Source organism: Staurois parvus, unplaced genomic scaffold (genome assembly GCF_062004578.1).
Source record: "Staurois parvus isolate SC_StPar_1 unplaced genomic scaffold, SC_StPar_1.0 ptg000601l, whole genome shotgun sequence".
Classification (NCBI taxonomy): Eukaryota; Metazoa; Chordata; class Amphibia; order Anura; family Ranidae; genus Staurois; species Staurois parvus.
This window is the reverse complement of record NW_028318397.1, coordinates 1,219,728-1,291,816: the sequence shown is the minus strand read 5'-3', so window position 1 is coordinate 1,291,816 and position 72,089 is coordinate 1,219,728. Positions and strand designations below refer to the sequence as shown.

The 72,089-nt window shown below is 41.9% G+C and overlaps 1 protein-coding gene and 1 long non-coding RNA gene across 2 annotated transcripts in view; one reads left to right on the top strand and one right to left on the bottom strand.

Moving 5' to 3' along the window:
• Positions 1-27,711: 27,711 nt before the first annotated feature.
• Positions 27,712-63,800, bottom strand: MOB4 (MOB family member 4, phocein). The gene is made up of 8 exons (XM_089692699.1): positions 63,662-63,800; positions 54,972-55,034; positions 48,944-49,044; positions 43,424-43,466; positions 34,378-34,464; positions 33,397-33,476; positions 32,121-32,232; positions 27,712-29,381 (listed from the first exon to the last, which is right to left on the bottom strand). Exons 1-8 carry the CDS (start codon positions 63,770-63,772, stop codon positions 29,250-29,252), a joined length of 729 nt encoding a protein of 242 aa, XP_089548825.1. The 5' UTR covers positions 63,773-63,800; the 3' UTR covers positions 27,712-29,249.
• Positions 63,801-69,351: 5,551 nt separating this feature from the next.
• LOC149449843 (uncharacterized) overlaps positions 69,352-72,089 on the top strand; it is a 3,032-nt gene continuing 294 nt past the window's right edge. The window contains exon 1 of the long non-coding RNA XR_016315360.1: positions 69,352-70,941. This is a non-coding gene — a long non-coding RNA (uncharacterized LOC149449843). The remainder of the gene's footprint in view (positions 70,942-72,089) is intronic.

Genomic DNA, 72,089 nt, shown 5'->3' with positions numbered 1-72,089 from the left:
TACATAGATGAAAGCCTGGAAAAAGGGTTTATTCAGCCCTCTACATCACCAGCGGGAGCTGGCATCTTCTTTGTCGAAAAGAAAGATCATACTCTTAGACCATGTGTGGACTATCGTGATCTAAATAAGAAAACAGTCGAGAACCGTTATCCTCTTCCTCTGATTCCTGAATTGTTCCAAAGGCTACGAGGGGCATGTGTCTTTTCAAAACTAGATCTGAGAGGTGCATACAATTTAGTCAGAATTTGTGACGGGGATGAATGGAAGACGGCCTTTCGAACACGCTTTGGGCACTTCGAATACCTGGTTATGCCATTTGGCCTTTGCAACATTCCAACATTTCGTTAATGATATATTTCGGGACTATCTTGATTTATTTATCATTGCTTATTTAGATGACATCCTAGTCTTCTCAAGCTCAATAGAACAACACCGGGACCATGTGAAGAAGATACTGGGTAGATTACGCCAACATCACCTCTATGCCAAAGCTGAAAAGTGCGAATTTGAGAAACAGACCATTCAATTCCTTGGACTTGTGATTACTCCCAAAGGCATTGCTATGGATCCTCAAAAAGTGACCTCTGTTTTAGAGTGGCCTGTCCCAGGAGACAGGAAAGCGGTACAACGCTTTGTGGGATTTGCTAATTTCTATAGGAAATTCATTAAGAACTTTTCCAGTATCATTGCACCAGTCACGCAGTTAACCAGGCAACATGTTGGTTTCAAATGGACTCCCGAGGCTCAAGCAGCTTTTGAACTACTAAAGACATTATTCACCTCTGCTCCTATCCTAAAGCACCCAGATCCTGCTTTAGCTTATGTTCTTGAAGTAGATGCTTCTGAAAATGCTGTTGGAGCTATATTGTCTCAACAAGGACCCAAGTCCCTCCTTCACCCTGTTGCCTTCTTCTCTAGAAAGTTAAGCTCCCCTGAAAGGAACTATGACGTGGGAGACAGGGAGCAGTTAGCCATCAAGGCGGCCCTTGAGGAATGGCGCTACTTGCTGGAGGGAGCTTCACACCCTGTCCTCATTTTTACGTATCACAAAAATCTGGAAAACGCCTAAGGCCACGGCAGGCAAGATGGGCACTTTTCTTCTCCCGCTTTGTGTTTCACTTGACATACCGTCCAGGATCAAAGAACGGCAAACCTGATACGCTCTCACGCATGTATCATGACCCAATAGTACCATCTGAGCCTGAAACGATCCTGCCAGCTAAAAACTTTTTACTCCTGCAAGCAGACAATGTATCACAAATAAAGGAAGCGGTTGATGAGCATCCACCCCTCTTGGAAATGCATCTTCAGCTAAGGGACGGCCTGTATCTGCATAAAGAACAGATTTCTATACCGGAACAACTCAGGAATCTCATTCTTAAAAGATGCCATGACCATCCTTTAGTGGGTCACTTCAGGATCCACAAGACCTCAAATTTGGTCTCCTGTTCCTTCTGGTGGCCAAACTTAATGAAAGATTGTAAAAATTACGTTAGATCTTGCTCGGTATGCCTCCGAAAGAAGTCTGATAGAGCCAAGACCTGGGGCTTATTGGAATCCCTTCCAGTACCTGAAAAACCATGGAGTATGATTTCTCTGGACTTTATTGTAGAGCTTCCCCCATCTGAAGGGTTCACCACCATCTTTGTCGTGGTTGATCATCTATCAAAGATGGCCCATTTCATACCCCTGAGAGGGACTCCTTCTGCTGCTGAGACTGCTTCTGCTTTAATTAAAAAGATTGTGAGGTTACATGGTATTCCCAGCAATAGCGGGGAGTGCAGTTCACCTCTAAGTTCTGGAAAGCTCTGTGTGAGGCACTAGAGATCGAACTTCGCTTTTCTTCTGCATATCATCCACAAACGAATGGGCAAACTGAGAGGAAAAACCATACCCTTGAACAGTATCTACGATGTTTCTCATCTTACTCACAGGATGACTGGGTGTCTCTCCTTCCATTGGCAGAATTTGCATATAACAATTCCATCCACTCTGCTATCAAACAGTCCCCTTTTTATGCCAACTAGGGATACCATCCTTCCTTCCTCCCTGAAATGCCGGGGGAACCCGCTGTCCCGGCGGTACAAGAAAGGCTGGATTTCTTCAATAAGAATGGTCAAATGTTACGAGACACTATTTTGGAGGCTCAGGCAAATAACAAGAGATTTTTTGACAGAAAAAGAAGGGGGGATCTGAATATGAAACCAGGAGATAAGGTCTGGCTATCTACAACAAACTTGAAATTGCCCTTCAAAGAAGCTTGGTCCAAGGTACCTGGGACCATTTACAATCAAAAGAAAGATTAATCCTGTAGCTTTTGAATTAGTGTTACCAAAGAATATGAAGATCCATCCGGTATTCCATGTCTCTTTATTACAACCAACAGTTCCAAGTTTATTTCCGGATCGAGGTCCAGAATCTCCTGCTCCACTGCTTGTCGAAGGTAATGAGGAATATGAAGTAGAAGCCAGCCTGGACCGTAGAAAGAGGGGTGGTCAGACCATGTTCCTCATCAAATGGAAAGGGTACGGTCCAGAGGATAATTCCTGGGAACCCTCCGCTAATGTCCATGCTCCTGTCAAGGTCCTACTTTTTCCCAGAGTTTGTGCTGCTCCATGTGCTGGCATCCATCTTGGGTTTCTGCAAAGAGCATGGTGGGAGTCTTTTATGCCTTCAAGCCTCTGAGGTCCATCCCCCAGAGGGGTGTGGTTGATTACATATAAGTCTGTTGTCCGCACATTCCCTTTGCATTCGTGTCTTGTGTGTTAGTGTTGCAACAGCTCTGTGTATACTCTCGTGACTCTCCTGGAATCTGACTCGGCTTGTGACTAGACCATTCGCTGCATTTTCCTTTGATCTGACCTCCTGTTGCTGAACCTGGCCTGTGACCCGTGATTCTTGTCTACTGTTCTGTACCGTTTGTCCCGTTGTTGTTGACCCGGCCTGCCCGACTACGCTATTGTCTGATCTGATTCCTACCAGCTACAGGCCATTGGCGGCGGCCATTACCACAGCTGGGGTGTCTTGGGGGCCGTGACCTGGTTCCTGGCTGCGTCAAGTCCATCCCCACCATCAGGGGCCCTGGTGAAAGGCAGCCTGGGACTTAGACTCCGTGCCCTGAGGGACTCCGGTCTGTGGGTGGTGGTTGTCGTCAGTCAGTGCGTGACCCTGCCTCTAGGCCTGCCTGTCCGTTCCACAGCTCCTGCCCTGACAGCTCCACGGTCAGTGCAGGCTTACCTTCATCTTCATCCCGAAAAACAAGCATTAGTAGGCATCCGGAGGCTGCCCCTAAGGGGGGGGTGCAATGTAAGGGAATTCCCATGAGACGGCTGGTGAATAGATGTGCGCGCATGTGCACAGAAATGTACGATCACGCACACGCACGGTGAAGATTGGCGCCAGACGGACTATTTAAAAGGTGCCTCTGCCTGTGCTGAGTGCTGACTGGTCTTCAGCTGTTCCCCGTTTCCTGCTCATTCCTGTGTGATTTCCTTGTTGCTGACCCGGCTTGTTCCTGACCTGACTCTGATTACTCTCCTGCTTGATACTTGTTCCTGACTTTTGCTCTGCTCCTGACTTTGGCTTGATTATGATTTGGTACCTCGCTGTCCGCCCGTTGATTACCCTGGCTATTCCTTTGACACTGCTCCTGTCTTTCATCCCAGCTTCCTGCCTTGCTCTGGTGCACACCTGGTGATCTACCATACCAGCTCTGCATATTACTACTGTGCCTGAATCGGAGGTTCATCAGTCTTCCAAAGTCTCCAACTGCAAGAGCTGCAAACAACATCTGCTGGCGCTCTTGTACCCCTGGTCCCTAGACACCCTCTGTTCCACTTCCAGTGGGGACAGGGCTAGTGATACAAGTGAGACCAACCTCGTCATTTCAGTCTCCAATCAGGTACGTGACACAATGACTAAAAGAGGACATAACTAGTAGGAGGCAGGGATGGCAAGGAATAACGTATCCAAGGTCCCCAAACCTTAAGGAATCTCGGATGAGAGTCTTGAAGAATGCTAGACATCTGTTCATTGATCAGCATAGCATTCATCCGGGTCTTCACCCCCTGGAAGACAACCGAAGGGGTTTTTCAAGCTTGAGCTATTGCACATTTGGCTGAAATAAATAGGTAGGATGCCAATTTCTGTTGAGACCTAGACAGACCCAAAATTGGGCAATGGAGGAGGGCCACCCTTGCATCCCTACGGTCCGTAATATGAAATAACGTTTGCAGCAAATCAAAAACCCTAGACCAGAAGCCTATCAATCGCGGGCACGACCACCAAATGTGCAAGATGTCCCCACGTAGACCACAGTTCCAGAAACACCTCGTTCCACCAGTCGGATTAAAGTGAGCAGTCCGAGCTGGGACCCAGTACCATCGCAGGAGAGCTTTGTAGGCTGCCTCAAGAGTGACGGTATTGAAGAAACATTTTGCCACCATCCCCCAGGACCTACGCCAATCATCCGCCACAATTGAGGAACCCAGATCTCGCTCCCATTAGAGAGACACAAGACAGGGGTGGTGAGGAGGACCTACTGTTAAGAGAGGCATAAATTACAGAAATGAGACCAGGGGACCCTGGGGAATGTTGACAGACATGTTCAAAGGGCGTTTTGCGGTAAGGATATGTAGAGGTATGACGGATCGACAGGACCCAGTGGCGCAATTGCAAATACTGATAATATTCCCGTGGCGGGACCCCCGTGATTCTCGAAGAGACTCCCATGATGGAAATGTACGAGAAAAATCATGTACAATAACAAAGCCATGGGAGGCCCACCAAGAGAAAGAAGGGGGATGTTCTAAGCCTGGTGGAAATAAAGGATTATGCGTAATCGGCAAAAGAGGTAGAAACTAATATATCAAATTACCTGAATATTTAACAGAATCCCAGGTTCGTAAACTGTGAAGCATGATGGGGCTCAATTCCGGAGGGCGCAACTTAGAGGGAGCAATGTAGTTAAGGAAAGTGGAACACAGTTGGGTAATTCCAAGAGTACTCATAACGGGATATCTGTTGTGGCATGAAGCATAGACAACTGGGAGATCTGAGCCGCCAAATAGTATCTAGAAACATGTGAAACTCCCAAACCTCCCTGTAGTCTATGAGTATACAGAGTGGAGCTAGGCACTCTGACACTTATGAGCCTAAATAAAATGGAGAATCCGGCTTTCCAGTACTCAAAGAAAAAACGCAGGGACCTGAATAGGAAGAATGTGAAAAAAGTACAGGATCTTCTGCAAGATAGTCATCTTGACAGCATGTATCCGGCCAATCCATGATAAAAAAGGAAACTGCCAAGAATGAAGCAGGGAAGTAACAGAGCGCAGTAAGGGGTAATAATTAGCCAAAAATAAGGCAGAGTATGAGATAGTAAGTGTAACGACAAGATAAACCAGGGAATGGGATGCCCAATAGTAGGGAAATTGTATCTGCAACTGTTCGACCAGGTTGGCAGGGAGCGTAATATGCCGTGTTTTTCTACAAATTGATGCTAAGGCCAGATATAGCCAAAAAACAGTCCAATATGACCTGGAGATTGGGGAGAGTGATGAGAGGATTGGTTAAAACCAAAAGAGCATCATCCGCATAAAAGTTGGCCTTGTATTGAGTGCCGGCATAGGGGACACCAGAAATATCTGGGTGATTTTGAATGGCTGCAGCTAGAGGTTTGAGAGCGAGAACAAAAAGAGCAGGTGATAGTGGGCATCCCTGTCTCGTGCCCCCGAAAATAGAGAAAGATGAGGAAAAAAAGCCTGCATATTTGACAGAGGCCGAGGGAGACGAATATAAAGCCGAGATCCAAGCCAGAAATGCGTCACCAAACCCCCATCTAGACAGCGTATATGTCAAATACTCCCAAGAAAGCAAATGGAACGCTTTATAAATGTCCAGGGATAAAATAAACCCCGGTATCCTGCGGCAATGTAAGATATGAATGAGATGGATGACTTTACGTATGTTATCAGCAGCTTGTCGTCCTGGAACAAAGCCAACCTGATCTCTGTGGATAAGTAGATACTTATTAATTTGGGTGCTCAGAACCTTTCCCAGAATCTTCAAGTCCAAATTTAGCAGCAAGATCAGTCTGAAAGCTTGCCGTTCAAAGGCATCTTCAGACCTCTTAGGGATCATAGTAATATGCACCTGAAGAGACTCCAAAGAAAGCCGGGAACCCTGCTTCAAAGAATTGAAAAAGGCCGCCAAGTGAGGAACCAGAACGGTTGAAAATTTTTTATAGTATAGCCCAGAAAACCCATCTGGGCCTGGAGCCTTGGAGGCCTTCAAAGATTTGATGGCTTGGTAGAGTTCAGATTTGGAGATATCCGCATTCAGAGCATCCCGGGCTCCAACGGACAAGGAGGGTAGGCGCAGCTCAGCAAAAAACTATCAGCATGTTCCACGACAAAGGTATTCGATTACTGGTAAAGGGAGGACAAAAAATCCAAAAATCTATGTGTAATCTTTACAGGGTCCGAGGTAAGGCCACTGCCCCTCACTCGGAGTTGAACAGGTTTATGCGGGCGACCTAGCGAATTAAGTTTCTTGGCCAACATTGGTCCCGGTTTATTGGCGCATTTATAAAATCTATGTTCGGCCCAACGCAAGGCCTTCTCAGCCCGTGAAGTGGAAAGAAGATCAAGTTCAGCAGCCACCACATCTCGAGCTTTCCTATTGTCCGTAGTCAGGCAGGCTTTTCTGGTAGTGTCTACAACAGTCAATCGCGAGCTCAATTCCAACATCCTCTTCTCTCTGGCCCGTTTACTGGACAAGGCAATCTAAATCAGGTGACCCCTAATGGTGGCTTTTGTGAGCCTCCCACAGAGAGACGGCCGAGGATACAGAACCCGCATTGTCCGTAAAAAAGCTTTGAATGTGCGAAAGAACCTGGGAGCAAGAAGCCTGAGTGGTGAGCAGGGATTCATTGAGTCTCTGCAGAAAAGAGGGCCAAGCCATACCAGAAAGGCACAGTAAAAAAACCAACGGGTCATGATCAGACCAGGGTGAGGTCGAGATGACAATCTTTTGAATTAAAGATAAATGTTGGAAGGAAATGAAGACGTGATATATTATACAAAAGCTCAGGTGAGGAGCCGAATAAAAACTGTATTCCAGCGACATAGGATGCATTTCCCACCAGACATTTACCAAACCATAAGCTTGCAGTGTATAACGCAATTTAGATTCCTAAAGGTCGTGGCTAGGGGTCCGTCGGGTAACGGCGATCAACAGAGGAATTAAGAGCAACATTCGAATCACCCAGCAATAAGAGAATACCACGTTGATGGTGCAAAATCACCTTCAACAAGTGAGAAATAATTTTGTGATGAAATCTATTTGGCACGTAATAACCCACCAGGGTCACCTCCTGGTCCCAAAGGGTACCCCAGAGGAGCAAATACCTGCCGGAGGGATCAGCTATTTCCAGGTTGCAAGTAAACTGCAGATTGTGTCTTAAAGCAATCACCACACCCCTATGCTTCTCAAGGGCCGAAGCAGAGAAAGGTCGGATAATGGCAAGAGAGGTAGCGTGGCGTGGAGGATTGACAAGAAAACCTTGTCTCCTGCAGACAGACTAAATCCACGTCTTGGGACTTAAGATGATGGAACACTTTAGAACGGTTGGTCGGAGAATTAAAACCATGGATATTTTGAGAAAAAATCTTTAAAGTTTTTAAAGCCATACTAAGTCAGGGGAATTCAGCTGCCAAAATATGCTCCAATCCTCAAGTGCAACCTTACTCTGGGCTGCCCCGGATCCATGAGAAAAGAGAAAAAAAAACAGACAAGAAACAAGAGACAGAAGAAGAAAAAGTACATTCTAAGGTAGTGTAACGAAACCACAATCAGTGGAAATTGTGTCCCAATCACAAGGACACACATAGGAGGTAGCTCTACCACCAGACACATGGGTGTGTCATAAATAGTATAATACAAACAAGAACCTTCATGGGGGGGGGAAGAAAAGGAGAAGGGGAAGGAAAAGGACTGAAAAAGGGGAAGGGAGGGAGGAAAAAAAAGGAGGGGGGGACAAAAACAGGCAAAAAGACGTCAAGTACAGGACCTTAAGGAATGCATAATATGACACCATAATATACAAAAAAATTTAAACAGGTATATCAGTATAATAGAGATTAGGCATTCCCGGGTCACGGCCTCGATAGATCGGAAGCCAGCACCAACCATATAAGGCATAGGACCATGAGCCTGGAAGACCCCCGGTGTATGTTAAAAGGCACAATAATCCCCCCCCCCCCCAAAAAAAACGGAGCCGGCGGGAGCTGGGTATCCGCATAAACAAAATCCAGGTATAACAGTAAAAATTGGCGGAAACAAAACAAAGAAACCAAGGGGATAGGACACAAAGCTTACAAACATTTTGCCTATTCCAAAAAATATTCAACTCAAAGGAGCCATCGGGGACCGAGGATAACCCCCCAGTACAGACCAGTATTGCATAGAAGAACATTTCAAACTGTTAAAATAAAAACAGGAAACATACAAATCATACAAAAAGTTTGCCCAACAAGGGCCAGTCAAGGTCTCCGCCCCATCAGAAACGCAGAGAGTCATGGCAGTGGATCAAGCCATCTGAAAAGTGAAAAATCTTACCCATCCAACCGTACTCAAGCTGGATCGGAGGATCCGGACAACGGAGGTTTACTAGGGAGGGAGCGTTTACAGCTGCCAAATTTCTACCATATACGCCCCAGCTGAGATGAAGGAGGATGTGAACCGGATGGCCTCACCGGCTGTCGGAGGTATCCCGCAAGGGCAGAAGGTGTAGCGCCTTCAGGGTCAACTTGGCCTCTTCTGGATTGTGGACAACATGGCTCCGAACCTTGGTACGTGAACGTAAGCTTAAATGGAAAGCCCCATTGGTACTTGATGTGACGGTTCAAGAGGACTGATGTGAAAGGTTTCCTCTGTCGAAGTTTCTGTATGGTGGATGGTGCCAGATCCGCGAACAGCTGGTATGGATGACATTGAAAGCGAAGATCCTGCTTGTCTCGCGCAGAGCGAAGGAGCAATTTTTTCGTACGGTAGTAGGTGAACTTAACTATGATGTCCCTGGGAGGACCCTCAGATCTCCTCGGACCCAGGACCCGAATGCGATCGAACTCCAAATGGGCTATCGGTATCACCGGATCTTGAAAAACTCTTGAAAAAGTGTTGTAGCAGTGGACGTGAGGTCAACAATGGCTTCGGGCAGGCCACGCAGGCGAAGATTACCCCGATGGGACCTATTCTCAAAGTCTTCCAGGCGCATAAAAACCGTGTCAAACTCTTTTCTCAGATCTGAAAGGTCCTGTTCATGAATTTCTATCACCGTAGCCGTCCATCTTATCTTCAAGAACATCAGTGTGGCTTCCCAATTTGCGAATCTCCTTGGTAAGATGAGTCGCTAGTCTGGAGGTGGCAGTGTGAAGCTTCTGCTGCAGCATGGTCTTAAACCTGGCCAGGGGGTCTGTGGGAGGTCTGCAGGGATGTCATGCAGGCTCTCTAGGTCCAAAGGGGTGTCCGGGCCACCCGAGAGTAGCAGCGGGGAAGCGGCCAAAATCGAGGCTGGGGCTTCTGCAGGCGAGTAGGCCACATCACCGGACCTGTCCGGCAATCGAGAGCTGGAGGCACAGGAGGCCGCCGATTTCTTCCCCATAGGTGGTGGTGGTGGGGGGGGGGGTCAGTGGAGGACAAGGGTAAGGGTAGGGGACAGATTGAGCTCCCCGGGAGGCAGAGAAGGAGCTTATGTGCCCGGCGGTAGAGGAGTGCGGCTACCAGGCAGCCATCCTTATGCACTGCTATACTGTATGATTTTATACATTGTAGTTTAAATGGTCTGCTTGGTTTCATATACCATATTAAGCTGGGAGTCATTTTGATTTAGAGGATGTTTGTGTTTTAAAAGCCCTCATGAAGGGATTGCATGACTTCCAACATGCACTGGATTTTATCTAGTTTTGGAATTTGGCCATAGGAGATATTCCCTAAAAAGTCAGCAAAGTTCCTGGGTAAAAACAATAGTTTCTGATAGTATTTGCACTTGTCATTGAGGAATACAATGTAACAACATACTTTTGATCTACACATGACATCACTTAAAGCAACCTCACAAGTGTGAAAAAAATGTACCTATTTACCCCCTTTTTTTTACCCCAGACATCCCATACTAACCACCTTGTTCCCTTTTGCCCCCAAAAAACACATCAAAGTACATGTTGCACACAGGGTTCATGTAATATGCTCAGTCCTTCTGCTCCCGCTGCCACTGACACCTTCTCACACTTACAGGCCATTCCTGGCTTCTAAGGCCCCTTTCACACAGGGCAGACTCCGTTTTGCTCGATCAGAGAAGAGCAGGCGGATGCTGGTCTGTGTCCACTCAGCTTATGCAGAGTGGACATGGACCAAACCCGCTCTGCTCTATGGGCGGTCGGGGGTAAACAGACTCCACTGTCCATTTACACTCAACTGTCTTGTGATCTGATCCACATAGATTGAGGGGGACAGATCCCTTTCTGTTTTCAGTGGACTGGATTGGAGGTACGCAGGTGTAAATGATCTGTTTACACTCGCCGGTCCTTAGGGGTTAATAGACCTTCCAATCGGGTCTGAAAAACTGACAGGCAGACCTGATAGGACCCTTTGTCTGAAAGGGGCCTAAAATTTAAACCCTGAGTTGCTGTGTAAATAGAGCAGCTTATAAAACCTCTCCTATCAACAAACAGCATCTGACACAATGTTTATCAACTCTGTCTAGACAGAAAATAGAGAGATACAAAGTAACATTGTATTATTCTGCAGATCAATGTTTTGGTGTGAACATTAGTAAGAGGAATAGGGTGTCATTAATGTGTTTTTGTGTGTTGTGAGTAATACTGCGATTTTATGCACGATTCAGGCAAAGCACTCGTATAAATGAAAGCTAAAAAAAGAAAAAAAGTTTGCGTGTTTTTTTTTTTTTTTTATACAATGTGTCTGTGTCTCTATTTTCCAGTTATTAACCTTAGTTTACCCTTATCAACCCTAATTAAATCCATCTTCCCCTTCTCCCTTTAACCATTATTTTCCTGCTTTTTTTCCCTTTCTGTTTATCTAAACATATCTAAACAAATATTTAACCTTTTTCTCACCTTAAAGTGGTCTTAAGGGCATTTTTTACTAAAATAACAAACATGTTATACTCGCCTGTGCTTTGTGCAATGGTATTGCACAGAGCAGCCCCCAACCTCCTCTTATGGGGTCCCTTAGAACCACTTTAATTTGTTTTGTTTGTAAATTTTTTTAAGCCTTGCATTAGAAAAGCGTAACATTGGATATATAATAATCATATAATAAAAAAATTAACAGTCAATGTAGAAAAAAACATGTCTGTAAGCATATGGAGTCATACACAGGCAACAGTAGCACTTTTTAAACTAACAAATTTTAAAAAAAATTCTAGTTTTGTTAGGTTTTTGTCTAATGATGCATAAAAAATAAAATAATTTTTGCAAGACAGTATCACAAAAAGAAAGCCTTGTTTGTCCTTAAACATTAATCTATGTATTGCTTTAGGTTAATAATAATAAAAATCCAGCCACATAGCCTGTAGAAATGTAAAACTTCTGCTGGTCCGCAGGTATTCTGTAAAGGTCTGAGAGCTGAAGTGTTTAAACTCTTTTTTTTAGTTTTCATCCATTTGTCTATTAACTCTTACACTGCAACATTAAAAACATCTGAAAACATTAAGGGCCCAATCACACTAGAATGCGGTACCGGAAATCCACGTTCCGTGCCAGTTTCCCACGCTGCATTAAAAACACACTGCTCTTGCAATTTGCAGTGGGTGTCAGTGCAAAGTTGATGACACCTCAAATGCAGGTTTCAAATGTGGTGTGTTTGCCTGCACCGAAGCACATGGTACAAAAGCATACACTACTTTTGATGCAGTGCGGTGAGATTTCAGGCCATTCAAATGAATGGGCTCAAGTTGCACTGCATAGAACTGCACGTAAATTGCACAGGATAATATATGTCCAGTGTAATTAATGTTGAGAGACAGAAAGAGGAAGAAACCTATGAGGTTCCAAAAGTTTCCATAGAACCTTATATTAACCAATAAAGGGTGTTAAATTCAAAATGTTCCACATTATTCAATTGTTTATAAAATGATACCAGACACTACTTTATTACAGCAAGGAGCTCTTCTTTCTGCAGCATGTACTCTCAGCTAGTACTAGAGGGAGCTAATGCGAAGAAAGACAGTCTTGGTATTGAGATAAATGAGCAGCCCTTCCCAGTACTCTGCAATTTCTTTTTTACATTTGATGGTTGAACACTATGAGAACAAGTTTATATTTTCACAAGTTGACTGAATACATATACAATCTTCAAGACCCTTCTCAGGTGTGCTATTTAAACCCCAAAAGACATTCTCTTCGCTGCTCTGGATTTTGCAGCACTCACTTTTGGGGTAATATATTTTTAGCAATGAAATGCATCTAGGCAACATATCAGTAAGCAGGGGTTTTAGCTGAGACTTTCTTTTTATTAAAATTGATTTTTTTTGTTGTTGTTCCCATCCAAGGTTTAGAAAAAAAAAAAACTACTTATGTTCAGTGCTGACAGTCCTGGCAGAACAGCAGTCATGTCATTCTAAACTGTCTGAAAAAACTTGAAAAATATGTACAGACTGAAGGTGGCATTCAAAAAGTGCATTACTTAAAATTGCTCCCAATGTGTACAAACAATAGTAAACAAAAAGAGAATAGAGACCAAGAAACTTTAACTACTTGCCGTCCTGAGGATTTACCCCCCTTCTTGACCAGGCCTTTTTTTTTGCTATTCGGCGCTGCACTATTTCAACTGGTAATTGCACGGTCATGCAATGCTGTACCCAAACAAAATTTATGTCCTTTTTTTCCACACAGAGATTTCTTTCGGTGGTATTTGGTCACCTGTGCGCTTTTTATGTTTTGCACTATAAACAAAAAAGATCGAAAATTTTGAAAAAAACTATTTTTTTTTGCTATACAAAATATATAGTAAACTGAAAGTTAGTCATAAATTTAGGCCAAAATGTATTCTGCTACATGTTTTTGCTAAAAAAAAATCCCAATAAGTGTATATTGATTGCACTAGTTTAACTGACAATTGCACGGTCATGCAAGACTGTACGTAAATTAAATTTATTATTTTTTTCATACAAATAGAGATTTCTTTCAGTGGTATTTGATCACCTGTTCACTTTTTATTTTTGGCGCTATAAACAAAAAAAGACCCTGATATTTTCTAATTACTGTCAAATAATATCCAAAAAAACTCAAATATCATAAATTTAGGCCAAAATGTATTCTGCTACATGTTTTTGGTAAAAAAAAATCCCAATCAGTGTATATTGATTGCTTTGTGTGAAAGTTATAGCGTCTACAAACTATGGTATAGATCAGCAATGGGCAAACTACGGCCCGGCGGACCTTTTAATCCGGCCCGCGGAGCTAGGCTCCCGCTAGGCTCCTCTCACAGTCCGCCCTGAAGACCGGTGTAGCATGAAAATCTGTCTCCTATGAGGATCTGTCCCCCTCGACGTATCTGCGCATGTGCCGGAGATCGCCGATCGGCTGCTAATGCCTGAAACTGGCACATGCGCAGATACGTCGAGGGGGACAGATCCTCATAGGAGACAGATTTTCATGCTACACCAGAACGGCGAGAGGAACGCGCGGAGCAAAGGTAAGTGAATTGACACAGGGGGGACTTGGGGACTTAATATGGGGGATGAATTAATATGGGGAATGAATTACTATGGGGGATGAATTACTATATGGGGGATGAATTACTATGGGGGATGAATTACTATATGGGGGATGAATTACTATAGGGGGGATGAATTACTATAGGGGGGATGAATTACTATATGGGGGATGAATTACTATATGGGGGATGAATTACTATGGGGGATGAATTACTATGGGGATGAATTACTATATGGGGGATGAATTACTATGGGGGATGAATTACTATATGGGGGATGAATTACTATATGGGGGATGAATTACTATGGGGGATGAATTACTATGGGGATGAATTACTATATGGGGGATGAATTACTATGGGGGATGAATTACTATATGGGGGATGAATTACTATGGGGGATGAATTAATATATGGGGGGTGAATTACTATATGGGGGATGAATTACTATGCTTACTATGGGGGAATATTACTATACTTACTATGGATGACACATACACATCATTCATCTACTCTTGGTCCGGCCCCCGGGTCCAATATATGAACCCATTGCGGCCCTCAAGTCAAAAAGTTTGCCCACCCCTGGTATAGATACTGCAATTTACACAGCTTTTACTTTCTGACTGCCTATCACATTTCTTGAGGTACTAAAATACCAGGACAGTACAAACACCCTTAAATGACCCTAAGGTGTCTGCTGACAGGCATATTGAGTGCATGGTAGATTTATTTTTTTCCACTATTTTTTGGAAAATGACAAAAAGGTGTTTTTTTTTTTTTACACAAAGTTGTCACTTACATGATATATTGCTCACACAAGCCATGGGTATATGTGTAAGTACATCCCAAAATACATTCTGCTACTTATACCGAGTTAATGTTTTTGTTTTCATTCTTCATATTCCACAAACTTGTGGCAACAAACAAGATCTGCAAAATACTCACCATGCTTCTTATCAAATTCTTTGGGGTGTCTAATTTACAAAAAGGGGTCATTTGGGGGTGGGGTTGTTTTGGTGCTATCCTGGCATTTCAGGGCCTCCGAAACTGAGATAGGTAGTCAGGAAGTATAATGAAGAAATAAAGCCCTTTAAAAGCCTGAAGGTGTTTATTGGATTTTGGGGTCCTGTACTGAGCTAGACTGCAAAAAAGTCTCTCACATGTGGTATCCCCATACTCGGGAGAAGTAGCAGAATGTATTTTGGGGAGCGATTCCACATATACCCATGGCATGTGTGACCAATAAATCATTTAAGAGACAATTTTGTGTAAAAAAAAAAAAAAACATTTTCACATTTTTTCCAAAAACTTGTGGTAAAAAAAAAAAAATATTCTACTGACTCAACATGCCTCTCAGCCAATAGTTTGGGGTGTCTACTTTCCAAAAAGGGTCATTTTGGGGGGTGGGGGCATTTTATGCCCAGCATTAGAAGTTTATGCCACACATCATTCACTCTTCCAACCACCTGAAGACCAAGCCTTTTCTGACACTTCTTGTTCACATGAAAAAAAATCTGTATTTTTGGCTAGGAAATTAGTTTGAACTACCAAACATAATATATTTTTTTAAAGCAGACACCCTAGTGAATAAAATTTTGGGTGCTGCAATTTTTTATGTCACATAGTACTCACGCAGCGATTTTTCAAACACAATTTTTTTTTTTAAAATACACTTTTTTACTTTTAATGCACAAAAACACAATATATTGACCAATTATTTGGTAAAATATAAAATATGATGGTATGCTGGGTAAATAGATACCAAACATGACGTGCTTTAAAACTGCGCATGCCCCGTGCAATGGCAACAAACTGCATACATTTTTAATATCCATAGGTAACGCTTTAAAATCCTTTACAAGCTACCATTTTAGATTTACAGAGGAGTTCTAGTGCTAGAATTACTGCCCTTGATCTGACGTTCGCGGTGATACCTCACATGCATGGTGCAACCGCTGTTTACATACTGGCATAGGGTCAACACTCATGCATGCAAGTGCACGCGTGTGTGGGGGGACGAGGGTGCTTTATTTAAGTTAATTTGAAATTTCTAATTATTTTTACACTGTCCCTTTAATTTTTTTATTTTTTTTGATCACTTTAATGCTATCACAAGGACAGCAAATATCCCCTATAACTTCAATGGGCATTGTCATATATTCTTTTTTGAGAAATCTGGGGTCTATCAGACTCCAGATATCTCCTCTGCCCTTACATTATCTAATCTCACCAAGATCGGTGTGATCAGATGCTTTCCCAATTTACAAATGGCGCTGTTTATATCCTGCGAAACTGAAGTGATGAAATGCTCATAGCTTCCGATTTCTTAGACTGTAGAGATGATTGGCACCTTTCTGGTCTCCAATCAGCTCTATGGTCAGCTGGCAGAAACACCGGCTGCATTGTCAGATTCCCCCGATGGGATGGGACTGCCTGAGAAGGCCGTGAAAGGCAGTGGGGGAGGGGTTCATCTTCTGCCGCTGCTGGTAAAAGCAATCCTGCAGCTAATTAGCCACTAGGATTGCTTTTACATGAAAGCTGATCGCCGGCTGAAAAAAACAATACCAGGATGATGCCTGCAGCTGTAGGGATCATCCTGGCATACCCATAGTACAGTGATGTACCAGTACGTTGCTGGTCCTTCTTGGGTATATATGCTATGTTCTTTTTTTTTGTATGCAGCCTGTAGGGTGAATGAAAAATAGAAAAGAAATCTCTGCCAGAAAAAGTGTGTGGTATGCCCACAATAAGAATATACCACCCTGCATCCACCCACTTCTAATGGTGGGCACACATGAAATGTGCCAACAAATATAAAATATATACTGTATGCTGAAGCATAGGGGCCATCCACCCACTGGCCACCCCATGCCCCCATGCTTCGGCATATATGCTCTTTTTTTTAACTACGGATGAAAAGTCTCATCCAGCAGCATTGCACACACCTACATATGTATATTCTGAGCAAAACCCTGTTGCTGTCAGAATAAACAAGTCGATACTGCAGCTGAATGACATCCTCATTTCTCAAGCCGGCTTTTTCCCCTTTCTAAGACAAGTATTTAAAAGCCGTTGGGGGAAGCCCCGGCGGTTAGGTTGTCTGGTGCCACATGCGCCAATTCCAAGATTGTACAAATGTCTAAATAGTGGCACGCTTGAATAAAAATTGTCCACATATAAGTGGTACCCCATATGGAAAAAAGGATGACACCAAGTCCCAAACTAGCTTGCCACTGCTCCCCATGTAGTCTGGGCATCCGGCGGGCTCCACGTGACTTTTCCCTCGTAAATCCGAAACTTATATGGCCTGTTGCACTCTCATAGGTCTTATACATCTTGACCTCATATCTGGCACTATTGCTGGGGAGAAATTGTTTGACTGCAAGGCGGCCAGAAAAATTAATGAGGGACTCATCAATGCAGATGTTTTGCTGGGGAGTATAGATATCTGCAAATTTTTGGTTAAAGTGATTTACGAGGAGCCGAATTTTGTGGAGCTGGTCAAATTTAGGATCACCCCGAGGACAACAGAAAGGATACTTGCTCTATGGGCCTGTGTGCAAATTCTTGGTGGCTGCGGGACACTGCTTGTGCTCACCACTGCACCAGCTTGTACTGCACTTATGGGACTCGCCACGTCACCAAGGGATACTACAGCGCTGGTATGTGAAAGACCAGGATGTACTAGGCCACTGGTGCTCGCTAGTTCACCAAAAGGTAGAGTGACACTAGTACTGGCACTCTGCTGCATATGAAAGTCATCATGCGATTGTAACATCTCAGCAACCTGGGAATGGGGTCGGGTATGCCTGATCTTAGAAGGGACCTCTTCTCCATCATCTGAGCTATCTGTCAGCGTGCCGCTGCTGTCTACAGGTTTGTATTCTGAGGCTGATTGTGTCAGTGAGTCTTCCCCTTCACTCTCATCTGACATGCTCAGAATCCTGTAGGCCTCTTCACCAGAGTACCTTTTCATCGACATTTTGGCCACTAAATATATAGGTAGCTAGTGCTACTCATAGGAAAAAGAGCACCTGGCTGTCAGGTACTGCTTGAACCGCTTGAAAAAAATTTACCGGCAAGTGCTAACAGAGCTCAGGCCTGATTCTGCGAACACTGGTTTTGTGTGCAATGTATCAAGTGACAGTGACCTACTGACACTGCACTTGCTGGGGTAGAAGGGGGGGGGGGGTAAGGGTAGAGGCTAAACGCAGGTGCTGGGGCTGATCCCACTAGCGCTGTGTTTTTGGGGACACTATACTAATGTGAACGCTGGTATAGTGCTGGTCTGATCAAAGATATTGATTCATTCAGAAACTATACTAGCAATGGAGGTTTATTGTGTATGTGAACGTGTTCCTGGCAATCAAGGGGTAATGTGATTACTGGTGTACTGATAGGCAATATGACACTATCTGGGAGGGGCGCGAAAACCTCAGGAGTGCGAATCACAAATATATATATATACACAGTTTTGTTCAAAATAATAGCAGTGTGTTGAAAAAAGTGAATAAAGCTCAAAATCCTTCTAATAGCTTTTATTTCCATACACACAAATGCATTGGGAACACTACACATTCTATTCCAAATCAAAACATGAAGAAAAATATATTAAATTTGTATTGTTCCTCTAAGAAAATTGAAGAAAAGTGAATATTAGACTGTTCAAAAAAAAAATAGCTGTGTTTGTATTCTTCTTTACAAACTCAAACATTCACTATATAAACTGAAAAATGTTTTAAGATTTTGCTTTCCTTTGAATCACTTATTTAATATTTAGTTGTCTAACCACTGTTTCTGAGAACTGCTGTACATCTGTGTTGAATGGAGTCAACCAACTTCTGGCACCTGTGAACAGGTATTCCAGCCCAGGATGATTGGACTACATTCCACAGTTCTTCTCTATTTCTTGGTTTTGCCTCAGAAACTGCATTTTTGATGTCACCCCACAAGTTTTCTTTTGGATTAAAATCCGGGGCTGGCTACTCCATAACTTCAATCTTGTTGGTCTGGAACCAAGATGCTGCACGTTTACTGGTGTGTTTGGGGTTGTTGTCTTGTTGGAACACCCATTTCAAGGGCATTTCCTCTTCAGCATAAGGTAGCATGACCTCTTCATGTATTCTGATGTATTAAAACTGATCCATGATCCCTGGTATGCGATAAATAGGCCCAACACCGTAGTATGAGAAACATCCCCATATCCTGATGCTTGCGCAACCATTCTTCACTGTCTTCACAGTGTACTGTGGCTTGAATTCAGTGTTTGGGGGTCATCTGACAAACTGTCTCCAGCCACTAGACCCAAAAAGAACAATCTTACTTTCATCAGTTCACAAAATGTTGCACCATTTCTCTTTAGGCCAGTCAATGTGCTTTTTGGCAAATTGTAACCTCTTCAGCACATGTCTTTTTTTCAACAGTGGGAATTGCGGGGGCTTCTTGCAGATAGCTTGGCTTCACATAGGCGTCTTCTAATTGTAACAGTACTCACAGGTAGCTTTAGACATTCTTTGATCTTCCTGGAGCTGATTGTTGTTAAATGCACTGTAACCAGCATGTACATTTGCTGCCTTCCTTCCTTAAATAAGGGCAATAATTGCCACCTGTTTTTCAAAGAATAATGACCTCACTAATAGAACTCCACACTGCTATTATTTTGAACATGCCCCTTTCAATTAGTGATTTCATTACACAGAATCAGCAGCATGCATGTCATGACTGTTGGGTCTGTTGGATTTCTATTACTCTACTACACCTGCTAGTAAATTATTTGCCATGTAGAAATATAATTTCTACCAAAAACAGTGATTGATCAGGTTAGTGATGTCTGACTGCTATTATTTTGAACACAACTGTATATATGCACACACGCATGATTTTGCGTACCCTTTGGCACCCTGTAGCAGTATTTCTACTATAGGGTGGCGCAGAAATAGTTAAAAATGTCCAGTAACAAAAATTTTAAAAATCTAATTTCTTCATAAATGTGTCAAAATGTATCCTGCTACATGTCTTTGCTACAAAAAAAAATCCCAATACGTGTACATGAATTGGTTTACGTGACAGTTATAGCGTTTACAAATGGCGGTATAGATACTGGAATTTTTTTTTTACTAATAATGGCGGCGATCAGCGACTTCTAGCGGGACTGCTGGACTGCGGCAGGCATTCTGACATTGGGGGGAACTGACTTAGTGTCAGTGACATCCCCAGTAACACCAATATAGTGATCAGTGCTAACAAAAAAAGCAGACACTGTAATAATGGCACTGGGCAGGAAGGGGTTAACATGAGGGGCGATCAAAGGGTTAACTGTGTGCTGGGAGTGTTTTACTAGGGGGCGGGGTTCTTTACTGTAAGCACACTGCTCTGAATGGCTGTGCGCAGCCATCCAGAGCAGTGTGCCCAAAGCAACAGGGAGAACGACTGTTAGTAAACAAAGCAGCCCTCCTCCCCTTCGGTGATTGTTGGTAATTACCAGGCGGGACTGGGTGATTGACAGTTGTGGCCGCGAATGACTCTGGCTGGACCTCTCTAGGACATTCACAGAGTTGTCCTTAAGCCACTCCTGTGTTGTTTTGGCTGTATGCTTAGGATCGTTGTGTTGGAAGGTAAACCTTTGGTCCAGTCTGAGGTCCTGAGCACTGTGGAACAGATTTTCATTGAGGATATCTCTGTACTTTGCTCCATTCAGCTTTCCCTCAAACCTGAACATTCTCCCAGTCCCTGCTACTGAAAAAACACTCCCACAGCATGATGCTGCCACCACCAGTGGTGTTTGGATTTCACCAGACAATGTTTAGAATTGAGGCAAAACAGTTCAATCTTAGTTTCTTCAGATCAGAGAATCTTGCTCCTCACAGTCCCTCAGGTGCTCTTTTGCAAACTCCAAGCGCACTTTCATGTGTTTTGCACTGAGAAGAAGCTTCAGTCTAGCCACTCTGCTATCCAGCCTAGGTTGGTGGAGGGCTGCAATGATGGTTGTCCTCCTGAAACTTTGTCCCATCTCCACGCAGAACCTCTGCAGCTCAGTGAGAGTGACTATTGGGTTCTTGGCCACCTCTCTTACTAGGGCCCTTCTCTCCCAATTGCTCAGTTTGGCCAGGCGACCAGCTTTTGGAAGAGTCCTGATAGTGCCAAACTTTTTAAATTTCAGAATTATAGAGGCCACTGCGCGTTTGGGAACCTTCAGTGCAACAGAACTTTTGCTTATAGAATGCACCAGATCTGTGCCTTGCAATAATCCTATCTCTGAGCTCCACAGGCAGATCCTTTGACCTCATGGCTTTAGTTGTGATACAGTATCCATTTTCAGCTGTAAGTCATTTTATAGAGAGCTAGTGCCTTTCCAAATCATGTCCAATCAATTTAACCACTTGACCTCCGGGAGATTTAACAACCCCCCCATCATGACCAGGCCAATTTTTTTTTCAGTATATGGCACAGCGTTACTTTAACTGAAAATTGCACGGTCATGCGACACTGTCCGTAAATTTAATTTTTATCATGTAGAGCTTTCTAGATCATCTAGAGCTTTCTTTAGGTGGTATTCAATCACCTCTGGGTTTATTTTTCGGGCTATAAATGAAAACAGAACAAAATTTAAAAAAATATATATTTTTTACTTTCTACTATAAAACATATCAATAAAAAAATTTATAAAATAAAATTTCTTCATACATTTTGGCGAAAATGTGTTTTGCTACATATTTTTGCTAAAAAAAAAAATCCCAGTAAGTGTGTTGATTGGCTTGTGCAAAAGTTATAGCGTCTACAAACTATGGTATATATACTGGAATTTTTTTTATACTAGTAATGGTGGCGCTCAGTGACTTAGTGGGAATGTGATATTATGGCAGACAGTCTGACAGTAACTGACACTGTTGTATGTGGGAACCAGTGACACTAATACAGTGATCAGTGCTAAAAAATATACGCTGTCACTGTAGTAAACATCTAGGGCAATCAAAGGGTTAACTGTGTGCCTATGTGTTTTGTGTACACTTGGTGCTGTTTTTACTTGGCAATCTGCTATATTTTATTTCCTGCATTGCAGGGAAGAAAATCTAGCAGATCGCCGCTGACGGAACACAGCTCTGCCTCGTTTACATAGGGAGAGCTGTGTTCTGTCAGTGTGCTCAGCGATCATCCATTGACCAACACCTGTTCATCAGCTTCTGCTGTGACCAATAACAGAAGAGGTGCTCTGGTGGCGCGCACATGCCCCCTGTGGCAGAAGTGCAAAATCACATTTATATATGTGATTTTGCACAGAACGTCTGCCCTGTAGCAGTTAATCTGCTATAGGGTGGACGGTAAGTGGTTAATGTACCACAGGTGGATTCCAATTAAGGTGCAAAAACATCTCGGCAACGATTAAGAGAAATGGGGGCACCTGAGCTAAATTTCAAGTGTTGTTGCAAAGGATCTGAATACTTATGCCAATGTGATATTTCAGTTTTCACTTTTTCATAAATTTGCAAATATTTCTAAAAGTCTCTTTATAGGATATTGTTGGATAGGAGAGTGTAGATTAATGAGAAAAAAAAAATAATAATTTAACCATTTTAATACCGGCACTTTTACCCCCTTCCTGCCCAGGCCAATTTTCAGCTTTCAGTGTTCTCACATTTTGAAAAACAATTAGTCATGCAACACTGTAACCAAACTAATTTATAATTTTTTTGAGATAGAGTTTTCTTTTTATGGTATTTAATCACTGCTGTTTTTTTTTTTCATTTTTGGGGATATAAGCGAAAAAATACTGAACATTTTGGAAAAAAATATAAAGTGTCTCTTAGTTTCTATAATAAAATTTTGCAAATAAGTTTTTCTTCATAACTTTTGACCCCTTTGTGGAAAGTAGAGAGTCCAAGGTATTTAGTAAAAGGGATGGTGAGTTTTTTGAAGTTGTAATTTCCCATGATTCTTTGGAAAATGAAGAAATTAAATACAATTTTTTTTTCCACAAAATTGTCATATTAACATATTATTTCTCACACAGCATAGGCATACTTGCAATTACACCCCAAAATACATTCTGCTACTCCTCCTGATTATACCATACGTGTGAGACTTTTTCGCCTAGCCTTATATAGAGGTGCAACATCCAAGAAGCACCTTCAGGTGTTCTGTTCTAGGGACGTCTAATTTCCTGACTACCTGGCGCACCAGGACAATGGAAACACCTGCAAAATGACAAATTGTCAATTTACAAGATATTTCTTGCACACAGCATGGAAATACCAAGAATGAGATCCCAAAATACATTTTGCTACTACTCCTGAGTATGGCAATACCACGTGTGAGACTTTTTCAGAGGCTAGCTAAACAAAAGTAAATGAAAGACCTGTGGTTTTGGTAGAGCAGTTGTCCACAGAGGAGAGCATTGGTCCAGGAAGCAGGCACAGATGTGGTCAGCAACAGGCAAAAGGAATCGTCCAGGCAGCAGGTAGGAATATGGTTGATAAACAGGCCAGGGTCAGTACAGGCAGCAGGCTGACATCCAGGTAGCAGGCAGGAACATGGTCCAAAAAAAGTCCTAGGTCAGCACAGCCAAAGTATTGGTCCAGGCAATAGGCAGGAACATGGTCCATAAAAAGTACTGGGTCAGCGCAGCCAAAGTATTGGTCCAGGCAATAGGCAGGAACATGGTCCATAAAAAGTACTGGGTCAGCACAGCCAAAGTATTGGTCCAGGCAATAGGCAGGAACATGGTCCATAAAAGTACTGGGTTAGTGAAGGCAGCAGGCAGAGATATGGTCAGCACAGCCAAAGTATTGCTCCAGGCAGCAGGTTGGAACATCAGGCTTAGGGCCTCGGTCAGGTAAGACCTGGGCACAGAAGTAAAAACTTCTTCCCACCAAATCTCTATGAAGCCTCCGGACTCCAAACCCTGATCTGAGTAGAGAAAAAAAAGTTTTTGCTTTTTTCTGGGTTTTGTAATTTCCAGAACACTACTCTGAAGCCCCTCACATATGCGAGACCCCTGTGTTATTTTGGACCCCACTACAACAGTAGCAGAGCAAAAGATCAGTCCAAGCGGCAGGCAAAAAACATTGTTGATTAACAGGCCGAGGTCAGTAACAACCCATGCAATCCATACTTACAAAGAAATCAAAAGAAATATGTTCAGATGTTAAGTTATGTATAATAAAATGGAATGACACAGGGAAAAAGTAATGGACACATGAAGAAAGGGAGGTGCAAAAAAGGTATGGACAGCCAAGACACCAGCTGAAATCTAGCAGTAATTAGAAAGCACTCCTCCTGCCCCTTGTCAGTGCAAATTAATCTCAGTTGGTTCATTCTCAACTGATGACCTATAAAAAGTCTCATTACTAAGGTGTCACAGAAGAAACATCTCAAGATGGGTAAAAGCAAATACAGTTGCAAGAAAAAGTATGTGAACCCCTTGGGATTACGTGGAGTTTTGCATGAATTGGGCATAAAATGTGCTCTGAACGTCATCTAAGTCACAACAATAGAAGAACACAGTCTGCTGAACATAATACTACACAAACATTAGATGTTGCCATGGTTCAATTGCACATAACATGTAAACATTCACAGTGCAGGGAGGAAAAAGTATGTGAACCTTTGGACTTAATAACTGGTTGACCCTCCTTTGGCAGCAATAACCTCAACCAAACATTTCCTGTAGTTGCAGATCAGACCTGCACAACGATCTGGAGTAATTTTGGACCACTCCTCTTCACAAAACTGTTTCAGTGTAGTAATATTCTTGGGATGTCTGGTATGAACCGCTCTCTTAAGGTCATGCCACAGCATTTCAATCGGGTTGAGGTCAGGACTCTGACTGGGCCACTCCAGAAGGCATATTCTGTGCTGTTGCCGCCATTGTTTTGTTGAATTACTTGTATGCTTTGGGTCATTGTCCTGTTGCATCACCCATCCTCTGCGGAGCTTCAGTTGGCGGACAGATGGTCGTACGTTTTCCTGCAAAATGTCTTGATAAACTCTGGAATTCATTTTCCCATCAATGACAACAATCCGTCCAGGCCCTGAGGCAACAAAGCAGCCCCAAACCATGATGCTCCCTCCGCCATGTTTTACAGTGGGGATGAGGTTTTGATGTTGGTGTGCTGTGCCTTTTTTTCTCCACACATAGTGTTGTGTGTTCTTCCCAAACAACTCAATCTTGGTTTCATCTGTCCACAGTATATTTTGCCAGTAGTGCTGTGGAACATCCAGGTGCTCTTTTGCAAACTTCAAACGTGCTGCAATATTCTTTTTGGACAGCAACGGCTTCCTCCGTGGTGTCCTCCCATGTACTCCATTCTTGTTTAATGTTTTCCTTATTGTAGATGTGTCAACAAAAATGTTAGCATGTGCCAGAGATTTCTGTAGGTCTTTAGCTGACACTCTGGGATTCTTCTTTACCTCATGAAGCATTCTGCGCTGTGTTCTTGCAGTCATGTTTACAGGACGACCACGCCCAGGGAGAGTAGCAACAGTGCTAAACTTTCTCCATTTGTAGACAGTCTGTCTTACCATGGACACATGAACCTCAAGGCTTTTGGAGATACTTTTGTAACCCTTTCCAGCTTCATGCAAGTCAACAATTCTTCATCGTAGGTCTTCTGAGAGCTCTTTTCTGCGAGGCATGGTTCACATCAGACAATGCTTCTTGAAACCAGTAAACCCAAAACAGGTGTGTGTTTTTTAAGGGCAGGACAGCTGTCAGCAACACATCCAATATCATCACACTGATTGGAGTCAAGGCTGGCTCACTCCTGGCTCCAATTAGCTCTGGGAGAAGTCATTAAGCTAGGGCCTCACATACTTTTTCCTCCCTGCACTGTGAATGTTTACATGTTATGTGCAATTAAACCATGGCAACATCTAATGTTTGTGTAGTATTATGTTCAGCAGACTGTGTTCTTCTATTGTTGTGACTTAGATGACGTTCAGAGCACATTTTATGCCCAATTCATGCAAAACTCCACGTAATCCCAAGGGGTTCACATACTTTTTCTTGCAACTGTAGCTCTCTCAAGACCTTTGCAGCCTTATTGTTGCAAAACATACTGATGGAATTGGTTACAGAAGGATTTCTAAACTTCTGAATGTTCCAGTGAGCACTGTTGGGGCCATAATCTGGAAGTGGAAAGAGCATCATTTCACCATAAACTGGCCACAACCAGGTGCTCCTCGCAAGATTTCTGACAGAGGAGTGAAAAGAATCAGAAGAGTTGCCCAACAGCCAAGGACCACTTGTGGAGAACTTCAGATAGACCTAGAATTAGCAGGTACAATTTAAAAAAAAACAAAAAAAACAATGCACAGTCGCCACGCAAGACTCCATTGCTGAAGGAAAAGCATGTTGAAGCTCGTTTAAAGTTTCCTGTACAACATTCATACACGCCTGTGAAATACTGAGAGAACATAGTCTGGTCAGATGAGCCCAAAATTTAACTCTCTAGATGCTATAATACACACCATGTTTGGAGGTCAAATGGCACTGTACATCACCCTAAAAACACCAAACAGTTTGGAGGTGGGAACATCATGGTGTGGGACTGTTTTTTAGCATACGGTACTGGCTTCATTTCATTAAAGGAAGGATGAATGGAAAAATGTACCATGACATTCTTGATAAAAATCTGCTGCCATCTAACAGGACAATGAAGATGAAATGAGGGTGGACATTTCAGCAAGACAATGATCCCAAACACAAAGCCAAGGAAACTCTCAATTGGTTTCAAAGAAAGAAAATAAAGCTGCTAGATTGGCCCAGCCAATCACCTTACTTGAATCAAAATATCCCTTCTAGGACATCTGAGTGGTGACCAGGGATTGGAACACTGGAGTTAGTGCTTGGATTATACAAGGCTGGCTGTAATACATGCATCTGTATTTTAGCCCTCTGTTGAGTACATAAGGATGGTACATGGCTAGTGACAGGGTGAAGAAGTTCTTTCCTTTTTTCCTTGCACCGTTTTTGGAAATTATAAGAATTTGGACATACACTTTATGGATTGGACATTTATTTTTCAACACTGCTTGATTATTTTCTATAATATCGGTTCATTTATGAATATGGATTGATTTTTAATTTGGACATTGATTATAGGATAGTAATTGGAGGTGATTTTTTGCACATATACGATTTGAATTAAATTTTTGTATCTCATGTACTGAAGATTTTTCACTCAAAAGGTAATTTATATTTTAATCTAGTGTTATTTAGCGTTGACTATTTTTTCCTGTAGTATTCCCCAATGGCAAAAGCCTCTTAGCATGCTAATACGTCCTGCCAAACTGCAAAAATGGTTCAAGAACAGTTTGAGGAACACAGAGTTTAAGGTGTTGACATGACCTCCAAAATCTCCAGATCTCAATCCTTCAAGCATCTGTGGGATGTGTTGGATAAACAAGTCAGATCCATGGGGTCCCCACCTCGCAACTTACACGACTAAAAGGGGTCTGCTACTTACGGCTTGATGCCAGATACCATAGCATACCTTCAGAGGTCTAGTGGTGTCCATGCCTCGATGTATCAGGGCCATTTTGGAAGGAAAAGGGGGGCCAACACAATATTAGGTGGAAGGTCATAAGGTTATGGCTGATTGGATCAGTATATATACATACATACATACATACATACATACGCACATATTCTGGTGAAAAGGACTCGCTAACACATGCTTCACCCACTGCCTCCAACTCTATGATAAGGCCCATTAGGTGAACGAAGTGCGTTAGTATGGAATGATCCAGGCAAGATTTGTTTAGTCTGTGTGTATAAATAAAGTATATTGGGGACAAGTGGATTACTTGGATTGTGACCAGGTTTTGCTACTATAGAGCATGCAACTGCTATTTTCATTTGCGCTCTTTCTATATATGCATTTTTCCCCGTTAATACTATTCCAACCCTTTAAAATGCACTACATATATTATATAATCATCTTATTTAAAATAATATCCAGGAACACTCTGCTGTTGAGCTGAGAAAAAAAACTACTAAATAAAATATTTATTATAAATGATGCACAATTACAGGATCTGTAACAGAGGACAATCCACTGCATGCTACAGTACTTTTTGTGAAATATTAAAACATTTCATTCTCTTTAAAATGAAATATTATAGTATTTTGATAATATGTAACGGTAAATACTATTGAGTGCTAAAAAATATTGTTAAAGCTATCCCTTTAAAGGTCTACCGAAAACAAATTGCATTGCAAGATTTGGAACCTAAAGGCTAAAAAGCGTCAAAAGTTGCTAAGAGTCACTACTTGCTAAAATTCACCTGATTACACTGGAGCTAGAAGATTTTAAACTTAGCTCAACCATGTTACTAACATCTGTTACAATTAATTACTAATTAATGATTGCTTAAGGCTGGCCATACATGATACTTTTTTTTTTCATTCAGCCAGCAGCTTAAAATGAAAAAAAGAGCCGATTTCAAGGTGGATGTCTTGTACTCTAACATTCAGGAACCTCCTCTGTCGGCAGAATACAATGATCATTGTTGCCAGCTAAAGCCAGAGGTACTGATCGTTCAGGGAAAGACCCGTCAGGCTGGTTGTACACGAGTTGGTCAACAGATTATCTTATGTACAACCAGCTAGACCATACATGAACCAGCCAAATTTCAATCCAAGTATGCGCGGCTTAACAGATAGAGCAGATGGCTCTCTAAGCTACAAACATGCAGTAGCATCTTGTAGTAATCTATCACACATGAGTACAGCCTTGTGCGATTATGCGACACTGACCACTACTACACGCTATTTGTGTAGCTTACTTCTCAGGGAGCCATTAGCTACATCTGTGTTAGAATCAAGTGCTATTGCTAGCTATTAAATCGCTAGCCATTTCAGTAGCACAACTGAGCTAGTAAATTCTGCTGTGTAGCTCAAGCTTAATGAGGTGGCCATCAACAAGTGGTTAAATCTTTCAGTAGCAAGTTTAAAACTGCCTTTGTAGTTTAGCCCCAAGGACCAATTAACGGGCATTATTTACAAACTGAAACCTGAATTGACAAAAACAAACTGGATATTGTGTGGAGTATACAATGATAAAACAGTTTGATTCCTATTATTTCAGGCTATATTTGCAAATGTATCTAATTTTAGAGCCTATGGGCTCAAACAGCTTGCCCTGCAAATACATTTTCTGTTAGCCTTTACAAGATATCCCTTTTCCAATATTTCTGCTTTTTTTTTGCGCAACTACAAGGTACTTAACCAATACATATTTGCTTCTTTCCAACATGGTAAAACATAATTTCACTTGTGATCAATATCTTAACAAAACATATTTGAAGCTTAAAAAAAAACAAAAAAAACCCTCAAAACAAAAGCAGTCCCTACTATGTCAAGAAAGTTGGAAAAGGCTGATAACTACTGCACTAGAAGACATGATACAGAGTTTTCTTGATTTAAAAGATATATACAGTACAGATTTGTTAATAGCTGTATCAATTCATCAACAATAAGTTCATGTTGGATTATCTGAACATGAATATAATTATGCTTCACTTTCCCTGGCAGATGAACTTTGCACTTCTTCATCCAAGAGAGGAACAATCAGGTTATCTTTGGACATAAGGTTATATTTCATCACAAACTTTGTGAAGCGATGACACAAAAATGTTTCATTCTATAAAAGGGGAAAAAAAACAACATAATTCAACATCATATTCTAGTACTTGAGATACAGCAGTGTATAATAATACAACCATAAAAGTCTACTTTTCACAAAATGTAGTTTCTCAGACATAGCTTAAGTTTTTTTAATATAAAATATAGGAGGTTTACAAAACAGCTGTTACACCACATGAAAGAAGAGTTTCCCTTTAAATTAAGCTGTCCATAGACGTTTCGCTTTATTACGTTTAGCCTGTTGAGTGATCAAAAAAAATGTAAGATTCCTCCATCCATCTCATGGTATGATTCCCCCCGCCAGCACACTATATTCTAAGAGCACAACTGGTCCCACAATAACATGTTACACCCTGAATATGGGTGTAACATGTTATGAAAGGTGATCTGATCCTTTAACCACTTGCCCTCCAGACAATTTACCGCCCTTCCTGACCAGGCCATTTTTTGCGATACGGCGCTGCGTTACTTTAACTGACAATTGCGTGGTCATGCAACGCTGCACCCAAATGAAATTTGTGTGCTTTTTTCCCCACATATCTTTCTTTTGGTGGTATTTGATCGCCTCTGGGTTTTTTATTTTTCGTACTATAAACAAAAAAAGACCAACAATTATGAAAAAACAACAAACAATATTTTTACTTTTTTTTTGCTATAAAACCTCAAGTAAAATTAAAAAAAAAAAAAAATCAAAATTGCATCATAAATGTAGGCCAAAATGTATTGTGCTACATGTCTTTGCTAAAAAAAAATCCCAATATGTGTAAATTAATTGGTTTACGTGAACGTTGTAGCGTCTACAAATGGCGATATATATACTGGATTTTTTTTTTCAATACTAGTCAGCGACGTATAGCGGGACTGCGGCGGGCATTCTGACACTGGGGGGAGGGGGGGATTGACTAACTGCCACTGACATCCCCAGTGGCACGAATACAGTGATCAGTGCTAATAAAAAGCACTGACACTGTACTAATGACACTGAGCAGAAAGGGGTTAACATCTGGGCCAATCAAAGGTTTAACTATGTGCCGTTTTACTACCTGTGCTGTGTGTGCTTTACTGTGCAAGCATGCTTCTTTGTATTGCTCTGCTATGCAGAGCAATACAAAGCAGCATACTGGTGCTGACAGGGGAGAGATCTGTATTGTTTACATACAGACCTCTGCCCTGTCAGTGTTCCTCGGCAATCGCCAGGTGCCAGTGGAGAATCTCCGGCCGGGACCCAGTGATCGACAGCTGTAGCCGCCAATGGCGTGCCCCCTACCCGGAAATGCAAAATCATGTATATCTACACGTGATTTTGCGCAGCCCTGCTGGTCCTGTAGCAGTAGTTCTGCTATAGCGCAATCGAGAAGCAGTTAACTGAACCACAAACACAACTGCAAAAGCAACATTCATACCTAATAGAGTTCCACAGAATCCATATTGTCAGTACTTGATTTGTAGTTCATGGGAAGAAAATGGAAAATGTATCTGTCAAGGTGACCAGTCTCAACAATATATAATATGTGTGTGGTGTGGTTTCCTTACCACAACACACATGCGTTTAGTACACCGGATCAAACCGCCCTAGTATGAATGGGCCTCAAGATCAAAACATACCTTTGTGCTTTTTTTCTGATGCATTTTACATTGAAATCAAAAGAAATGCATCAAATTGGATGTCATTACACTGTATATTGCATGTCAACACACATTAATGTGCATGGTGTACGTAGATATGCATTTCAACACACATTTTCATGCATTTCAATGGTTACTGCATCAGTTCAAAACACAAATCGTTTTTCCTGTTTTAAAGAACAGGATGCTATAATCTGTTTGTTTAGGAATTGTGAGGCAGGTGTCCAGTAAATTCAAACTATTATGAAGGCAAAGAAGGTCTTTAAAATGAATATATTAGGCATTTCTATTATTTTGTCTGTCTCCTGTATATCAAAGATTGAAAAAAACATTCGTCCATTTCTAACTATTTTGAAATATTATTTGATCACATCTGTTTGTCTGTTCCAGTACAATGAAAAGGAGCTGAGAAAAGATAACAGTATTACATAGTGAGGTTGAAAAAGATACTAGTCCATCTAGTTCAACCAACAAAAATTATTAATTTTAGATATTACTACTAGAATGGAAGAGAAAACCAAAGAAGGGGGAGGAGCAGAGAGTGCCAGTGAGGGACCACCAAAGAAAAAGGTAAGGGACCACTTTGTGCAATACAATTACACAGAGCAGGTAAGTATAAACCTCTTTTTGTTTGAATAAAATAGGACTTTAAGAGAACGTTAACCTGAAAAGATCCAACATGGCTACAGTCAGCAAACTGAGATAAAAAACCATGCAAATCCAAAAGAATGTCAATAGGTCTTAGATGAGGTTAATTCAAAAAAGTAGGACTAAATTGTGTGAGACATTAATGGTCACTCTCAAGGTACAGAAAAAGAAAGGGAAATGACAGACATTTATTTGCTAATCTGTTTTGGAAGCACACCAACACAAAAGCATACAAACATAATCGAGTATGAAAGGCTAGAAATTCTACTTTCAATTATAAAAATAATTGAAAAGGTAATCAAGATTGTGATCTGTATTTAGTTGAGATGTGTGCAAAATAATACTGGGTTGACATTTTTTTTTTCTCAGGCTCCATTCATATACAGCTAGTTAATTATATGAATTGAGGACAAATATTTTACGCATCATTGTTTCCTTGTAAAAAAAATAATGAACTACATACCTCATATTCATCAAAAATTTGCCGATGATGAAAGTAAGCATGTGAAAATATTCTATAAATCCTACGGCACACTGATCCTAGTTTGGCAACAGATGATTCCTTTATGCTAACCCTGTGGAAACAACATTCATTTACTTTATGGAAGAAACATTTTCTAGATTTTACATACACACAAGTATTATCCATAACAACTTCAAGCAAATTAAATGTTTATCCTTTTTTTTACACAAATAGAGCTTACTTTTGGTGGTATTTGATAACCACAATTTTTTTAAATTTTTAAAATTAATAAAAAAAAAAGCTAACATTTTGAAAAAAAAGTGTCCGCAGTCTCTGGTCATCCCCTGTACTATGTCCGCAGTCTCTGCTCATCCCCTGTACTGTGTCTGCAGTCCATTGGTTGAGAATATTTTTTTTCTTGTTTTTCTCCTCTAAAACCTAGGTGCGTCTTATGGTCAGGTGTGTCTTATGGAGCGAAAAATACGGTACATCATAGTAAGAAAAAATAAAAACAAGTGTTTTGGGGGTAAAAAAACTCCATCTTCGATGGGGCTTAGGTACTCTAAGCAGTGGGACTCTTGGCATGAAAATGACCTGGGATGATTCATAATGGTTTGCAAATACCCTTGGATCTTTGCGTGTTCTCATGCTGCACAGCAACCTGAGCCCTGGCAAAAGAGAGTTTGTTTTAGACTAATCCGCGTTGGCTGCTGTGTTCTCTGACTACAAACTAATTTTATTTCATTTTATCATTATACCTTGTTGACTCTTGTTGTTTGGCCTTTTCATTAGCCTTATATACAGATTCTAAACTATGAGCTGTCCTCCCTTCCCTAAGGGGTGTCCCCATTTTGTGGAGTGCTGTCAAACAGGAGCCAGTGTGCCTAGTTTTAACTTGACTGATCCACTGAAAATCTGTCTCCATTACCTCTTTTTCACTTTTTTTAGAATATTACCAGAGAGCTCCACTTAAAAGTAACTTACAGAGCTGTAAAAAAAAAAGTACTTTACAGAACTGTAAAAAAAGTTAAAATAATTTTTTTTAAACAATTACTTGTACCGATGTAAGTTAGTGTCAACTGACTCCCATTCTTTCAGGTGTCAAAGCAATTCATTTACAGATTACATATAAAAATTACTACATAAATGTCAATGAAACTAAATGGTCATTTGTTTACCTACTCAGATTGAAAACAGTGTCAGCTAATTCTGTGTATTAAAAGTAACATCTGAGTGCAGCATGGATTAACTAGTTTCATTCATCTTAAAAACTTACCTGCTTGGGAAATATTTATTGCTATTCAAGAGGCATGCAGCACCATCAAGTGTATGCCTTGTGTAATCTATGGCAGGACACTAAAACAAAAAACAACAAAAACTGCTTAAACACTGAAAAGAATAAAATGATATTGGTTGCAATAATAAAAAGCCTTTATGAAAAATCTGCTCTAAAATAAATTACAAGAATAAATGGTGGACTCTGCATTTCCTTGGTCCTTTTATTAGCTATCATATGTATTATTACTGTAGAAGATAAAAAGGGCACAGCATTTGATGTGTTACCAATAGCTACCATCCAGGTTGCACCTTTCATTTTTATGAGCAGTCCCAAAGCAATCAAAAATACAAAACATATCCATTTGAAGAAATTGCCCAGTTTTATTAGCAGTAGACCCACAGTGCAACAGGTTTGCTTTTAATACCAGACTTTTATGGATATCCCAAACTTCGATATGAGCTACATGTTTTTTTGTTTTTTTTTTTTTACTTGGCTGAAAGTCTAAAGCATCCACTAAAACAAAGCATAAACAGACTAAGTCAGGTGTCAGGCTACTTCAGGAAGTGGAAGTAGCACTCATATTCTCCAAGCATTGCAAAAAGGAGCCTGTACAGAGATGTGATGAGTAAGCAAAGTGTTCTGGTCAGCCAAGAGAGTGACAACAAGGTGATATACAACATATGCAGTGTGCAAACTGGGTACCATCTATCCCCATATCATGCAGAAATAGTTTCAGAAAACCTGTAAGAATAGATATATGGCCTTACATTACTGACTTGGAGCAGGATCAGGGCCGTCTTTCTGACTTTCTACCTAGTGTCAGTACCTAGCAACACACATGCAGAATAGACGTTCATACATATTTAGACTTTACTGGATCATGCTTGCTCCAGGTCAATGGAGCCTTACTTCAGTTTTTTCAGTCCTTTTAAAAAGCACTCTGCTTGATAAAACAGTATAGTAACAAGCCAGACTCACCTCTTTTGGTGTTTTATGAGCTGCGCAAAGAAATATCCATTGTTCTGTTGCCGTCATTTGGGTGCAAGAGTCAGGATGACATTCAGCCTATTAAATAAAAATAAACATTTACCTTACTTCAAAGACATAAGCTGATGTGTAAAGGAGTATATAAACCACAACAATGAACTTCTCTAATTTTTCTCCCTTTAGATCTATTAAAGTGATACTAAAAGGTTCCAATTTTTTTTGTTACAATAACAAATATGTTATACTTACCTGCTCTGTACAATGGTTTTGCGCAGAGCAGCCTCGATCCTCCTCTTCTTGAATCCCCCGCTGATGCTCCTGATTCCTCCCCCGTTCCTCCTCCTTACCCTGGAGATACTCTGCTCTCGAGCACATCACTGGATCGAGATCGGCCTCAAATAAGTATTAGGTAGAGCAGAGAGGGAAGCTGTATATAGAAGGTTTTTTTTACCTTCATGGAGGTAAAAAACCTTCAGCCTTTACAACCACTTTAAAATTTACCATTGAAAGTTTTGTTACATCTATCTGATATGTTCAAAAATATATCAGTTGATCTTGTCAGCTAATTACTTCCTGTGCTCTGCTTGCACTGCATTCTTATCAGTTACAATAATCTGATGGCTATAGACCCCCGCCTCCCTCTGTTATGGAGAAGAGGAGAGGGAGAGGTTTTTTTTAGTCCTGCTCAGTTTTTGTTGTTCAGATGCAGTGGGGTCAGCATGATCACCCCCAAGACAGGAAGTGTGTTACTGGTATAATTACCAGAAAACAATAAAAGGAAAAAATCCTGAAAAAAGAAAACCCATGCAGCCAAATAACATTCTGGTTTTAGGCCCTGTTCACACATACTGCAGTGACCAGCATTTTATCACAATGGAAGTACAAGGACATCATAAATCCTGGTATAAAGTCCGAAACTGCCTTTACTCTCATGTTTGGGTAATGGATACACTCAATAGCACCTTATCCACCACCTCCTCAATATAACTAGAGCAATCACAATGATTAGGGCTGCTATACTTGACATGCTGTTTGCCAATGCCTCCCAAAAACAAAAATGTTAGTCTGTCCTATCCTCCTGACCTCCTATGGGCAGCCCTCTCTGGGAACAAAACCCCCTGTTTGCTACAGGCAAGCCAGTTATTTCTGCCTAGTGTTTCAGGAGTAAGGACCTAGATCCCTGCTGGGACCTGTGGTTCCATAGCTTTTTTCCCTGTGGAGATCTTCAGTCAACTGTCGGGCTGAGCGACTGGCTGGATAATCTAGATCCAGTGGTTAACCCAGTTTGGCCAGCGCACGCAGATCTTTAGCCAAGCGCTGGGTCCATGCGACATGGCCGACAGCTCCCACTTTAGTGGAGATGAGGATCTGTCATGTGAGCATTACCCGCACCCTCAATAGGATTGGTAAGTAGATGACCCCTCCCTTCCCTGCCCGAATGCAGTGTGGAGCATGGGTACTCCCTGCATTGGTCGGTCCAATTGGGCCTCATGTACAGAGCCACCCCTTCCCTCCACCACCTGTTTTCAGTACCTGGTTTGATGGCTAAGGGACCTGGTTCTTTCCCTCTTGACATGCCTAGGTGACAAGAGTGGTTTCTCCTACTTACCCTCGGGTGTACTTTGTGGTGGATCTCTCCCTGGGGTCCAGGGTATGCATGTGTCTCCATATACATGGGATTTGGCCAGCAGCCATTTTGCCCAAGCCGAGGCGGGCATTTTGCCTGTGACTGGCACCCATGTAAAAGAGGCAGGATGGGCAGCCATTTTGTAGGAGTCCATTTTCCCATATTGTATGGGAGCAAGCTGCGGAGGTCATTGGTGCCCATCTTGTTTTCACTCAGACATGTGGCTGATGAGGGGGTGGTCCCAGGGAACCAACTTCTCTATGTGGTCAGTCTAAACTGGGGTACCCGCCTCTCTGCTGGGTCAGCCTAGGGGTGTCTGCTTTGCCCTCCCTTATTGGGGTCCCACTTTCTGGCAGTACTACTGGGGTTTTACCTTTGCCCTTAGGAAGTCTCAGGACCACGCCTCGCCTCCGAATCCCCTACAGACAGCGCCCAGTCTCTCGGTGTCCTTTGTCAGCACTTCTGGAGTTGTGTGTGTCCCGGGTGGAGGCGGCCTACAGTTGTAAGGTGAGCAAGAAACGCCCTCCAGTGTACCTTGCATCTTCAAACATTTCTGAGCCAAAGTTAAGCTTTGCACCTTTTGAAGATCCCTCAGAGTCCTCAGATGAGGAGGACGAATCCTCTGTCTCTGTTGTCGCACAGGAGAAGGCACTAGTAACTGCACTAATTACCTCTGTGCATGAGATGCTAAAAATTGAGGAGACAACATAGTGCCTGTCCCTTTTGGGACACACAAGCTGGCTAGGTTTGCTTAAGACTTTTCCTTACCCCGCATAGTTTGACAGATTTGTTTACAAGGAGTGGGAACGTCTGAAGTGTACCTTTGTGGTTTGCAAACAGTGCGCGGTCTTTCTAAAGAAGTGGACCTCATTTCCTGTGGTGGATTCCCCAATGTCTAGGCTCAATAAGGCCACAGTAATCCCGGTTGAGGAAGACCCTTCCTTTTGCTCCCAGGGTTTGGCAGACAAGGGAGCCAAAGCGCTTCAAGACTCCTGCGGGAGGTACCAAGCATCCCTGGTCCCAGAAGCCTGCTGATAAGTCCTCTTCAGCGTTAAGGTTTGCTCCTACCAGGCTTGTGGGAGGAGGGGGGTGTCACCTTTGTCAGTTCGCAGGCCCGTGGACCTCCCTAATTTCCGGCAAGTGGGTCCACGATTTCTGTCTCAGGGTACAAGATAGACTCACTCTCAACCCACAAGCAGGAAAACGATGTGATGTCAGAGAAAATAACCTGCAAAATGCATAGCATTTTAATTTGCATAAAACGTGTGTCAACAGTCACATAAATGCCCGTCAATGGAAAGCAATGCACATCCATTTTTTGAGCATTTTTATGCACTTTATGTGTGGACAGGCAGTTTTAATATAACTTAGGATTGTACAGCATTACTGAGAAGCAGTAATGTTACTTTATATCTGCTCTTCAACATCCCAGTAATATAGCCATTCATACTGTTCTCTCTATTGTTACTCGAACTATACACTGAACCCCCATATAATCACACTTTGAAGACTATAGATTTCCCTTAAAGCAAATATCAAGGCAAAATAAAAAATACATGCCCATTTGACTTTAGACCTTTAAACATTCTACAAAAAACAGGTGAATGCCTGAATGTGCCAGACATATAGTACACTTCTACCTTCCTCTTTGATGTGACAAGCCAGCTTTGAATTCCAAAGCATGTGTCATCAATCCAGCCCAGTTTATTTTTTACAGATATATGTCCCCCTTTTTTTTTTTGATAGGTTAGAAGGAACTCTTCATCCTCTTTCCCCTTCATATACCAATACTCCCTATTTGTAGTACACCGGCAGTGATAGGCTCACTAAATTTAAAGTTATTAAACAGATTAAAACAAAACACTTTTAAATGCTATCCCCACTCCAGTCGATCCTAAACTCAGCGGCTAGACTCATCCACCTCACCAACAGCTCCACATCTGCCTCCCCCCTCTGCCAATCCCTTCATTGGCTCCCGCTTGCCCAACACAGCAAATTCAAACTGCTAACTCTGACCTACAAAGCCATTCACAATGCCGCCCCGAACTACATAACTGACCTGATACCCAAATACTACCCTACCCGTGCCCTCTGCTCCTCACAGGACCTCCTACTCTCTAGCTCCCTGGTCTCCTCCTCCCACGCCTGATTGCAGGACTTCTCCAGGACTTCCCCCATCCTCTGGAACTCCCTACCCCAATCCATCAGACTGTCACCTACCCTCCTCACCTTCAGGCGCACCCTGAAAACCCTCCTCTTCAGGGAAGCCTACCCCAACCTCACCTAACAACTAACCTCCACTCCTCCCACCACTCCATCCCCTACAGCCATCTCCTCCTGTACCACCTTCCCCTCCCTCCTAGATTGTAAGCTCGAAAGAGCAGTGCCCTCAAACCCCTCGTGTAGTGTATTGTTATTGTCCCCCTTGCTACTGTAGTGTACTGCTAATGTTCTGTCCCCCTTGCTACTGTACAGCGCTGAGCATACCCTTTGGCGCTATATAAATACTGTATATTAATAATAAAAATAAATGGTCTAGAAGACCAAAAAGAAAGAAAAAAAAAAAAAAAAAAAAAAAAAAAAAAAAAAAAAAAAAACACAGAAGCTCCTTGTTAGGGTTTACATACACTTTAAGCAATCAAAAAAGGAGACAGGTATCCATAGTGACAACCAGATCTATCTGTCCCCACACAATGACCGAGCAAAAAAGCCCTCTTCAGCTTTTCATTCAGACTAATTCAACACTTCTTTTGAGGCAAGCACAGTGGAAGAACTATTCATGCTGGAATGTGCTGAATTCTCTGCGATACGCTTTAGTCACATTGTAGTATTCTGCATCAGTCTTTCCACAACATCTACACTAATTGTTTTTCGCTTGCACCTTGCTCTCATGTCTTCTAAATATCAGATAGTGAAAGTACTACATCAGGCCAGCAATACACATGGGAAAGCATTCTTAATTTCCTAACAGGTATTGGAGTGGTCTTCCCTTTTAAACTGTTCTCTTTGCAGTGCAAAATTTCTGCAATATACAACCCAAATTTCAGAAAGGTTGGGACACTGTAAAATCTATATAAAAACAGAATGCAATGATTTGCAAATCTCAAATCCACATTTATTCACAACAGAAAACATATTAAATATTTAGACTAAGAAAATGTACCATTTAAAAAAAAAATCAAAAGAGATAATTTTGGAGCAACACAACTCAAAAATAGTTGGGGCAAAATAAAAGCTGGTAAAGTAAGTGGTACTAACAAGGATAAGCTGGAAGAACATTTTGCAATGATTTAAGTTAATTGGCAACAGATCAGTAACATGACTGGGTATAAAAAGAGAACCTTAAAAAGAGTCGGACTGTCTCAGAAGATGATTCACCAATCTGTAAAAAGCTGCATCTAAAAATTGTTGAACAATTTCAGAATAATATTCCTCAATGTAAAATTGCAAAGACTTTAAATATATCATCATCCACAGTACAACATATCAAAAGATTCAGGGAATCTGAAGAAATCTCTGTGGGCAAGGGACAAGGCCGAAATACTGGATACCAGTGATCTTCAGGACTTCAGACAGCACTGCATTAAAAACAGGCATGATTCTATGATGACATGTGTGAAATTAACTCGCGCCTAAAATATTATTATATAATCCAAATAATGAATGCTGCTGTTCATAAGGTAAAAAAAAAAAAAACACCAAACAAAAATAATATTACAGCGCAAAAATTTTACAAACAGTGATTATACCAACAGTGATGAAATATGAAATAATAATAAAAAAATAAATAATAATAAAAAGTCCACTGTCCCAAATAAACGATGATACAGTGTTCCAATCAGAGAAACGATGCCAAAAAAAACAAGTCAAATGTGTTCCTTAAATGATATCCCCACACCATCCGTGATCACCTTCCGGTACAATCCACACTCACCAGATATGATGGACTCTTAGCTTGTATGGCTTAAGAGTCAAATAAGCTTTTATGGTGAAGTGTGTTCCCCACAATGGACCAAATCAGAGAAGAAAATGCTTTCTTGATAATCTCCAATGACCACCAGGAGGACAGATGAGATGCAAAAAGACAATGGGGACACTAATAGTGTAGTACTGTAATGCTCTTTAATTAAATTAAAACCAAAGCGCTATTGCACTCACATTTCACAAGATAAAAAGAAGCCTTAAATGATATAAAAAAAACATTTCCACATCAGTAGGTATTTGGATCAGCAACAATTTATGGCTCCCACATCGAAGGGTATTAGACCGGCAACTGTGCGGTTCCCACATCAAAAGAATACTAAGACCAGCAAGTGTGCGCTCCCACATCAGCAGGTGAAAGACCAACAAAGATGGCTCCACAGTGCCGCGAGTAGAATGTGCTCCACTCACTGGACGTGACGTCACAGAGCCTTCACCGAAACCTACGTCGACACGTTTCACCCTTCCTCCAGGGCATTCTCACAGACCTGTGATGGACATCACTGCATGGGCTCAGGAATACTTCTAACAAACCCTGTCTGTGAACACAGTTCGCTTTGCCATCCAAAAAAGCTAGTTAAAGTTGTATCATGCAAAGAAGAAGCCATATCGTAACATGATCCAGGAATGCAGCTGTCTCTGGGACAAAGCTCATTTAAAATGGTCTGCTGCAAAGTGGAAAATTGTTCTGTGGTCATATGAATCGATGGTATTCTTTTTGCCATCCATGGGCACCTCATGCATCTTTGGTGGTATGGGGGCAATGGAGAGGGCAGCTTGCACATCTAGAAAAGGCACAACAATGCTGAAAGACCTACAGGCGAAACTCGAAAAATTTGAATATCGTGCAAAAGTTCATTTATTTCAGTAATGCAACTTAAAAGGTGAAACTAACATATGAGATAGACTCTTTCCCTGCAAAGCAAGATAGTTCAAGCCGTGATTTGTCATAATTGTGATGATTATGGCTTACAGCTCATGAAAACCCCAAACCCACAATCTCAGAAAATTCGAATATTGTGAAAAGGTGCAATATTCTAGGCTCAAAGTGTCCCACTCTAATCAGCTAATTTAGCCATAACACCTGCAAAGGGTTCCTGAGCCTTTAAATGGTCTCTCAGTCTGGTTCAGTAGGAATCACAATCATGGGAAAGACTGCTGACCTGACAGTTGTGCAGAAAACCATCATTGACACCCTCCATAAGGAGGGAAAGTCTCAAAATGTAATTGCAAAAGAAGTTGGATGTTCCCAAAGTGCTGTATCAAAGCACATTAATAGAAAGTTATGTGGAAGAGAAAAGTGTGGAAGAAAAAGGTGCACAAGCAGCAGGGATGACCGCAGTCTGGAGAGGATTGTCAGTAAAAGGCCATTCAAAAGTGTTGGGGACTTTCACAAGGAGTGGACTGAGGCTGAAGTCCGTGCATCAAGGGCCACCACACTCAAACGGATTCTGAACATAGGCTTCAAATGTCGTATTCCTCTTGTCAAGCTGCTCCTGAACAACAAACAATGTCAGAAGCATCTTACCTGGGCTAAAGAAAAACAGACCTGGTCTGTTGCTCAGTGGTCCAAAGTCCTCTTTTCTGATGAGAGCAACTTTTGCATCTCATTTGGAAACCAAGGACCCAGAGCATGGAGGAAGAATGGAGAGGCACACACTGCAAGATGCTTGAAGTCCAGTGCGAAGTTTCCACAGCCTGTGTTGATTTGGGGAGCCATGTCATCTGCTGGTGTTGGTCCACTGTGCTTCATTAAGTCCAGGGTCAACGTAGCCGTCTACCAGGAGATTTTGGAGCACTACATGCTTCCTTCCGCAGAGGAGCTTTATGGGGATGCTGACTTCATTTTCCAGCAGGACTTGGCACCTGCCCACACCGCCGAAAGCACCAAAACCTGGTTCAAGGACCATGGGATTACTGTGCTTGATTGGCCAGCAAACTCGCCTGACCTGAACCCCATAGAGAATATATGAGGCAATGCCAAGAGAAAGATGAGAGACAAGAGATTGAACAATGCAGAAGAGCTGAAGGCCGCTATTGAAGCATCCTGGTCTTCCATAACATCTCAACAGTGCCACAGGCTGATAGCTTCCATGCCACACCGCATTGAGGCAGTAATTGCTGCAGAAGGGGCCCAAACCAAGTACACATGCATGCTTATACTTTGCAGAGGTCCAATATTGTTCTATGTACAATCCTTGTTTTATTGATTGCATGTAATATTCTAATTTTCTGAGATTGTGGATTTTTCGGTCTTCATGAGCTGTAGGCCATAATCATCACAATTATGACAAATCACGGCTTGAACTATCTTGCTTTGCATGTAATGAGTCTATCTCATATATTAGTTTCACCTTTTAAGTTGCATTACTGAAATAAATGAACTTTTGCACGATATTCTAATTTTTCGAGTTTCATCTGTATTTAGGTTTTGGAGCAGCATGTTCAGGTAAGAATGGGACAACATTTCTCTCCCAAAACTCCAGCAACTGGTCTCCTCGGTTCCCAGATGTTTACAGATTGTTTTGGTAAAAGAAGAGAAAATGCTACACATAAACATGGTGAAGACGGCCCCGTCCCAACGTTTTTTAGGACTTGGGGTTGCACTTTGCCAACTTTTTGTTGTATCTCAACTTTTTTGAGAAGACTTGTTGCTGCTATCAGTTTCAAAATTATTTTTTTTTTCTTCAAATTGTACATTTTCTCAGTTTAAACTTTGATATGTTTTCTATTTTGTATTGTGAATAAAATATGGGTTTAGGACATTTGCAAATCACTGCATACCATTTTTATGGAGATTTTACAAAGTATCCCAGCTGTTTTGGAATTGGGGTTGGAAATATTCTGTAAGGGAACAGGTTCAACTGGTATTGACAGCAGTAATCATGCAAGAGACAGGAACACCCAGGAACAGTCCAAACTGGTTTTTCCTACACGTTTATTCATGAAGGCAGCAAAGCATCAATGTAGGACAGCTTTGTACAACATGTCCATAGCATAAAACAAAGTAAAACCCCTGTTTGTCCAAGTCACTAACTAACCTCAAGTCAGGTCCTGACTAACAAGGTGCCCCCTAATGGGTTCTCTAAAACAAGCAGCAAATGTACCTTCCCACCCAGCGACAGGCTATCACTGCAGAGAGAGTCAGCCTCTAGCATCATTCAACTCAAATGTAACAGGCCCATGGGCAATATTGAGGTCTGATGTGGACCTAAGAATAATGCTGTACAAAGCCTCCAGGCTCCAGAGCCCAGAACAGAACTTATTAAGATTTTGAGTAAACAACAAAGTTCCACAGCAGACAACTTCTGGCGTCCCTCACCATGTGTAGATGAGAAACCTCGGTATACACCATCTAAAATCCTGCCAGCCAGTTCCTCGCAACACTCACACATTTTTGGCAGTTGCTAGAAGAAGGTAACATATTACCTGAAGTTTAACAGCAAGTCCATTGAGTTCAAGACAGAATTGCCTAAAAAAGATGAACAAAAATTAATAAGCTATATAAATAACGGATCAGGAATCTCACTATTGAGAATGCAAACAGCTTTAAAAACAAAACTGAAAGTCTCCCAATCCCCACCCCAAACAAAAGTACTGGCTGGAGTTCCACTTTGGGACTATTACAACTAGACAAAAAAAAAAAAAAAAAAAAAGAGGAGTAAAACAAATAATGCAACCCCACCTGCCTTAGAAGGCCCCTTTCACACGGCCGATTAATTTTTCAGGCAGACCTGATTGAAAGGGTCCATACATTCCTATGGACAGGCAGGGTGTAAACAGACATGTGCCCGTTTACACATGCCTACCTCCTATGATCCTGTCTGCTAAAAAAAAAAAAAAAATGGAAGGCAATCTATTCTCTTCTGTTTTAGGCAGATTGGATAGTAGTCGGGTACAAAATGGACAGTGGAGTCCATTTGCTCCCGGCTGCCCATAGAGTAGGGCAGGCTCTGTCCATGTCCGCTCTCTGTCTAGTCTTCTCTGATTAGTAAAATATCTGTGAAATGATCATCTGCTGACTGGAAAGAAATCTGTCCCATGTGAAAGGGGCCTAAGTCGGGGGTCAGCAACAAGTAGCTCGCGATCTACCGGTTTGCTGACAAACCATCCCAGAGGATCAAAGAGAGTGTAATGCAGAGTAACTACTTGTAGGGAGCAAGAGCTGAAGAAGCCAATGCCTCCTCTGTAGTGCTGGTTCCTGACCCATGTGGAGTGATATCAACTGCACTCCACCTCCTATCCCGGCTAGCGGGCTCCAGAGTGGTGACAGCAGTGGGAAAGAAGAGATATTCAGGTCACTGGGCATAAGAGTAGAGGGCGGCTTTAACGCTGATGCAGTGCAGTATACCTGCAAGTTTGGTGCGCTTAGTCATAAACTTCAATTATATCCTGCAGGTTAGGCACACTTTATGAAAGCTTTCAGAAAGTACACCACACTTGCAGGATATAATAAGTCTAGAGCAAAGCTCAGCTAACCCAGGAAAGTTGCAGATGCACTGCGCTGCAGGTAAATCGCAGCATATCAGTGTGAAAGCAGCTTTATAGGGGGAAGAGTAAGGGTTCATTTACATTTTCAGTTTGTGGGGTGGTAAAACCCCATAATTAAGATGCATCAGCCCCGCTCCTACCCCACACCTTTTAGCTGCAGTGGCCAGGGGTGTACACGTCGCAGCCACGGCAGGAGTTATACGCACTGTCATGGTTGGTGGGTGAAGCACCTGCCAAGTATGACCCATTCAAGTGAATAAGGCTGCTCTGCAAGTGCCCTGCAACCTTGTGCATTATAGCAAACAAGGGGTTAAAGCAGGCAGCGATGTGTTGCTTTCTCACCATCTGTAAAAACCCCTTGGACCCCCCAGAAGCATGCAGTTGCGGGGCTCTTGCAGAGTGGCACCATTTTGAATGGGTTGTGCTTGGCAGGTGGAAGCACCCACCAAAAGGATCAGGGGGTTTCTTTCCTGCTGCGGCATGTGTACACCTTTTATGCTGCCTCAGTAGCTAAAAGGGAGGGTGGGTATTGGGTGAGGTAAAACCACGACTCAACCACAAGGTTTTACCACGCCCAACTTTACGTGCAAACGTGTCTTAGGGTGCTGCTGCTGAATGCAACTAATTCAACTAATGCAACTAATAAAGTATGGAGTCAGATGACTCACACATTGGTAGTCTTCAATGTATGTATTGTATGTTCTATCATTTATACAGCGCTATTGGTTTTTGCTTAAACATGTGCAATAAACAGGCATATTATCTGCAATACTCATACAGTGCCTTGAAAAAGTATTCATACCCGTTGAAATTTTCCACATATTGGCATGTTACAACCAAAAACGTAAATGTATTTTATTGGTATTTTATGTGATAGACCAACACAAAGTGGCACATAAAATTGTGTAGTGGAAGGAAAATGATAAATGGTTTTCAAAATTTTTTACAAATAAATATCTGAAAAGTGGCATGCATTTATATTCAGCCCCATTTACTCTGATACCCTAACTAAAATTTAGTGGAACCAATTGCCTTCAGAAGTCACCTAATTAGCAAATAATCTCAGTATAAATACAGCTGTTCTGTGAAGCCCTCAGAGGTTTGTTAGAGAACATTAGTGAAGAAACAGCATCATGAAAACCAAGGAACACACCAGACAGGTCAGGGATAAAGTTGTGGAGAAGTTTAAAGCAGGGCTATAAAAAAATATCCCAAGCTGTGAACATCTCCAGGAGCACTGTTCAATACATCACCTGAAAATGAAGAGTATGGCATAACTGCAAACTTACAAAGACATCGCCGTCCACCTAAACTGACAGGCCGGGCAAGGTGAGCATTAATCAGGGAAGTAGTCAAGAGGCCCATGGTACCTCTGGAGGAGCTGCAGAGATCCACAGCTCAGGTGGGAGAATCTGTCCACAGGACAACTATTACTTGTGCATTCCACAAATATGGCTTTTATGGAAGAGTGGCAAGAAGAAAGCCATTGTTGAAAGAAAGACATAAGTCGTCCCATTTGCAGTTTGCTAGAAGCCATGTGGGGGACCCAGCAAACATGTGGAAGAAGGTGCTCTTGTCACATGAGACCAAGACTGAACTTTTTGGTAGGGATGCACCGAAAGTTCGGCGGCCGAAACAGATCAGCCGAACATATCGGCATTTTACTGATAGAAAAGATGTAGCCGATACAGAGGGCTGTGTGTACTGCAGATGTGAGGGGGGGGGGGGCAGCTTTTTAAAGGCAGGAGAGGAGCAGTGTATACAGTGAGCTACCGCTAAGTGTCGCTGCCAGTTTTTAAATGTACTTACCGGCTTTTCTTTCCCTTCGCTATAGCTCCAAAGAGCTATCGTTCTCCCCACCGCTAAAGGAAACACGGGGGGTGTTGGGATTAGGAGAATGACAGCTCATTCTTGGAGTTATAGTGAAGGGAAAAAAGCTGGTAGTTACATTTAAAAACCGGCAGTGACATATAGTAGCAGCCAGTGAGAGAGACTCAGTGTATACATTGCTCCCTAACTGTATACACTGCTTTTCTCCTGCCCCGTCCTTGCACACATTGCCCCCTCCACCCCCTCCCCCCTACAAAGTCAACCTGTCACTCATATACTATCACATACAGGACTATTGGTCCCCTATGTGATAGCAATAAAATCATAAGTTAAAAAATTATTTAAAAAAATACAAAAACATTTGAGCCTCCCCACATATGCACACATTTAGGTTTAGATTTTTGGCAACGTGCATTCTGAATTTTCGGTATGGTTTTGGCACCAGAATTTTCATTTTCGGTGCACCACTACTTTTTGGCCTAAACACAAAAGGCTATGTGTGGTTAAAAACTAACACTGCACATCACCCTGAACACCGTGAAACATGGTGGTGGCAGCATCATGTTGTGGGGATGCTTTTCTTCAGCAAGGACAGGGAAGCTGGTCAGAGTTGATGGGAAGATGGATGTAGCCTAATACAGGGCAATCTTAGAAGAAAATCTGTTAGAGTCTACAAAAGACTTGAGAGTGGGGTGGAGGTTTTAGCACGACAACGACCCGAAACATACAGCCAAAGCTACAATGGAATGGTTTAGATCAAAGCATATTCATGTGTTAGAATGGCCCAGTCAAAGTCCAGACCTAAATCCAATTGGGAATCTGTGGCAAGGCTTGAAAATTGCTGTTCACAGATGCTCTCCATTTTAGCCAAGAATGGGCAAAAATGTCACTCTCTAGATGTGCAAAGCTGGTAGAGACATACTCAAAACGACTTGCAGCTGTAATTGCAGGGAAAGGTGGTTCTACAAAGTATTGACTCAGGGGCTGAATATATATGCACGCCACACTTTTCAGATATTTATAAAAAAAAAAAAAATTTGAAAACCATTTATCATTTTCCTTCCACTTCACAATTATGTGCCACATTGTGTTGGTCTATCACATAAAATCCCAATAAAATACATTTACGTTTTTTGGTTGTAACATGACAAAATGTAGAAAATTTCAACGGGTATGAATACTTTTTCAAGGCACGGTATACTCAAATAAAAATTAAACAGGATTCAATAAAGTGTCCTTTGTGCTTCAAAAAAAGTCTCTCTGTGCATATAAAGTGTCCACATGCTTTCAATTTTTCACGGTATAATGCACAATGCCTTCAAACTTAAGTGTCCATGCTCAAAAAAAGTGCTCCATTTCCAACAATCAGTGCAATAGTGTTCCCAAAATCCTCCGCCATAAACATAAAACACTCACCAGATTTATATGACTACCTATCGCAGGCGAGTCATACAACGCTTAGTATCATGGATAACCACCAACAGACTTCTCGGGCCAGCTGTACTGCTTCCTTTTAAATGTCTCACACAACATGGAGAGAGAGATGGAGGGAGACTACCATAGTGTGAAATCTTTAAAACCTTTTCTCTCTTAAAAACCATTTCCACAATGCCCACTCACATTGTTATGTGCACACCAGGATAAAAACGCATGTTACATCATAAGCATAGGGATAACATAGATCTGGCTCTAGGCTCTCACCGCCACCTTCTCCTGTATTAACCACTTCCGGTATCGCTGTGTGGGATGACGTACTTTCCTGCTATGCCCCGACGCGGCATTTATTCTTCCTGACGTTCTCAAGAGGTCTCCACACAGCGTCACCCCACACAGCGATACCGGAGTGCTTAATACAGGAGAAGGTGGTGGTGAAAGAGTCTAGAGCCAGATCTGTGGATTTCAGGAACAGTTTGGCACTGATTGTTGGAAATGGAGCACTTTTTTGAGCACAAACACTTTACTAAGTTTGAAGGCATTGTGCATTATACTGTGAATAATTTGAACAAAGGACACTTTATTGAATCATGTTTAATTTTTATTTGAGTATATGAACATTGCAGAGAATATGCTTGTTTACATCACAAGTTTAACTTTTATACATCACTATTGTTTTTTGTTTAGAGTATATTGCAGTACACACCAAACTGAGCATATGCATAGCGTCTCCACATGATATGTCTTATCAGGAGATAAGAGGGGGGCACTGGAAGAAGGGGAGGATCAGAGAAGTCAGGATCAAACAGCCTTTTTACACAATTCAGAGGATTAACCCCTTAGGTTCCACAGTGAGTGTAACAAGCATGCTTTACTGCATATACAGACTGATTTTACTGTTGTGGGTTTAGTAACACTTTAATGTACTGTATGTTGTCCTGAAGTCAGTTTAGGAGTTTCAATTACCAAGAAGTGTACAATTACAGCGATTTGGCAGAACAAAATCCTAGTATAGGCAAGCCACTGACAGAATAACAGTTACTGCCCAAATAAATTAACCAAGCACTACCAGTTTCAAAACTGCAGTGAATTGTTGCTTCCATAAATCTGGTCTTGCACTAATTACAAAATTTACGGGTTTTCATAAAAGGCATATGAATGTCAGCTTTCACAGAACAATTCATGACCACATACCGAAGATGTTCATACTTCCACACTCCTTCATCTTGGCCTTCTGGGGGCTCTAAAATTCGATCAATGTTTGAACAATCAGTTCGTATGTTCTGCTGGATGTACTGCAAATAGATATTTTAAAAAATTAACATAACAACACTACTTTATGATCTGCTTTTTGTACAAAGGTTTGGCACTTAAAAATAGAGTACACCAAGAAAATTATTATACAAGGTAAAAACATGTAAAGGGACTTGTAAAGAAAAATGCAGATAGCGCCTATATGCAATTCATAAAAGGGAGGTGTGCTTTTTTTTCTAGAAATTGGGTTGGTAGAGAATACTTTGACTGCATGTTAGGTCTGAGAAAAAGGAAAAAAGGGGGCAGCTCACAGGCTTGGATGTTATGTTTGTGTCATTAAATGATCTTGCAGTCTATTAAATAATACTATGTAATTTAGAGGACAATTTCACTACTGTACTCCTATGGATGGCTGTATCATGCAATGGAGCAATGACCCAAGTGAAATTATCCAGTAATGAGAAAGACACATTATGTTCAGTGGTCTCCCTTTCTATCAGAGGAGTATAGATCTAATCTGACCCAATTAAAAAAAACAGGGCATTTTTTTTGTTTTACAGCAGTTCTGAAGTTAGATTGTTTTCCAGCATAGCAAAACTGAAGATGTGAGCTAAGTAGGCAAAGCATGTAGTCACATGTTTAGTTCACAGTTCAGAAAATAAGTCAGATGCGCATGGGTGGGTAAATACTGATGCAAAGAAGCATCAGTGTTTATAAGAGCATGGCCACATACAGCCGTTTACTTGTAAGACAAGCAGTGCGTGACACATGCGACTCCCTGGGAGCAAGAAAGCACAGGGAAATTACACTATAAACCTATAAAATGCCTGCAAAAGCACTGTGTGCATGAACTCTAAAGCCCGGTACACACTGTAATTTTTTTTTCTTTGCTTCGTTTAACCCGGCGGGTTAAAAAAAAAAAAATGGGACAGATATGTGTTCTAGCATAATCGATGTGGGTGCTGTCCTGTCTCCCCTGCTGTGCTATTGTACTCTGACAGGGGGTCTCCCCTTTGCCAGAATACATTTTTCAGTGCTTGCAGCCATTGGCTTATTGGCTGCTGGTTTTCCAGCATGTCCCTTTGACAAAAGCTGGTTGTCAGACCGGCTTGTCAAACAGACTGCTGTACACGCTGACCAAAAGTTGTTCAGTTCCTACTGAACCAGCTTATCTTCGGACAGTGTGTGTGTACCCAGCTTTAGAGGGGTTAAGTTGTGGAATGTAACAAACAATAATGGAATTAACCACTTGCCCTCCAGAGGATATACCCCCCCCCCCCCCCCTTCCTGACCAAGCCATTTTTTGCGATACGAAGCTGCCCTACTTTAACTGACAATTGCACGGTCATGCAACACTGCACCCAAATGGAGCTCTCTTTCGTTGGAATTTGATTGCCTCTGTGTTTTTTTTTTTGCGCTATAAACAAAAAAAGACCGACAATTTTGAAAAAGAAAACCAAAACAATATTTTTTACTTTTTGCTATAAAACATATCTGGTAAAATTTAAAAAGAGAAGAAAAAAAAACAAAAAACAAAAAACACATTTTGTCGTAAAATTTAGGCCAACATTTTGGACAAAAATAGGCCATATTCTGCTACATGTCTTTGCTAAAAAAAAAATCCCAGTACGTGTAAACTAACTGGTTTACGTGAAAGTTATAGAGTCTAAAAATGGCGGTATATATACTGGATTATTTTATATTAGTAATGGCAGCAATCAGCGACTTATAGCGGGACTGCAGAGATCATTCTAACACTGGGGGGAACTAACTGCCAGTGACATCCCCAGTGACACTAATAAAGTGAACAGCGCCAATAAAAAGCACTGACACTGTACTAATGACACTGGGCAGGAAAAGGTTAACATCTGGTGCGAAGAAAGGGTTAACTGTGTGCTGTTTTACTAATTGTACTGCGTGTGTGTTTTACTATGTAAGCATGCTGCTTTGTATTGCTCTGCTGCTATGCAGAGCAATACAAAGCAGCATGCTGGTGCTGACAGGGGAGAGATCTGTATTGTTTACATACAGACCTCTCCTCATCAGTGCTCTTCGGCAACCACCGCATGCCGCCAGGGAATCTCCAGCTGGTACCCGGTGATCAACAGCTGTAGCCAATGGTAGCACAGGTAGGGCGTCACGCGTGCCCCTTACCCAGAAATGCGAAATCACGTGTATATACGCGATCCTGCACAGCTCTGACACCCTGTAGCAGTAGTTTGGGAAGCAGTTAAAAACAAGTCTGGATCATTTTTCATCTTAATGTGTTACTAAACCCAGGACCCTGCATTCACTAGATCTGGTCTCCCACTGTACACAGAAATGCAATTATTTTAGTAAATATCAACTGCTAGATACCTTTTCTCATTAGCCGTTAGAGCAGTCTTGTGACTTCTATCAGTGTTCAGCAGAGCACTGGTTAAAGCTTGTAGGAGGAGTTTTCTTTCTGCTCTAGGAGGAAGCAGAACCCCTGACCTCGGTCTGGACAGTGCTGATTGACCCTGTGCTGATCACATGCACTCTCCCAAGAAAAAAAAAAACCTCTCTAGCAATACACACCAAACCGAGCATGTGTATAGTGTCTCCACATGATATGTTTTAAAAGGAGATAAGAGGGGAACACTGGAAGAAGGGGAGTATCAGAGAAGTCAGGATCAAACAGTATTTTTACACAATGCAGAGGATTAACCCCTTAGGTTCCACAGTGAGTGTAACAAGCATGCTTTACTGCATATATAGACTGATTTAACAGCTGTGGGCTTAGTAACACTTTAATAATATCCAAAATTATAGCCAAAGGCTAAAATAGTAATGACAAAAATAATGGTACTAAAACAGTACAGGAATATTATTTCAAGCTAATAATATTCAAAATTAGAGTTAAAGGCCTAAACGGCAATACTTCAATCTAGGGAAATTGATCCTACCTCCCCTGGGGGAAAAAGAGGAGGGGGATCATGAAACTTTTTTTCCCTGTGTGGAAACAGCTTGGTCAGAGGGTTTGTCATGCGTTCCTTTAAACCAAAGCGGCACATCATTGCTTTTTCAATCATATTTAAAGTGTTACTAAAGTCAATTTTTTTAAAAATAAAAAAACATGGTATACTCACCTGCTCTGTGCAGTGTTATTGCACAGAGCGTCTCAGATCCTCCTCTTCTTGGGTCCCTCACCGGCGACCTTGGCTCTTCTTTATCGTGTGTCCCCATAGCAAGCCGTTTGCTATGGAGGCACACAGTGTCTGGGCACTCCCGAGCTTTGTGTCTCTGGAGCCACGCTCCATAGATACATAAAGCAGGCCTTAGCCAGCAGCTCCTGCTGCTGCGCTGCTCAAGTGCTGTGTGACGAATAAAAGTGGGAAGAAGAAATGCAGCCGTGCACAGTTCTGGGTCTGTTCTCCCCCCTCTTCCCCCAAAGGGCAGAGAAATAAAAAACATGTTTTTAGCTTTAGTATCACTTTAACCACTTGTTGACTGTGCTATAGCTGAATGACTGCTACAGCACGGCCATTCAGTTCTGTCATATGACATCCTCATATGACAGAACTGCTCTTTTGGACACAGCTGATCAAATGTCACGGTAAAGGGCCAATCACAGCAGCCTTTTACCACATACCCAATCACAGCTATTAAAGATGTAAACACAATTGACGGTTATCGGCAACACTTTCCTCAGGCAGTGACAGTGTGAGGAAAGTACTGCCAATAACCGGCAAGTGTGTGAGACATCTACACTGATAATCAGGGCACTGCTTATCAGTGCAGCCCCAAAATTGCCCATCAGTGCTGCCTATCAATTGGAATCAGTGCCCAGCAGTACTGCCAATCTGTGCCCAGCAGTGCCACCAGTAAGTGCTGCCAATTACTGCCCATCAGTGCCAGCTATCAGTGCCTCTTCAGCAATGCCCACTGGTGCCATCTCAACAACGCACATCAGTGAAGAAAAATTACCTGTTTGAAAAATTTTATAATAGAAACTATATGCATAATGTTTTTATTTTACAAGCTAGCAATGCTTTCTAATATGTATCCAGACCGCTGTGCTAACAGAAAAAGGAAAAAGGCCCTGGTGCACTACCGCAACGATTGAATAAAAAGTAAAGTTTTGAACAGGTAGGAAGTGCTCCCTGTATGCATTCTGAATTACACTTTAGGCAGGGATTGCTTTTTTCCAAGGTAACACGTGTTGCTTTGTGCCTTAATGTGCACTTCATTCATTTTGAACTGGCTGCCTCTGCACCCTGGCATAGTTAAAAACCACACCCTTATTTAAGTATGCAACATATTACCATTTAAAATAAATGGCAGTGCAGCACACCAACACATGTAATGGACATTATTGCTATAGTGTGAACCTGGTCTTAATGGCTATTGAGATAAATACATTATGGGTCCATTTAATAAAGCAACAGCATGACCTTAAAATGCTGCTTTAAAAAAAACAAAACAACCTTTTGTAAGGCACAAAGCCGCTTACACTCTACCTGTCACCAATTCTAATTGACATTAGAATTTGAGAATCCATGTCACTGGGAATTATTGGGGATTTCCTAAAGTTTCCCAGGAATTTATGTTTTGCAATTCACTAGACCAAAACTCATAGATGTGAAAGGTGTGACATGATTGAAGGAAGTTTATTTTCGAACTACTTAATTATGTCACAATGTAAATGTAAAAGCTATGGTGACAGTTTAAATGTATCACATCCCTTGCTGGCCGCTGTCATCTTTTCCCTGGCTACTTCCAGGTGTCAGGCTTTCAGCCTCTTGATTGACCAGTGTGGCCAATATCATCCCACACATTCGCATGGGAGTTAGTCACTTTGGCACAGCCACAGCATACCGGGAATGTATGTACATTCAATAAAACACTGAGAGCAAGTTAAGTATGTGTTACTCCAAAAGAGACAAAGAATGTCTGCTTGCTGTATTTTACAAGTTAAGTTTATTTCCACTTTAAGGGAAAACAAAAACCCACTGGTACTAAGTAATTTACTAGGATTCAGGTGCCGTGAGAACTACTAAATATATTTATATAATGAGGTTGTTATATGGTACAATGCAATTTACAAACAAGTACAGCAACCTATTCGCTTATTTACATAGCAGTCCCATGCTTATAGAGATCACTAATGGCAACATTCAAAAAAAATATGTAGGGCAAGCACAACAAAATGAAGAACTTGGGGGGGAATTATTGTAATGGAGAAAAATTAAAGAATTTAAGGTATTTCATTTTATATATAGCTACATTGGTCCAGGCTGGACCAATGTAACTATGCATATACAGTACCATATCTGTGGGATCCCTAGAAGATAGAAATCACTGAAGTAGGCACTGCTGATTGGCTGCCCTGCTGCATTATGAACACAGGAGGTTGGCCACTTGGCACAAGTGTCATTCAGAGAATGCTGTGCGCATTTTCTCAATAAATGATAAAAACATTCACTCTTTGGATGAAGTGGAGAGGTGGGATGGTAACCTCACACTCTCCACATCATCCAAAGTCAAATTGCACACATGCCGAGCTGCCATCCTCCTGTGTTCAGAATTCAGCAGTGCAGCTGTTTATTTTGGGGCTCTGCCCCTTCCTCATCACATAACCTGAATACATGCCAAGTATATGGTTGGAAGATAGTATGTTTGAAGCAAAAATGCTTCTGGCTACTATTCTGGAGAGCAAGAATTGTATTTGTTCCCCTCTTATTGCAAATCTGCCAGCCTACACATTTTATTTTGAACATAATTAACAGACTATATACACTGCTTCTTAGTGATAACAACATCACACGATTCCAGGTAACAACAGCACAATCAGCTATCAATAGAACATTATACAGTTTTGGGTCCTGAGCAGCAGCGTATTTACTTGTGGCTTTGCTTTTTTAGGCTTCTTACAAAAATAACACCCAAGCAAAGCCACAGGCACATACACTATGTGCACGTACCCCTACATGAGTTTTCATATCACCTGCTGTACAGCCAAAGTACTGTCCATCTCTTCGAAGGATTCATCAGGCCAGTTGTAAAAATCCTGTTAGAAAACAATAGATAATGAAAATTGTAGAAGGCATACACCCCATTTCATAACAGTTAAAACAATTTCAGCATGAATGTCAACTCCACCCAACACAGATAACCTCATTGACAGTTTTGGGTTTTAGCAGATTTAATCCCCTGCTTGCTTTTTACAATTCATTGACAATGTACTGGCAGGACCTTTCTATTCTATATCAGCCAGCCTTTTTAAATGGAGGTCTATATTCATTATATTTACACAGTTGTGGGGGATGGAGTTAAAAGGTGTCGCAAAGATTAGCAGTAAGAAGTCACATCAGGATGTAATGATCATGGTCCAGACAACCCCCCACCTCAGCTTTACAAATCTATGAATTGTAGAGTAAAGAGAAGCAATATGCAGATTGAACACCTGAACAGAATATTTATAAAAATGTCTGTGCCTGGAGTTAAAGGTATCTGTTATGACTCCCAGTCTTTATACATAAATAGCTGCATATCAACATTGTAAGGACAAAAATTCTTGCTATAGTTCTTTAAAACCTCACTAAATACCCTTTTCTCTGTGTTTTTTTTTTTGCTGGTTATGTAACAGCTTAGTTCCACTCTTTCACAAAATCTTCATGGAACAGAGGCAGTGACTTGAAATAACATTTTTCACATATCGCTCCTTGGAGAATGGGAAGCATTCTACTGCTTTAGGTGAAGCTACAGGGATGACTAAGGCTACGTTCACACTAGCGTTGTGTGTAGGCGGCTGAGAGGCGTTTGGGAAGCGTTTTTACCGCCTCGGACAATTCTGCACATTGCAGCACATGGTGCTGTTCTAACGGGAGTGTTAGCATCGCAGCAAAACGGATGCCTCTGGTCGAGTCAGGAGGCATCGAAGCCTCCTATTCTAGTCTATGGTGCTGCTCCGCAAATGCCCGGCTGGCGTTTGCAGTGCGGTTGCGGGGCGTTTGCGGAGCGGTAACACCATTCAAACTTAATTATACGCGTTTGTAGGGCATTTTTAACACTCGGCGTTAAAAAACGCTCCGCAAACGCCGGACCGACGCTTGCCAAACGCTATAGGGTGTTTGGCAAGAGTTGGTAAAAAAGGCAAGTGTGAACGAACCCTAACATGCCTATATACTCCTTGCATACCATATTCTGAATAGCTAGGTTGTGAACCAGGAGCCATGTTTGTATAATGTATAATCACAGGCAAACTGCTAGACATCAGTACCTTGTCCTGTACACTAATACAAGAGAAACACTTGATGGCACAACAATGATAAACCACAAATTACCCTGGGCCTATAGCTAAGGCAATCAGCAGGTACACCAGGTGAATGGATGAGCTCATCCCTCTGTCACTCTGCTCTTCTCCAACTAGCATGTTTCTTGTTAGCACATGAGCACTACACCACAATTTATTAGCCCTTTGCACAGTGTTTTCCTCCTACGAGGCTGATACCAGGTCAAATTATTATTATTATACAGGATTTATATAGCGCCAACAATTTGCTCAGCGCTTTACAATATAACAGGAGACAATACAGCAACAATACAGTTCAATACAAGAGGGATTTGAGGGCCCTGCTCCTTGGAGTTTACAATCTAGGATGGAGGGCATTAGGTACATGCACTGTTTACATATCAAAAATAAATGTAATGTGTTTTCAAATACTGAGCTACATTAATTTGCATCTTTTGTATCTGACTACAGTTCAGATTTAATCTGACCCTGTGCCGAGTTTATGGCACCGATCAGCCATAATATTATGACCACCCACCTAAGGGCTCGTTCACACTTGGCTGTTTTGCCAACGCTTGCCAAACGCCCCTATAGCGTTTGGCAAGCGTTGGTCCGGCGTTTGCGGAGCGTTTTTTAACGCTCGGCAAACGCCGCATGCGCGGTTTAGCGGCGGTTGCTAGGCATTTGCCGAGCGTTAATAACGCCCCACAAACACCTATAATGCAGTTTGAGTGGTGTTACCACTCCGTAAACGCCCCGCAACCGCGTCACAACCGCACCGCAAACGCTGGCCGGGCGTTTGCAGAGCGGCACCATAGACGAGAATAGGAGGCTTCAACGCCTTCTGACTCATCCAGAGGCGTCCGTTTTGCCGCGATGCGCCGCGACGCAATTGCTCCCGTTAGAACAGCACCATGTGCTGTAATGTGCAGAATTGGCAGAGGCGTTTGGGAAGCGGTAAAAACGCTTCCCAAACGCCTCTCTGCCGCCTGCACACAGCGCTAGTGTGAACGTAGCCTAATACAGGAATGTTCATTTTATATCACCCGACTCCTGGGACATGTAGTTCCGGGAACCGGGCAGGCAGTTTTTATTTACCTTTAGCCTTGCTGCAGGCAAGCACCAGTCAGGTTGAAGCATTTGGATGGCAGAACTGCAGCCCGATTGTTTCCACACAGTGCCAGCCCCCCCCCACCCGTTATATATCCTGGGCTCCATTTGCCCATCTGCGGACCCGGAACTGGTTCCATGGGTTCCGGAGGTATGCCGGGATGCTGGTTTAGGGGAAGGAGGCGAGCGGACACATCCGCTCTCCTCCCCTTCTTGTCCTGACCCGGAAGTGCTGTGATGTCACTTCCGGATCCCCATTGACAGATTCCCATCCACTGAGGCTGGGAAAGAATGTAATGGGGTACAATGTGGACTGCATTGCATTCAGTGTAGTACAGAGGAGACATGTAGGGTCTTTCAGACCCTGGATGTCTCCAAAAAGAGAACTTGTCACCAAAAATCATTTTTGAACTTTGTGTCCCTATGTGATTAAAAAAAAAGTTAAGTAACTTTTTTTATTTTTAAAAAATGAAAGTTACACTCAAGCATATACCCCCCCCCCCCCAAATTTTTCAAGGCCCCCCCACCCCCACATATACACACGTACAAACATAAAAGCACTCGCTGGGGCGCCTACACATGAAAACATTGATTGCGATACACATTACATATCGCAGTGCATGCCAGAATGAGAGCAATAATTCTAGCACCAGACCCCCTCTGTAACACTAAACTAATGACCTAAAAAGGGCTTTAAAAGCATCACCTATAGAAAATATAGGGTACTAAATTTTGTTGCCATTTCACAAGTGCATACAAGTTTAAGGTTTAACATGTTGGATATCTATTTACTTGATGCAATCTGGTCTTTTATATTTTACAAAAAATTGGATAATTTATTGCTTTTTGTGCCATAAAATTAACTTAAGTGTGTTTTTTACTGAAATTTTGCATTTTCTACACCTCTGTGTTAATATTGCGTGACATACAAAATTGGAACTACCGCTAATTTTCTAGGGTCTCTGCTTTCATAAAATATATCATGTTTTGGAGTTTTGTGTAATCTTCAGGCCTTAAATTATTTTTTTAAACGTGTGCAAAAACAGCTCTGGCAGCAAAAGGGATAAAGGATAAGCCAGACACTCCCCTTCTCTAATGAGCAGCCAATCGGCGCTCATTACACTGCAAGGTTTCCTCCCTCCTGCTAGTCCCCTGGGTGCGGTGCTGGAGACAAGCAGGGAGGTAAGGAGGAGATATACAGCACAATGTTAAAAATATTAAATGTTTAAGTCGCCATAAAGCCCCTTTTGTTTTTACAAGCCCCAGACATTCCTAACAGCACCTCAGATTTAAATATGGTTTTGGTTAAAATTTCTTTTTTTTTTTTTATCAGGACAAATAGATTGTCATGAGGGACAAGTAGATTGGGGCACCGATTTAGTCCCTGGACAAGTTGTTTTCTCAAAAATTTCCACACCCCTGTAATATTAAGTAGGTCCCTACCATTTACCACCAAAATAGCCTTGACCCATCGAGGCATAGATGCCACTAGAGCTCTGAAGGTATGCTTTGGTATCTGCCACCAGGCTATCAGTAGGAGACCCTTTAAGTTATGCAAGTTGTGAGGTAGGGCATCCATGGAACAGAATTGTTTTTCCAGCACATCCCACAGATGCTATGTTTGACTGAGACCTGTAAAATAGGGCCAAGTTAAAACGTTCTTGCTGTGTTCCTCAAACCATTCTTGAACCATTTTTGCAGTGTGGCAGGGTGCAAAAAGAGGTCACTGCCATCGGGAAATACTGTTCCCATGAAGAGGTATACTTGGTCACCAACAATGTTTAGGTAGGTGGCACATTTTGGGTAACAGCCACATGAATGACAGGACCCAAGGTTTCCCAGCAGAACATTGCCCAAAGCACCACACTGCCTCTGCTGCTTTGTCTTCTTCCCATACTGCATCTTGGTGCCATCTCTTCCCCACATAAGCGACACATACACAACCGGCTATCCACATAATATACAAGAAAATATGATTCATCAGACCAGGCCACCTTCCTCAATTGCTGTGTGGTCCAGTTCTGATGCTCACATACCCATTGTAGGTGCTTTTGGCTGTGGCCACAAGACAGCATGGGCACCCTGACCCATCTGCAGCTATTTTGGGCTATAGCCCAATACACAACAAACTGCGACATCCATTTTTTTTCTGCTTTCAACACAGCAACTGTGTAAAAACATGTTCACTTGCTGCCTAATATATCTCACTGACTATCAGATGCCATTTTAATGAGATAATCAATATTATTCACTCGGCCAATAGCCGTTTGGCGGCCGGGAAAAGGCTGTAGATTTCCGGGTGGACGCCATATGGCGTCCTCCCGCACATGCGCAGTTTTCGCGCTTGCAGAGCCATGCAGCGGCGCGATCTGTCACCGGCCGTGTACCTCGGACACGGCCGATGACAGATCTGAGTACCGGCCCCCGTTGCCGGTACCAATCACAGCAGGTCACATGACAGATGTATACAATGGATGGCTTCATTCATGCCATCCATTGTATACTAGTGTCTAGCTGTGAATGGTCACAGCGATCACATGCACATTTCATGTGATTAGCTGTGGCCAAATCACAGCTAAGCAGAAAAAAAAAAAAAAAAAAAAAAAAAAAAAAAAACCCTGACTGAATCGATGTCATTCAGGTAAATGCTTGCTTATAGCAAAGTAATTCTTTGCTATAAGCAAATTGTGTAAAAAAAAAAAAAAAAAATACTGATCACTTCCCCAAAGTAGTACAATGTTACTATGGTAACATTGTACTACTTTGGACATAGTGAAATATAAAAAAAAAAATCTTAAAAAAAAAAAGAAGAAACAAAATGTAATAAAAAATAAATAAATATATATACACCGTATTTTCCAGCGTATAAGACGACATTTTAACCCCTGGAAATCGTCTACAAAGTCGGGGGTCGTCTTATACGCCGGGTGCTGTGCTGAAACCTTACCGTACTTCCGGGTTGACGCTACTGCGCATGTCTTCGGCAGCAGTAGACGATCGCGGATCACCGTAGCTCGCAGAACTGCATGAGACGTCGGATGCAGCAGTGCTCGATTGAGCTTGACTGAAACTGTGATATGCAGAGAAGGGATACACAGTGATTCTGCGCATGTCACAGTTTCAGTCACGATCAATCGAGCACTGAGCGGCTGCATCCGACGTCTCATGCAGTTCTGCGAGGAATGGTGATCAGTGATCGTCTACTGCTGCCCTAGACATGTGCAGAAGTGTCAGCTCGGAAGTACCGGTATGGTACTGCTGCATCCGACCTTGTCCCCTTAACTGCTATGAGATACGGTAATTAATTATTAATATTATAATGTCTGTGGCAGTTCTGTGCAATTTATGGTATCTTGGAGACAGGCAGGGCTGGGCAGGCAGGGAGAGCTGACCCACCCAATCCAAGCAGGCTTTGTATGCAGTGTGCACAGTGTGCACAGAAAATACTGGTACATTGCTTGCCGTGATTGGTTGGAAGAGGGGGGTAGTCTTATACGGCGAGTATAGCCCAAACCCTATATTTTAACAGGAAATATATATATATATATATATCATTTTTTTTTTTTTTTTTTTCATACTGTCACCAGTCAGTGTCCCTGTTTACCGCCATGCCAGTTATATGATGACGCTGTACTGCACTGGTGACAGTATGTAAAAAAAAAAAAAAAAAAGTGAAACTTTTTTTAATTTTCCAAAAAAATGACAAAAAAAAATACAACTTCAAAAAACTCGCCATGCCTCTTATGAAGTACGTCGGACTGTCTACTTTGCAAAAAAGGGGTCATTTGGGGGATATCTGTACTATTCTGACATTCTTGGACCTCAAGAAATGAGATTGGCTGTCAGTACTTCAGGATTGATCAATATTCAGATCTATACCATAGTTTGTGAACTCTATAACTTTCCAACAAACTAAAAAATACATCCTAATTTGGGCTATTTTCACCAAAGACCTGTAGTAGAATACATCTCGGCCTAAATTTTATGAAGAACAATTATTTATTTGCAAACTTTTATAACAGAAACAAAGAAAAACGATTTGTACAGGGGTAATATGATATCTCTCTCTCTGGAGTCTATACCTCTTTTAATACAAGAGAGGATTTTGCTTGCTTTAGAAACCGCAGCTTAGCATTGCATGTCATTATTAAGCTTGTGATCTACCAGAACTCCCAGATCCTTCTCCACCACTGATTCCCCCAGTTGTGCTCCCCCTAGTATGTATGTACCTTCATGCATAGAATGCATGAAGGTAAAAAAAAACCTTGAGCCTTTACAGTTACTTTAATTGTCTAAAAAATATCATTGTTACAAGCCTTGCCTGTCCTTAAAAAAAAAACAATATATGTATAACTTTGGTAATGACAAAGTTTTTAGCAAATAAACAGGTCCATAGCAGAAATGTAAAAATTGCTCTGGTCCATAAGCGGTGAACAGGTGTGAGAGCTGAAGTGGTTGAGGAGCAGGGCCGCCAAGTCCTTAAAGGGTAAGTTCACCATTGGAAACATGTTTTTAGGGTGGAACATGTAACATGTTCCCATAGCCGCAGACCGCCTCCCACTCCCCCCCCCTCTCTCTCTGACAGTACAGGAAGAAGTCTACGCGTACTATCAAATTTGAAAACAGCACAGCCGTGCGGGGCTCTGCTCACACGGTCGCATCATTCATTCACGGACTTCTACCTGACCTTGATTGGTATTAAGAGATCCCAGAGCTTTCCACTTTTTAATAGGTGATTTAACAGTACTGATTGGCATATTAAAGGCTTTGGACATCTTTTTATGTCCTTTTCCATCTTTATAAAGTTCCATTACGTTGTTACGCAGGACTTTTGAAAGTTCTTTTCTGATCCCCATGGCTCAGTATCTAGCCTAGTCAGTGCTTCCATGTAAGAGCTAACAAACTCATTGACTATTTATACACTGACACTAATTGCAATTTAAAAAGCCACAGATGTGGGACATTAACCTCTAATTGGCATTTTAACCTGTGTGTGTCACCTTGTGTGTCTGTACCAAGGCCAAACATTCCAGGGTGTGTAAACTTTTGATCGTGGCCATTTGGGTGATTTCTGTTATTATTATGATTTAAAAAGGAGCCAAACAACTATTTGATAATAAATGGCTTCATATGATCATCATCCTTCAATAAAAGAGCATTTTTTGGCATGATCAGTCATATTTTCAATATCAATGCCAAAATTTCACAATTTCTGCCAGGGTATGCAAACTTTTGAGCACAACTGTATATAACATTTTTGGATTTAATACAGCATTAAGTACATGGATCTTTCCTGTCCAGCTGAGTTAAGCAGCTGCATGACTAGTGCTCCCATTTGTGCATATGCAAAGCACAAAATTACAGTGAGATTAGTCCTGCAGCCTCTTGGGGCGGGCGTGTGCGTGGGTTGTTCTTAGTTAGAGGAGGATAGAGAAAATGGGGGTGGCTACCTGTCCAAAAAAGTACCCACTTCCCCACCCCCTTCCCCCTAAGAAAGATGCAAATTAGAGGTTAGGGGAGGAAGAGGATGAAAGCTGCTTTGATTTTTGGGTAAAGGTCTGCTTTGAGATCAACTTAGGCTCTGGCTGCTAGTCTTGTGAGATCTGGTGATGCTCACTGTTCTGGCAGCTGGAGGTGAAGCTGTACCCGAGGACCTGCAGTGCAAGTATCTCCCTGCTTCCCCCTTATCCATTCAGTGCTTCTTGATCAGCCATCAGAGAAAAAGCTCTGACATGAGGAGGAAAATCCCTGCGTCTACCAAGATGGCCACCTTCACACAGTGAAGAACAAGGCATGGCTGGTCAGTGATGGGCAAACAGCTCATGTGCAGTGAGCAGCCCTCTGAGCTCTGCCTGATTGCGTCCATCTTCCACAGTACAGGTCTTCTTTATTGGGGTGTAAAATGGAATGCCTGCTCCTGAACCCCCACCCATTGACATGACATAGACTGGCAACTGCCAGGTCTACAGGATGTTCAGCTGTCAGCTCACTACTGGTAGGGGGAGCGCGCACGGCCAGTACGAGAGCGAGCACGCAGCTGGTGGAAGTGGCAGAGCAATGTCCTGAACGACAAACCCATTCCCACAGCTGAGCACAGCCACCCATCCCCGTCGGGGAGTACACCCCTCTGTCACCCCCTCACACACCACATAAACCCCGTGCGGGAGACGCACACCGATACAGCTCGCTCCACACTGCGGGTTATGTGTTCTCACCCATCTCTATAGGCGGCGGACTGAGCATTCCTATGCCGCACTGAGCCGTGTACTTCGCCCGCTGTCGGGAGACATTACCTGAGCTTTGGTGCCCGGCCTATTTCTTCTCAATACAGCGGTGCCTTCCGCCATTACCATGGTAGACGCTACAGAATGCGGAGATCCGAGGGAGAGTGACGTCACGCCCATGTGATCTAGGGGGCGCGGCCTGGGCTGGATGGATGCCCCGACTGTAGGAGAGTCTCTATGGCTTGTCCTCAGCTACCAATCAGATGGTGGGACAGGTTGGAGCTGAAGTTTGGTGTCTGTGGGCAGCACGATGGGAGAATTCCCCGCCCACGTCATAAGAGAATACATTGTCGGTGCCCGTCTGGTGTAGAGCTGCCTCCGTGTTCCTGTCATCCGGGGTCTTCTGAAGCCATGCGTATGGGGAAGGATAGGGCTGCTGTCAAGTGATCCGCCATTGGTCCGTTTTTCAGTTTAAAAAAGCGGAAGAAAACTGCATCCCTTTAAATCCCATGGCGCTCTTCACATTGATCTGATGTTCTTCAGTTGGAGCGACAAAAATCATGCTCGCAGCATTTTAGGTGCAGGTTTGTTCAGTTAAAAATGAATGGAAACTGCAGCAAAAATGCAACGCACCTGTAGGAAGTGCTTTGTCCAGTGAGAAAAATGCAACGCATGCTTTCACTTCTACCAGCATATGCGTGTTTGCTGCATCTTTTCCGCAGAGCAGTGTGAAATTATCCTGATGGTAATATCCAGGCTGACCCATTCATTGAAGGGTTGCTTTAAGGCAGTGGTTCTCAACCTTCCTAATGCCGTGACCCTTTAATACATTTCCTCATGTGGTGACCCCCCAACCATAAAATGATTTTCGTTGCCACTTCATAACTGTAATTTTGCTACTATTATGAATCATAATGTAAATATCTGAGATGCAGGATGTATTTTCATTGTTACAAATTGAACATAATTAAAGCATAGTGATTAATCACAAAAACAATAATTATATATTGTGAAATATTTATTTCTAATTACAAATAAATGAAATTTTGTGTTGTAGCATGGCTTAGCATGGGTAACAGTCTTAATATGACAACAGTAAGCTACCGAAGTGTCGTTTTACCTTCAATACTGCTGCTTTCAACACAGTAGCTGCTCTATACACAAGTGAATGGTCCACATAAGTACATTATGGCGCCAACCCTGTCACATACACCTGTATTTGTACAGGGTGTATGTGATGGGGTTGGCGCGATGATGTCATTACGCCGGGTACTTGTATGTGGACGTATCTGCATGTGGGCGGACCGGCCTGGAGACGGATAGAGGAGCGGTGTCGTGGTACCTAAGACCATGGGAAATATGTGTTTTCCGATGGTTTTAGGCGACCCCTTTGAAAGGGTTGTTCGACCCCCAGGTTGAGAACCACTGCTCTAAGGGTTAATGTCACAGAACAAATCCACGCTCTAGAAGATTCCAAAACCCATTGCCTCTTGGATCAGGAAGGAATTTTTTCCCCTGCAGAAGCAAATTGGATCGTGCTTTGCTGGGTTTTTTTTTGCCTTCCTCTGGATCAACTGTGGGTGTAGGATTAAAACTTTTTTTTTTTTAATGGTTGAACTGGATGGACTTTTGTCTTTTTTCAGCCAGACTATGTAACTATATTGTCAGGATCCACCGAATGCCGGATCAGCTGCTGAAAGCTGCAGACAGTTGCTCTTGCCTGGCTCTCCAGTGGGGTAGAACAGACTGACAGTCACTGCTCTGCTTGGAGCAGACCAAGAACTGAGCGATTAGCAGTCATGTGATCACTAAGTTCTCAGGGTTAGAGTCCACAGGGGACAGCTACAGTATCAGACCAATGATGCAGCATGGAGGCGAGGATGTATGTTTGTGAGTTTTTTGTTTAACAACCCCAAACTTCTGGTTTAGGGCTCGTTCATACCATGGTGGAGAGATGTCAGTTTTTCTGCACACATTCTGCAAGGGCACAACTGAATCAATTGTTCTCTATGTGCCTTGTTCACACCACAACACTAGTATCACATGCAGATTTTTTTCTGCTCAGGAATCTGCAATGTGTATAAAACTCATTACAACGCACATGAAAACTGATGTAAACCCGCGTCTCTGCAAGTGAAATCTGTGCATCATTTTCCATCAGTTTCTACATGTTTGTTGTGGATGAGGCCTTAAGGGAATTCTAAGCACAGCATGCACTCTCATTTTTAACACCAGCACAGTAATAGCAAAACAAACAATAGTTATTTTTGATAATCTGACATACAGTGGCACAAAAAGTATGTGAACCCCTTAGAATGAACTGGATTTCTTTATTAACCAGTTGCCGATCGCAGATAGCCGAATGACGGCTACACTGCAGCCAGCCAGTTCTGGGAGGACGTGCTCTCCTGCACTCCCCCAGGGGCATGCACCCGGCGATCTCCGTGATTGTTGTGTCCTACGGACACAGCTGATCACGTGATTTGGTAAAAGGCCAATCACATTGGCCTTTTACCACATGATCAGGCATGTCCAATGACATGCTGATCACAGGGAAATGCAATTGACAGTTCTCGGCTGCACTTTCCTCACGCTGTCAGATCGTGAGGAAAGTACTGCCGAGAACTGGCAGTTGTTAGAGCAGGGGTCAGCACTGATGATCAGTGCCCTGATGATCGGTACCCAGCAGTGCCGCCCACTTGTGCCCAGCAGTGCCACACACCTGTGCCCACCAGTGCCACCCAGCAGTGCAGCCCAGCAGTCCTGCCAGTCAGTGCCCAGCAGTTGTGCCAGTCAATACCTAGCAGTGCCGCCAATCAGTGCCCAGCAGTTGCACCAGTCAATGCCTAACAGTGCTGCCAGTCAGTGCCACCTATCAGTGCTGTCTATCAGTACCCATCATCAGTGCCGCCTATCCGTGCCACCTCATTAGTGCTGCCTATCAGTGCCCATCAATGCTGCCTCATCAACGCACATCAGTGAAGGAGAAAAATTACCTGTTTGCAAAATTTTATAATAGAAACAAAACCTTTTTTTTTTTCAAATTTTTTGCAATTTTTTTGTTTATAGCGCAAAAAGAAAAACACCCATCGACGAGTAAATACCACCAAAAGAAAGCTCTATTTGTGAGAAAAAAATGGTAAAAATTTCATATGGGTACAATCTTGCATGACCGCTCAATTATCAAAGTGCGATAGCGCTGAAAGCTGAAAATTGGCCTGGTAAAGAAGGGGGTATAAGTGCCCGGTAGGCAAGTTGTTAATTTGCCAAAAAATGTGATTTGATCCTCATCAAAGTCACAATAGTTAACCACTTGCCATCCTGAGGATTTACCCCTCTTCCTGACCAGGCCTTTTTTGCTATTCTGCGCTGCACTATTTCAACTGATACTTGCGCGGTCATGCAATGCTGTACCCAAACGAAATTTATGTCCTTTTTTCACACAAATAGAGCTTTCTTTCTACGGTATTTGATCACCTGTGCGCTTTTTATTTACTGAAAATTTTGAAGAAATATGATATTTTTTACTTTCAGCTATAAAAAATATATAGTAAACTCAAAAGTTAGTCATAAATTTAGGCCAAAATGTATTCTGCTACATGTTTTTGGTAAAAAAAGATCCCAATAAGTGTATATTGATTGCTTTGTGTGAAAATTATAGCGTCTACAAACTATGGTATAGATACTGCAATTTACGCCATTTTTTTGTTATACAGAGCTGCACTAGTTTAAAAAGTTTCACATTTACATCCTTTTTTCACACAAATAGAGCTTTCTTTTGGTGGTATTTGATCACCCGTGCACTTTTCATTTTTGGCGCTATAAACAAAAAACATTTTTGCAAAATGCTTTTGGTTAAAAAAATCCAAAAAAGTGTATATTGATTGCTTTGTGTGAAAGTTATCGCATCTACAAACTATGGATAATAGAATTTACACAGCTTTTACTTTCTGACTGCTCATCACATTTCTTGAGGTGCTAAAATACGAGGACAGTACAAACACCCCCAAATGACCCCTTTTCGGAAAGTTGACACCCTAAGCTATCTGCTGAGAGGCATATTGAGTCCATGGGTAGATGTGGAATAACACTCCAAAATACATTCTGCTACTTCCACCTAGTATGGGGATACCACATGTGTGAGACTTTTTGGGAGCCTAGCCACATACAGGAGCCTGAAATCCAATGAACACTTTGAAAGCCTGAAGGTGCGTAACTTCCTAATTTCACTTCCTCACTACCCATTACAGTTTCGGAGGCCATGAAATGCCAGGATAACACCAAAGCCCCCCAACAGACACCTTTTTGGAACCCCAAGGAATTTAAAAAGAGGCATGGTGAGTATTTTGCAGATCTAATTTTTTCTCACAAGGTTTTGAAATATAAAAAAAAAGAAAAAAATATGTTTTTGTTTTCTTTGTTCATTTTCCAAAAACTTGTGGCAACAAACGAGATCTGCTAAATACTCACCATGCTTCTTATCAAAAGGGGTCATTTGGGGGGGTTTGGTGCTATCTTGGCATTTCAGGGTCTTAAAAACTGTGATAGGTAGTCGGGAAGTGTAATGAGGAAATAAAGCCCTTTAAAAGCCTGAAGGTGCTTATTGGATTTTGGGGTCCTGTACTTGGCTAGACTGCCAAAAAGTTTCTCATGTGGTACCCCCATACTCGGGAGAAGTAGCAGAATGTATTTTTGGGAGTAATTCCACATATACACATATGGCATGTGAGAGCAATAAATCATTTAAGAGGCAATTTTGTGTTAAAAAAAATATTTTTTTTTGTCATTTTCCAAAAACTTTTGGTAAAAAAATAAATTCTTCTATTGACTCAACATGCCTCTCCGCAAATAGTTTGGGGTGTCTACTTTTCAAAAAGGGGTCATTTTGGGGGGTGGGGGCATTTTATGCACAACATTAGAAGTTTATGCCACACATCATTCACTCTTCTAACCACCTGAAGACCAAGCCTTTTCTGACACTTTTTGTTCCCATGAAAAAAAAATCTGTATTTTTTGCTAGGAAATTACTTTGAACCCCGAAACATATATTTTTTTAAAGAAGATGCCCTAGTGAATAAAATGGTGGGTACTGCAATTTTTTATGTCACATAGTACTCGTGCAGTGATTTTTCAAACGCAAATTTTTTGCAAAAAATACATTTTTTTTACTTCTAATGCAAAAAAACACAATATATTGGCCAATTATTTGGTAAGATATAAAAGATGATGGTGTGCCGAGTAAATGGATACCAAACATGACATGCTTTAAAACTGCGCATGCCCCGTGCAATGGCAACAAACTGCATACATTTTTAATATCCATAGGCAATGCTTTAAAAGCCTTTACAAGCTACCATTTTAGATTTACAGAGGAGGTCTAGTGTTAGAATTACTGCCCTTGATCTGACGTTTGCGGAGATACCTCACATGCATGGTGCAAATGCTGTTTACATACGGGCACAGGGTCAAGGCTCATGCACGCATGTGCGTGCGTGTGTGGGGGGGCGAGGGTGCTTTTTTTTTTTTAAGTTATTTTGATTTTTTAAATTATTTTTACACTGTTCCTTTCATTTTTTTTTTTTTTGATCACTTTTACACCCTTTTCCAAATTATTATGCAAATTATATTTTTTTCATTTACCTAAATAATTGATGTAAATAACAGTCATCATAATTCTCATGTTATCAACTATTAAGAGTACAATTCAAATTTTATTGAACAATCCTCCTAATGCTATCAGTATTTTTTTTAAACATAAAAAACTTACAATGCACTGTTCCAAATTATTACGCACAGTAAGTTTCAAAACACTTTATAGGTTGTAAAGAACTGAAAATTGTCATTTGTTCTGTTTGCAGCATATTTACTGAAATCAAAAGCTATTTCAATCAAACTTTTAACAACATTTTAACTTTTTAAACATTTTAACAGGTCACGGTACATTTTAACATAGGACCCCTTATTTGATAGCAGCTTCACAAGTCTTGCATCCATTGAACTTGTTAGTTTTTGGACAGTTTCTGCTTGAATTTGTTTGCAAGATGTCAGAATAGCCTCCCAGAGCTGCTGTTTGGATGTAAACTGCCTCCCACCCTTATAGATCTTTTGCTTGAGGATGCTCCAAAGGTTCTCAATAGGATTGAGGTCAGGGGAGAAAGGAGGCCACACCATGACTTTCTCTCCTTTTATATCTATAGCAGCCATTGATGCAGAGGTATTCTTTGCAGCATGAGATGGTGCATTGTCATGAGAAGAGAAGAGAGAAGGGGGGAATTGAGTCTTCAGGTGGGCGTTCAAGTGTGGCTATCCATGGCAAACCTTAAGCTGGCATGCCCTTCAAGGAAACTCGCACCTAAATTTTTGGGGCCATTTCCAGTAAAGAGGCAACTTAAACAAGGTATCATAGGAACTATCTTTACCAGAATCATTTAAGATCCATCCAGTATTTCATGTTTCGCTCCTAAAGCTTGTGCTAATGGATCCCTTTCCTAATAGGGGGTGTGGTCCTCCTGAGCCGATGCTTGTAAATGGAGACGAAGAATATGAGGTGGAAGCTGTTGTGGATTGCAGGAAAAGAAGGAACCAGTTGCAGTACCTGATCAAGTGGAAAGGATATGGTCCTGAAGAAAACTCCTGGGAGCCCGCACAGAATGTCCATGCTAAAGTACTCATTTATGCTTTTTTTCCATGGCCACCCGGAAAAAGGAAGCCAGCTGGGCATCCGGAGGCAGCCCGTAAGGAGGGAGCAATGTCAGGAAGATGCTCGCCATAGTGCACAGCGGCGCAGGCGCAGATCTGAGAGGGCCCATTCTGCTGCACATAGTCGTGTGCATTTGCATTCGCGCATGTGCACACGCACACGAGACAGCCCGTTGCTAATGTTGGTGCTAATCAGACTATTTATACCCAGCAGCACTATTAGCCTGTGCTGTCTGATCTGCAGCTCCCCCTCCTGTATTCCTATTCCTGTGAGTGATTACCTGTGATTGACCCCAGCTTGTTTCTTGTACTCCGCCTCTGCCTTCTGACTCTGCTGGATCTGCTCCCACCATCACTGACCCTGGCTTGTGACCTGACTATTCTTCTGCCTACCATTCATGCCTGATCTGCTTATCTCTTACCGACCCGGCTTGTCTGACCCTGCATACAGTCTGCTAGCAGCCTGCTTTGCTGCCAGCCAGTCCAGCCATCCCATCTGCCAGAGAAGTGCCAGCAATTCCCACACAGACTACAGGACTGACCAGGCACTCATACCCCGCCGTGCTCTTGTGGTTGCTATTCCACCTTCAGTGGCCCTCGAACCGGAGCTGTACGAGAGGCCTTCCTCCGCCGTCAGGCTCACAAGTAAGGTACGTGACAATATCCTCTTTGCTTAAGTGATTTTATTTCTTTTCTTAAATCTCCTATTTATTTGTATTTTTTATCTGTATAGCCTATACATCCTCTATAACTAATTTCCTAAACATGTCTACATACCTGTTGTCTGTTATATTGGGGTTGAAAGTCGATTTGTTTTTCAGAGTGGTGTGATAAGTACTTTCTAATTCTCTAATATCAATAGGGATTGTGCTTGGATTTTGGGCATAATATTTTTTAATATTCAAATCCCTTACTAGTTTCTGGATGCTGATGTATGTATCAAACCTATTTAAACTCTGAATGGGTGCAAATTTTAACCCCTTATCTAGAATGTATACTTCTTCTTTGGTAAGGGGTTTACAGCTCAAAATTGCAAATTCCCTCTACTAATCCCTTCTTTTTTGTTGCTTTCTTCTTCCTCCTCTGCAACTCCTTTTACTGGTGTTACCCTGGGTTCTTCTCTCTCTGGGGGGGGGGGTATTTTGACTCCACCCTAAAAAAAGGATTTGGAATGGGAGTCTCTGGTTCCTCTGTTGCTAGGGGTAAATATCTATTTTGAATCGGTACTTGTTCTGGTTTATAGTAAGGTTTCTTATAATACTGTGATCCCTGTGGTTTGGGTTTGTATTGGACATATCACTGATGATTTTGGCCATACCCTCCATTTCCCCCATAATTTTGATACTCCTGATGTGGCCTAGGTTGATAACCTCTGTATTGGTTATTATATGGTGGTCTACCACTTTGCGGTGGGTAGTATGGTGGTTCTCTATATGGAGCTGGATTAGGTTTCCAATTGTTATTACTATTATAGCCCCTCCTGTATTGCTGAGGTGTATATTCTTCATAATGTTGTTGTCTGTCTTCTCTTTGTTCATTTCTTGATGTATGATATATGGGAGTTTTAAAAACCCCAAATTTTTTTTTTGGGGGATAGATTGTTGGCTATGTTTTTTTCTGGTGTTGATTCTGATTTTAATTCGTTATTCACTAATTTTATTTGCCATTTGTATACTTGTTTCTGCTGGTAATCCTGAACTACTCTTTGGTATTTTTTCTTTCTTATTTTCTAAATCTTTCTTTTGTACATTTTTGTTTAATGCATTCATGAATTTTCCAAATTCTGGTTGATCTTTGA

Bases quoted from the DNA above. Each gene is read 5' to 3' on its own strand.
- MOB4 (XM_089692699.1), bottom strand. From the start codon at position 63,772: ATGGGCGTGACGTCACTCTCCCTCGGATCTCCGCATTCTGTAGCGTCT. The intron at 43,467-48,943 runs GTATGTGGTCAT...CATCTTTTTTAG, and splicing joins TGGAAGTATGAACATCTTCG to GCAATTCTGTCTTGAACTCA. The intron at 33,477-34,377 runs GTGAGTCTGGCT...TTTTTGTTTTAG, and splicing joins CTCATAAAACACCAAAAGAG to TGTCCTGCCATAGATTACAC.